Raw genomic sequence first — 72,089 nt, 5'->3', positions numbered from 1 at the left:
GGATAATGGATGACACTAGGAGGTAGACGTCATGATGGATTGTTATGAAGCAGTCTTCGGAGTTAATTAAATGTATAACACTGTGGAATCCCTTTGGGGGGGAGGGGTGGAATAGGCACAGATAAATCTGGCATACAGTTCTTTTATTAACTAAGGGGGCCGTTTACAGAGCCATGGTAAAAAGTGGTCAGCAGTAGATGTGGTAGGTGGATTGTTGTGCGTTGCCAGGCCACTTTACCATGACTGTGAAAGAGCTTTTTCATACTTGGTGTCCTTAGTGGCCGTGCGCTAATTTCACAATTAGCACATGGCCATTACTGCCTGAAGCCCTTACCACCACCTATTTACTTGGCCGGTAAGGCTCCGGTGCTAATCCAGCAGTAATTGGCAGTGCGCGGCGAATGGTATGCCACGGCTGATCACCCGCTGGGCATGCCTACTCCCGCCTCCGTGCTAGAAAATAACTTCTTTTCTAGTGCGGGGGAAATGGCACGCAACCAGAGCAGAAAATACCGCAGGGTGCCTGGGCATTCCCGGCAGCAGTTGCTGTTTTGCTGCGTGTTACCACGCAGTAACCCTCCTGCCCTTTAGCAAAAGGATTCCCCAATCTATTAATGCAGTCCTTTCCTCTTCTGAAATACTGGCTTTGCCATACTTCTCACTCATACCGTCCTGGTATAAACGCGAACAATTTCTGTTTCTTTCTTAAATCTAAACGATGAATTTTAGCATGAATGTCCAATCGACCGATTTACTCAACCACTGCAAGGGCATTAGTCAAACAGTGCAGCAGTTTTGTTCTTCTGCATTCGAGGTTCCTGCGTGTGGTTGGTGTTTCACCACATGCTTCATGCGTTTGCCGAAGCCGCAGGTGCTGGAGCTGAAACTGTCCATTGATTTTGCTAGAAATGATGCTTTTCTTAACTGTTATCAGGCAGCTTGAGGGAATATTGTGCTTCACTCAGTCGAAGTTAAATGGTTTGTTGAGTCGGTGCTTTAACATGGTTAACTGTGTTAAGAAAAGTTTCTTTTGATGAACAGCAGTCAGACCCAGTTTGTGTCTGTTCTTGTTAGAAAATCTGTTGGTCTCTGTTGCTTTCTGTGAGCACTGCAATATTGCATTATGCTTTGAAGGATGCCAGAAGGTACAAAACAAATAAGCAGTCTGCAAACCGTTCTGTGATTTTCTTACAATGTTTAGTGAGTTAGTTAGGGAAGAGTTTTTGTCACTTAATAGTACCAGTGGCGTAGCCAAGGGTGGGCCCAGGCCCCCACCCACTTTGGGCTCAGGCCCATCCCTATGATGTGGCTGGCAGGCATTCTTAGAAGGCAAAAGTAGAGACTAATAGACGATTCACCACTGGAGACGTGAGTCCAACAGTCTTTATTATATCAAAGATAATGACCCGACACAGGCCGTGTTTCGACGCTAAAAAGCGTCTGCATCAGGGGTCAATAAATACACCAAGTAGTGAATGCAAAACGAAGAGTCCTACTTGTATGTGTGTTGTCAGCTCACTGATCACGTAGCACCAAACAGAATATGCTGGATACAAACTATCAGAGCAGGCATTCTTCCCAAGCCCCACCAGCCGAAAACTCCCAACCACTGTCCCTCCTGCATACCTTGTAAATCGATCTTCACCTGCAGCAAAGTAGCCACTGATGCATGCTGTAGGGCCAACATGAGCAGTGTGTATTAGTGGCTGCTCGCTGCTGGTGAAAATCTATTTAAAAGGTATGCGAGGGAGGATGTTTGAGGGACCATATGGCATGCAGGCGAGAGAGGAAGAGACCAAGTCACTTGTGGGACAAGGCGGAGTTCTTCTGCCCACCCATCTTGGGCCCAGGCCCACCCAAAATTGGGTGTCTGGCTACGCCCCTGAATAGTACACGTCAATGAAACTGATGTTCATTTAAAGAGTAAAAACTCTATATTTACGTGCTTTCACTTTTTCTTGAAGAAAACATCCAGTGAAGAATGAGAACTTCTATGATTTGATCTTTTTGCTTCTGCACTGAAGCTCGGGGAAACATAGAAAACTATTCTGTCACCACACTTAAAAAAGGAATGCAATAATTTCTTGTTCTACTTGCTATGGGAGGATTTGGGAGCCCACGGCAGTAAGGCTGAGGCCACACACATTGGGGGAGGGGAGGGGGTCTAGGCATAGTGAGGATAAGGTAGGAAAACTGGAAGTAAGGGAACGGAAGGAAAGAACGATCTGGATAGCAACAGGATGAAGGATGGGTTGGTGACTGAAGATGTGTGGAGCTAGTGATTGGACTGGGTGGGGGGGGAGAGGAGGAGTTTGGTAGACAAATCATTGCGGTGTGGAGTTTTGGCGGGTTATGAGGTGTTTGGATTGTGAGGAGATGGTTGGAAGGGTAGCCAGTAAAGGGAGTAGCGGAGTTTTGGGATCTCCTGTCCACCCTCCACTTTAGGGAGAGTGGCTGCTTATTGGGGGGAGGGGGTGCTTTTGGGTTTTTATTCATATGGGGAGTGGTCTGGGAAAGGGGGTTCGGTTGCAGTTTATATTGGGGTGGTATGAGGGAGACGGGTCCAGGAGCAGTACTGTAACAAAATGGGGTTGGAACTCACATGGGCATCACCACCGCGCGGATCGTGTGACTAAGCGACACCATGAGGCATGCTAGTATACAGTATGACTTGGCGACACCACGGGTCATGCTACAACTGATATGGCTGGTTGAAGCTATGTTGAGAGGCTATTTCGTTAATGACCAGCAGGTAGGGTGGTCTAAGTTTTGCTCTGGACAGTTTGACTTTGTTACATGGATATTATGCTGATGTTAAGAAAAGTTTATAAGAGTTTTTGTTGTTATGGATTTAATAAAGCTGCGGCCAATACATTTGCCACTAAAATTTGAACAAGTCCTGGGAGTTGTGTGAATTTTTCTGTTCTGATATCGGTAATGGATGTGGAAGTGTGGGAGTGCGAATGCCTGATGTTAGGAGAATGACAGGCATCTGCTAGCAGGGATCAGATCCTAGGAGCCTTTCCTTTAACTGTTGATTCTATGTGCAACCATGGGCAGTTATTACATTACATTACACTATGTTCTTGTATTCTGCTAATACCCAAATGAGGTCAAAGGGGATCACAAACAAGAAAACTAGTTAAAATACCTAGGACCATATACAAATGTTTAAAAATTTCTGCAAATAAAATCCAAATTTCATCAGTTTAGAAGTGATATATTCACAAAAAGAGTAGTTTATATCATTTTCCTAAATAGCATAAAATTATTCTCTGTTCTTAAATTTGCTGATACTACATTCCAGCTTTAGCTGCCTGATAAGAAAAGATGGTACATAGAGGGTACGGCATGTACATAGCAATGGATGGACACATAGAGGGTAATTATCTAGCAGGATTGTTTTATTTATCTATTTGTTGCATTTGTATCCACATTTCCCCACCTATTTGCAGGCTCAATGTGGCTTACATAGTACTGGCAAGATGTTTGCCCAGTTGGTTGATAGCAAATACAAGGTTTTATAGTGATCGAATGAGGTTTATGTGGAGGATCAGAAGGGATGAAGATTGTGTGTTGTCCAGTACGATCATTAGGCATGCTGTGTTTCTGGGTGAAGAGGTTTACGTAGGATCGTTGGGGTTGATTTTTAGTGATTTCCTGAAGTTCAGGTGGTCATGTATTGTTTTCACAGCTTTTGGGAGGCCATTCCATAGTTGTGCGCTTATGTAGGAGAAGCCGGTTGCGTAGGTTGTTTTGTATTTCAGTCCTTTGCAATTTGGGTAGTGTAGGTTTAGGTATGATCTTGATGACCTGACTCTGTTTCTTATTGGTAGATCTATGAGGTCTATCACGTATCCTGGGACTACGCCATATATAATTTTGTGGACTAAAGTGCAGATTTTGAAGTTGATCCGTTCTTTGATTGAGAGCCAATGCAGCTTTTCTCGAAGGGGTTTGGCACTTTCGAAGCGTGTTTTGCTGAATGTCAACCTGGCTGCTGTATTTTGGGCGGTTATTGCACCAGTCCTAAGCCTATTCGGTAAAGAAAAGTAGGCACTTTTTTTTTTTTTAAATAGTAGTGCAAATGGCCGACAATGCATGTACATTAAGGCACTGTCACTTATATCAGCCCTACAGCTGGTATAAATGCCCACTCCTAGATGTTCAATGCATAAAACAACCCAATGCTAATAATCCAAACTTTCATACCAAAACTCAATAATAATTCTATCAAACCACAGGAGCCACAGTGGCGGCTCGTTTCACACGAGCTACTGTTCATTGCTGGCCTTAGTCTTTACTGGCTCCAAACTAGGTGGTAAGATTGTTTTAATATTCAAATTCAACCAATTAATATTATTTTGCCGTTATGATCATTCTTAACCACTCCGCTCAACTTATCTTGAGCTTAACTGGACAACGTCCATGTCAGTACTGCACATAAACTCGGAAGAAAGAGTTCTTGTTCAATAGAGCTGACAGACAAGCAGGACAAATAAGGGATTAGGCTGTTACATTTATTATGGGAATGATTAAAACAATATAGGTACTTACATGTGAATTAAGAGTTAAAAGCCACTTCAGCAGGACGTGTAGTTTCCCATTGGGCAGTATTCTATAAGAGGTCATTTACATTTATAAGTGGCCTTGATATGTATAAATGATGTTGCCATTTGCATGCTTTTCTGCTGCTTAAAATAAGGCAGCTCCTAATAGAATTAACTTCATAGTAGCATACGGTTGACACTTTTACAATGCTTGTATTCTTCCCAGATTTCAAACTTGCTTGTGTATATATATATTTTTGTATAAATAAATGAAAGTGAAGGTTCTCTCATTGCAAAGGTTTGTGTTTATTAAGAGAGTGAGTATATTGTAAGCTGTATCTGGTTTCTAAAGAATTTCATTGATTCATGAAATGATTCATATTACTGCTTGGATGTTTTTAGCGATTAGTGTTTTGTGTTTTCATTATAGTTCTCTTATTGTAATTTGCTTTAAATGTTTGATGTAAGCCACTTTGAACCTGACCTTGTTTGGGATAACGTGGGGTACAAATGCCATAAATAAATACATTCTAAAACGTCATCCTATGACACAAAAGCAACGCTGGAATGTTCGTGCTTTTTATGTTCTGCTTTTAGAATTTATGAAAAAATATGGTTAGTTTCAGTTGGTTTTTCTCTACACAAGAAATTTCCCTGAAAGGATCATTCCTGTGGTAGTGATTTATGTCATCCTTATCTGTACTTATAATATTTGACTAACAAATGTGTGAGGGCATCTGATGTTCTGTAAAGTGTTACCAGAAGGGCCTTTCCCTTGTAGGAAATAGATAAACATTTCCGTTTCTTTTGAAATGGTGAATTAGTTGCAAGCTTCAACAGGCTTCTTCTGTCAGGTAATTTTCACAGTATCTCTCAACCGATTGTCTGCTGAAGCATTGTGTGTTTTATTTATTTAATTCGAAATTCAGCTTGTTCTACCGATTAATACCCAGAACGGGTTACAAGATTACATACATAATAAAATTAACCTACAAATAAGAATACAACATTATAATATAAGCACATAAAACAAGTATCTCATAAGTGTAATAAAACAACTCTTATACAGTAAATACCCCCCCAAAATAATCAACAAATCTTTAAATCCCTCCATCAGATAGAATTCAATGGAACAAAAAGGTTTTAATAGCTCTATAAAGTCTGAATAAATCATTTATCAATCTGATAGAGGAAGGAACTTTATTCCATAAAAAAGTTTTCCCATGAAAGTTAATTTTCTGGATCAGAGATTCTCAGCGGTGCCTCAGCTTATCACTTAATCTGCACATGTTGTAGTCATATGGATAATTTTACTGCTATTGTAGCCCCAGTTATATAAATATTATGAAGGGAATTTTGCAACAGGATGCCTCAAACACATTTGAAAATGCACCTATTTCATACTTTCTTTATAAAGGCAACGTGGGGACTCAATGTGCCTTTAGAAAATAATCATCAAAAACATGCACAGATGCACACTAGAGGCCCACTGAAACCGGTGGCTTTGGTTTCAACTGAAGCTGAATCCGTGGGCAAAATTCACCACTCGGTTTTAGCTGGAACCAAAGTGGAAACCAGAACCATTGTGCCCGCCCTGACCACCCCACCAGCAGAAGACAGCCCCTTCAGCAGAAGATGGATCACTCTGGGCTGCCCCCTCCCCCCAGCAAAGACCTGTCTCCTCAGGACACCTGGCCACCCGTAAGCCCTGGAGGTCTAATGGTCTCTTTGGGGTCAGGAATGAACCTCACTTATTCCTGCCTAGTGCCACTGTTCAGTCAAAATGGTTGCTGAGACTTCCTGTGGCAGCCTTGCAAGACTACTATGGGAGGTCCTGTGGCCATTTTGAGATTGCTCCTGTTTATGTCAGTTCCAATCTCCAGTCGCTTCTGCTTATGCCAGTTTCAATCTCAAAATGGCCGCCAGGACCTCCACAGTACTCTCGGCAGCCATTTCAACTGAGCAGTGGCACTGACCAGGAATGAGAGGCACTAGACCAAAGGTTCTTAAGGTAGGCTACAGGTGGTCAGGCAGCCTCGAGGGGGGGGGGGGGGCAGGGTGGAGACAGAGTGATAGCAGGTGGAGGGGGGAAAGTTTTGGTTTGGGCTGAAATCCAAATCTGGATTTTGAGCCGAAACCAAAATTCAATCAGCCTCTGGTGCACACATAAACATCTGTTCCAAGACGTGTAAATGTGCATGCATACTTTTACACTTGTGTATTTTATAAAATACTCATGTACATCTGTCCCTAGGAAAGCCTACATGCAGGCATGTATATAACTATGCCTGCTATTCGTGACATGCTTGCAGATATGCACACAGCGCCTCATTTTAGGAAAGCTCCTTTTCCACTTGTATAACAGGTGTTACATGTGGAAAGCTTTTCTAAAATGGCCTCATATCTTCATTGTTCATGTATCTTAAATTCTAATTTGCTAATAGGATATACAAAGACAAAAAGAAAGAGAGAAATTCCAAAAATCCATCTAGCCCAGATCAAGCAACAAGTGCTTATGCCTTAGAGGACCTAATCAGATTGGTCCATAGCCTGTGTCTGGGATACGTATAGGTTTTAAACCATTGTGGTGTTGCATGCTTTAAAAACTTGATTCTGTATGTAAAATTGTGAAACCAAGTTTAGTAAAATTCAGATGTCACCTTCAGTTTCCGTTGTCTTGCAACTGAAGAAAAGTTTTGGAAGGTTTGCTGTGGAGTTTTCCTTTCTGTAAGGTATAAACAGAACGTGCATACCGGGGGGGGGGGGGGGGGGGGGGTCTTCTGATGCAGCCACCCTGAGCAGACGTGGGAGAGTGAAGCTCTGCTGTTGACCTCTTAAAAACTGCTTAAATTGTTGCTGTCTTTTTACCTGATTGAGGCTACACCTGGTGGAGGTGAGCGGCGCTTGAGCTCTCTTCCTCCCTGGCAGTGTTTTTTGGACATTGAGAGTCCCGGCATGCCGATTAGGACCTCAAAGGTCTGAAAGAAAAATCTAATTCTCCTACAGCAAAGCTGGTGCTGGAGTAAGCAGCATTCACGGTCCCCGCATGGGACTAGTGGGTACAGGAAATTACCCGCTCAGTTTCAGCTGCTCTGGTGGACAATTTAAATAAACTACATTCAGCCATCGATGGACTGAATGAAAAGTTTGACTCCACAAACAAGAGACTCTCTGAAGTGGAACAACGGTGGGGGGAGGCGGGGCTAGTGGTTGGGAGGCAGGGATAGTGCTGGGCAGACTTCTATGGTCTGTGCCCTGAAAATGGAAGATACAAATCAAGGTCAGGTATACACATAAAGTGGCACATATGAGTTTGTCTTGTTGGGCAGACTGGATGGACCATGCAGGTCTTTCTCTGCCGTCATCTACTATGTTACTATAAGGCTCTCTGAATCGGTAAAAGATGTTGAACTATACCAAATGTTCAGCAAATGGATACCTGAAAAATTGGACCTGAGTGTAGAGGGCTCATCAGATCGGGGCTAAACTACAGGACCATAATAGACCTCGCCCAGCAATTGCCCGTTTTCTCAATTGGAGGCAGAAAGAAGCACTACTACAGGCATACAGGAGAGTGGGCCCGATGGAGTATGAGTAATCTGAAGGTGGACTGGTGGACTAGCACTGCTTATTCCTGTGTGTCCTGGCCTGGAGGAGGGGTCGTAGCTGGTCACAGAGGTGCTGTATGGCAGCCCTATCAAATGCAGTACCTAGTATGGCATTGCTGGTCAGTGAGGTCCTTGAAGCAGGTCCTGGGATTAAATATTCTGGAATTGGGGTATCTCCTCCTGGGCCTCCTCTCCAAGCTCTCATCCACATCCAACAAAAAGCCAGCCACAATAGCATTCAGGGCATCCATGATTGATGTGCAGGTGTCGCAATATCACAGGTGCAACCCACTAAGCCCAGTATCACCACTGTGCACTCCTCCACCTATTGCACCCAGTGAGACCCAGCACCAGCAAAAAGTCCTCACACAGAGACAAACTGGAACAATGAGAGACAGAAGATAAGCAGGGAGGGGGTTTGAATGGAAGGTGTTGGGGTTTGGGGACAGTGAGGGTTTGGTGGGTGAAGGGGGCAAGGTACAGACCAAGGGATGGGTGTGGCTGGGGTGCTAGCAGGGTAGGCAAGGACTTGAGGAGGTGAGACACAGAGAAGGCAAGGCATGTGAAGGTCCAAAGGTTCAGATAGGGGCAAAGAAATAAAGGTTACAGACCAGTCAGCAACTCTCCACTCTTTTTCAAAAACCAACAATTCCGCCTTTCCACTCTCCAACTCAGCAAAATCTCAAATGGGTCCAAAGACAAGTTTGGTCTTGAGCTAGTCACTTTTAAAGCAGGTCTAATTCACAACGTTTTTCTTTCTGGCACAAGGAAATCGTTTTGCTATCCATTATCGCGAAACCCTCAAAAACGTACATCACGTGAGACTGCCCATCTCATGCCCATGACATGCCCCCAAAATGCCCACTCTCAAAACATTTTTCTTTCGGTGAATTATGGACTTAAATTTTTATGTGTGTGTGTGTTTGATAGATTATGTGGTTTAAACATTTCATGTTAGAAACGTCCATCTGCCCCTCGTGCAACTTTTTGCACACTCTTTTCTTTTGAAAATGAGCCCCCAAATAGTCACCTGTGGTGGCGGCTCCACCTTCTGCACTGCCCATACTTTCTGCTTCATACTTAATAAATGTTCACTTGTTCTGAATAGTCTTCAAATAAACCCTTTTATGAGAGTAGCTGTTTGGCATTATATCTTAACTAAAGGTTCAAAATAACAGGGATGAAGCAACCCTCTCCCCCAAATACTAGAAAATAGAGGATACATAAGGATCTTGAACTGAGAAACGGGGGGAGCGGGTTTAAATTTGACCAATGAGAAATGTGGAAAGCAATTCATTCATAGGGTATTTTAAAAAATCAAGTTTGCAGAAACAGGACCAATATTCCCAATATATATTGTCAGGCTCAGCCGCCAGATCCGCACCACTCTTTCTCAGTCTCTTCCTTTATTTACCAAGCACGCCCTTCACTCCCGAGTCGACAGTCTGCAATCAGGGTCTCCGGACAACAGGCAAATCACCAGAAGTGCTTTATTATCTCCTGAGTACATTTACTCTGCTTTAAGGCTTCACAGGCCTTTCCCTCTCCTCAGTGTAGCTCCACTTTTAAACACAGTTCATTGGAGCCCTGCTTGCAATATAGTTCAGCTTGGGCCTGCTTTCCACACAGTTCACTTTGGCCCTGCTTTCAATATGGTTTTCCCCAGCACTGCTTCTAATCCAGTACTTAGTAGCACTGCTCTTTCCCACAGCTAATGAGCACTGCTCACAATTCAGTTCAGTTAGCAATGTTTTCCTCCTCAATTCAGTTTTAGCACTGCTTTCAAACACAGTTTAGTTTAGCATTGCCTTCAAACACAGTTCATCTTAGAAATGAAATTAAACAGTTCAATTCAATGGCAATATGGTCTAAGTCACTTTCTCACTCTTAGACCTAATGACCCACCTCCCTCATTTGTCAGCACAAAACCACCTGACATCCACCCACCGGGTCAATTCACCAAGGCTTCATTCACTCTCCTCAGTTCAGTTCATAACTCACTTTAAGAGCCCTCCACCAGCACTTCCATTTCCTCCTCATTCCCCCCTTCTTTCTCCTCCTCCAGTTCCATTCTCTCCTCCCCTTCCTCCCTGTCTAGCAGTGTTGCCAGGTGGAAAATTTTTTTCCCACCCAATCCAGCGTAAAAACAGCCCAAAACCCGCCCAAACTCAAACCCCGCCCCTGACACCCCCACCCCCGCCCCTGCCGACATCAACCCCGCCTCCCCCGTCATCGGCCCCGCCTCCCCCGTCATCGGCCCCGCCCAAAACATCACTAACCCCGCCCAAAACGTCACTAACCCCGCCCCCCGCGGCCGAAAAAAACCGCCCGAAAAACCGCGGAAAAGAAAAAAAAGAAGCCCAAAAAACCGCGACCCGCCGCGGGCAAAAATTTCCCGCGGCGGGTCGCGGGAAAACCGCCCACCTGACAACACTGCTGTCTAGGGGCTCCTCCCTTCCCCCATCTGATTCCATCTCCCAATCACACTCCGGCTCCTCCCTCCCTTGCATAGATTCTTCTCCCTTCACCTGATCTGTCTGCTGGTGCTGCACTGCCTTCTGGGGCTTGTAGTTTCTTAGCTCCTGGCTTCTCTGACGTTGCCCTGCCTTCTGGGCTTTGTAGTTTATTGGTTCTGAATCTCTCTGGTGCTGCACTGCCTTCTGGGGCTTGTAGTTTCTTTGCTCTCCACAATATGTATATTATAGAAGAAAGAAAGGAAAGAGGCATAGATTACACTGAGGTGACTAATGCATTACCTGAGGATGATTTTTCTTTATTGTTTTTAAATAAGAGTGACAATAAGCTGAATCTCAAGGATACAAAAACATAGGAAAGGGGAAAAAAACAAAAATAAAAGCAAGTGAAATCTAAACTTCTATTTCAAACAGAATAGAAATGATCCCCAGTGTTAATAAAGAATGCTGTTAACTCTTTTCTCATATTCCATCACTTACAGGGCATCAACCTTTGACAATGAGTATGGGCTGTTTGAGTGACATCCAGGAAAAGAAAGCAGGAAGACATTTTGGGGCTTTAGATGAGTACTAAAGCTGTGTGTGCAGAATAAATTTAGATTTGAATGTGGTAGGCCTAGACAAACACTTTACAGGTATAACATCCAATGAGATTACCTAGAGACAGCATAGAGAGAAAGAGAAAAGGGCAAAAAATAAAGAGTCCTAAGAACACTGACAAAAGGAAAAGATATTGTTGGAAAGATAAGAAAACAGCAATTGGGATGTGTAGTATAGATCAAAAGAATGGAGAATTCGGTGGATGGTGAGAAACAGCATTAAGAAAGAGATAGACAAAGAGGGAAATTGTGGAGATATGATAAGTTAAAGCCTATTGTATGGAGAGTAAGACCACTAGATGGCACTTCTATTTAAGGGTTTCTGGTATTTGTATGTTGATTGCTTTCTGGTTTTTGGTTCGTGTTCTTACTGATCCTTTTTCACAGAGGAAATGCAACTCGCCCATGGCTCAAGCTGTAACAAGATGGAGAATGCTATATAGTGAAGCACCTTTTCAGATTCCTACTGTGTCTTGTGCTTGAGTATGTTGGAACAAGTTCATCCTATAATAAAAATATGATTTAAAAAAATGATTTCATTTGAAAAGAAATATCAAATATTGAATTCCTATTTTGTTTCATTTACCTTTGAACACATAATAAAAATATTTTGTTTGTGTTTCCTTTCATTTTCCAAACTGCAACCCCCTCCCCCCACGCTAAAGAACAGAAAACTTCCATATGCCTTAAACTTAAGAAAAGCTCTCCTTCCTCAGGCCCTTCTGCTGATTTCTCCTCCTAAATGTCTCTTACTCTGCCCCACGTCAAAAGTTGGCAATTGGGCAACCATATTCCAAACTGGTACCAGCTGATCTCATGTGGTGCCTTTTCGGAATAATGGTTTCAAGAATTTCTTTTTAAAAGTTTAATGCATAGGTTTTGCATTTAGTTGGACTGCTACTAGCGTATACTAAATCAGGCTTGTCCAACCTCAGTCCTCAAGGGTCACCATCCAGTTGGGTTTTCAGGATTTCCCCAATAAATATGCATGAGATCTATTTCCGTGCACTTCCTCCATTGTATGCATTGTATGGCTCCCCCTCTTGTCAGTTCCTGGATCAGTTGCTCGAAGAAGCAGTCGGGTTTTTTTACATCTAGAAATTTTATCTCCCTGGCACTCCCTGATATAACATTTATCTAGGCAATACTGGGGTAATTGAAATAGCCCATTATTATAGTGTTGCCCAGTTTGCCAGCTTTCCTAATTTCTGTAAACATTTCTTCATCTGTCTGTTCATTCTGTCCCAGTGGACGGTAGTACAGCCCTACAAGAATACTCTTTTCCTGATTGTCCTCTTTCCACCAAGTCTCTGAGATGCCTATTATATCTACCTCATCATTTAGTGATATATATTCTAACAATCCCATCTTATTTTCAGGCTTCTAGCATTTGTATACAGGCATTTCAAATTGTGTTTCTTCCTTTGATCTACAATGCTGTTTTTGACGGGGATAATGTGCAACCTTTATCCTCTCTACTGGGATTCCCTAAATGTCCTGTTTCAATAGTATCCTTCGAGGATACTCGAGATTGAACCATGCGTTCACCGTAGTGGAAGAACACTGAAATCCTACGGGAGGTACAAGGATAAGAAGACAGTGGGAAATGGACTATGGCTCTCCAAGGACAAACAGAGGAAACTTCAAAGTTCAATGAAATTCTGTTTATTGATGACTGAAGACTCGATACAGTACTGTGTTTCAGCTGAAGGCCTGCTTCAGGAGTCTTGATGCTGTATCTGGAGAAAAAAAAAACATCTAATGGTCTCCAAGTGCCATTAGGTGAAAATACCAAAGAGTATTAGGAAAATGGTCTGATATTGCAACAGATCCTGAAAATAACTGGGCAGGGCTTTAGTTAATTTCAGTTTCCATCTTCTTTCTAACACTAAATATTGCTTGTTCAGGGCTTTCCGCTGATATTCAGTGTCACTTAACCAGTTCTGCTGAATGCCACTACAGATCGATACACTCAAAGTTGGCTATTTTGAGGGCAGTCTGGGGGCAAAGTCAGCATTTTTTTTGTTACATTTGTACCCCGCGCTTTCCCACTCATGGCAGGCTCAATGCGGCTTACATGGGGCAATGGAGGGTTAAGTGACTTACCCAGAGTCACAAGGAGCTGCCTGTGCCTGAAGTGGGAATTGAACTCTGTTCCTCAGTTCCCCAGGACCAAAGTCCACCATCGGTTAAGTACCGATATTCAGCAATTAACCACCTACTTTTAGCAGTTAAAGCCTATCTTTATGCAGTGTCACACAGGGGTCCTTTTACTAATCAGCGGTAGTGTTTTTAGCTCACGGTACGAATCAGCTGGTGGTAAACACCGAGACGCCCATAGGAATATAATGGGCGTCTCGGTGTTTACCACCAGCTGATTTGTACCGCAAGCTAAAAATGCCACCTTGGCTTAGTAAAAGAGCCGCTTAGGAGGTTAAGTGCTGAATATTGCACTTAACTGCACAAGAGATAGCCAGTTGCATAAATATGGCTATTCAATGCCAGAGACTGTATATGGCCTGGCATTGAATATCTAGGAATAACGCTGGCAGTGGCTAAAAAAATGCTCACCACCACTGGCTGAATATCAACCCCATAATTCTGAAGATTCAAGAGCTAAAGAGGCTACCTGAGCATGAGTTTCAGAAGCCATGACAAGCAGCGGAAGTACACAGAACTTAGAGGGGTCTAGATGTATCCAAAGAGGGGGGGGGAGGTTAAAAGGGAATGGTAAGTCTTTAGTTATATTATTTGGACTGTAAAGCTTTTGATAGTGTTTAAAATGTCTTGTAACAAATAAAATTATAAAAAATGTAAAGTTATAAAAATGTACACTTATAGTTCATATACTAGTACAATGAATGCGAATAAAATGCATTCCCAGTTTTCAAAACTGTCCTCATAATCATTTACAAGCTTCTGCTGCTTGGCGGCATTTTAAAGCTTGCGTCTTCGGTAGAATCATGTGGATTAAAATGCACTGGCAGACTGTGAGCAATCTTTCCTCCACCTTACTGATTGCTTTTCCTAGCTTTTAACACCAGCTCTAGATTAAGCCTCAGAAGTACTTACCTCTAATAGATTTCTCGGTGCTGTCGCCATTGAATGTTCAATCCTCATCACTTTTGTTTTGGTATAATCTCTTTAAACTGATTAACACTCGACCTTTCAGGTGGCAGCTGGTATTACAGCTGCTGTAGCAAAGAGTGGAAAAACTATTCCATCATGATCAGAGCATGCCAGGTTAATGTATCATTACTTTACGTTTCCATCCCCTGGTCCCTGCTTCCAAATCTATGAAAGTGCATTGGACTAGAGAACACATCTGGTAGTACTTCAAGATCTTGTACCTTCCTTACTCATGCTCTGGAGTCATAGGTGTCAACATTTCAAAATGATTTGAGTGTGCCCAACACAATACAGATTACCCTTCTATGCACACAGTCCATATTGGGGGTGCTCAGCACCCACTGACACCCATAGAGCTGGTTCCTAGGTCTGGAGTTCCCCATAAGAGGTTTCACTCAAAGTGGTTCAGTGTACGTGCACTCAGTCTGCTGCCCCTCACTACCTCTCTACCCTCATCTCCCCTTACGTTCCCGCCCGTAACCTCCGTTCACAGGATAAATCCCTCCTCTCAGTACCCTTCTCCACCACCGCCAACTCCAGGCTCCGCTCATTCTGCCTCGCCTCACCCTATGCTTGGAACAACCTTCCTGAACCCTTACGCCAAGCCCCCTCCCTGCCCATCTTCAAGTCTTTGCTTAAAGCCCACCTCTTCAATGCTGCGTTCGGCACCTAACCCTTACCGTTCAGTGAATCCAGACTGCCCCAATTTGACTGCCCCCGATCGGACCGACCGTTCACTTGTCTATTAGATTGTAAGCTCTTTGAGCAGGGACTGTCTCTCTTTGTTAAATTGTACAGCGCTGCGTAACCCTAGTAGCGCTCTAGAAATGTTAAGTAGTAGTAGTAGTACGTGGACTAGGGCTGCTCATTCTCACCTTAAACTATATAGAAATTATGGGGTTGTTTTACTTAGGCATGCTAGTGTTTTTAGCACTTGCTAAAAATAAGCATGCACTAGACGCCATTTATTCCTATGGGCGTCTGTAGTGTTTAGCGTACGCTAATCATTAGCGTGTACTAAAAATGCTACCGAATAACAGAGGATAATTTTATAACAGGGCACCTAGGATAAGAGGGTAAGCAGATTCCTCTTTCAAGCCTATTTATAACGAAAAGTACGCACCTACTTTTCCTAATGCAGGTGGCAAAATACTTGCCGGCGTTTGAGTGGTCACTTAATTTAGCCCTGTGGCTGGCATAAATGCTCATGCCTAAATGTTAAGTATATCCAAGTGGTTTATAGGTGGTGGTAATTCCTATGTATGATGGAGGAAAAAGCCTCTGTAACCCCGGTCCAAATATTGTAATCTTGTGACCCACGGGGTAAACTCTTCATCGGCAAATAAACCTCCAATCTTCTTTTCATAAACACTTTAAATTTCTAAGTCGTGTGTCTCAATTACTTAAAAAAATACTTATCTTATTTTTCTTCATCAATACTCTGTAATCCCAAATGTAAGCCGCATTGAACCTACTTTGAGTGGTAAAGCGCAGGGTACAAATGTAATAATAAATAAATAAATGAAAGACTCCATATCATGTGATTTATTTTACGACAGTTACTTTAATCTGTGCCCATGACATTCCTACATATTAATATACAGTAGCACCAAAGCTCAAGACTCTGTTTATGCTTGACAGAATATATATATATAGAGAGAGTTTGGATTAGGTTATAGGTTCAGAGTTAAGCTGCTTGACTAATCCACTACCAATACAAAACACAGCTTACATGGATGAAGAAATCAGATTAATGCAGAGCATCACAGGAACATGAGCTCCTCAGAAGATCTTGACTACCCCCAGAAACTGCTTGAGTACAAGAATGGTTTTCTGGTTTCTAAGGTAAGAATAATAACAAAAAATGTGGAGCATACAGCTGCGATTATTTTAATGGGATTTTATCGACCAGCAGAAATGAAGTAGGGCCATAATAATAATTCTGAAATGCCTGTTACTGCTTCAACTTGTTAGAGAATGAACAGGCACAGCTAATGAAAAGGAGAAGATATGGAGCAAAGGGAAGCCCACCCCTAATTATATAATCTTGCGCACAGGTTATAGAATAATGGTAGTTATGCATGGAATGGAATGGTTAAATTAGGTGTCAATTGGCACTACCTACCAATAATAGACTATAATTGGAGTTAATTGGCATTATTTATTTAGATTTTTCTCACACCTTTTGCAGTAGTAGCTCAAGGTGAGTTACATTCAGGTACACTGGATATTTCTCTGTCCCAGGAGGGCTCAAAATCTAAGTCTGTACCTGAGAGGCAATGGAGGGTTAAGTGACTTGCCCAAGATCACAGGAAGCAGCAGTGGGATTTGAGCTGGCCATCTCTGGATTGCAAGACTGGTGCTCTAACCACTTGGCCACTCCTCCACTCCCCATGGGGGGGGGGGGGGGGAATTCTATATATTGCACCTAAAAAATTCTCATGGGAAACATTTCCACCTAAGTGTATTCTATGAGCCATGCCTAGATTTAGGCGCGGTATATAGAATATGCTTAGGCCGCAATCATAGCACCTAAATCTATGTGCATCCGTTTATACCAGTGAAAACATGGGCGTAAATCCTGGCACGTAGACTTAGGCGCAGAGGGCCATATTCTATAACTATGCGTGTAAATTTCAGAACGCCCACAAAACACCTATTTCCCCACCCATAACCATGCCCCTTGTTATCTGCATGCATTAGAAGTTAGGCGCAGTGCATTACAGAATACACATAGGGAATTGTGCATGTAAATTCTAATTATTGCCAATTAGTGCTCATTATCACCACAGTGTCTGACTGCAGCTTGAATACCGCTGCTCAATTGTTAAAGCAAGCATTATGTAAAGCAGGAGAAAAGACTAAAGCCAGGAGCTTCTTAATAGCTTTTTACACAATGCCTTAGAATTCTAGTGCAATGTTAGTGAATCAATATTGGAAAACTGAGTGAGCTAACAGACTAGCACAGCGTTTCCCAAACTGTGTTCTGCAGTGCCCTGGACGTCAGACTCACAGAAACAGAAGCCTGCGTGGCCGCGTTGCTGATCTGCAAGGGCAGGCTTCTACATGGAATGTTGCTAGTGGAATAGCAACATTCCATGTAGAATCTCAAATAGTAGCAACATTCCATCTAGAATCTCAAATAGTAGCAACATTCCATGTACAATCTCAAATAGGGAAAGGGAAATGGGACTTGATATACCGCCTTTCTGAGGTTTTTGCAACTACATTCAAAGTGGTTTACATATATTCAGGTACTTATTTTGTACCAGGGGCAATGGAGGGTTAAGTGACTTGCCCAGAGTCACAAGGAGCTGCAGTGGGAATTGAACTCAGTTCCCTAGGATCAAAGTCCACTGCACTAGGCTACTCCTCCACTAGCAACATTCCATGTAGAAGCCTGCCCTTGCAGATCAGCAATGCGGCCGCGCAGGCTTCTGTTTCTGTGAGTCTGACGTCCTGCATGTACGTGCAGGACATCAGACTCACAGAAACAGAAGCCTGCGCAGCCGCGTTGCTGATATCTGATATGCAAGGGCAGGCTTCTACATGGAATGTTGCTAGTGGAATAGCAACATTCCATGTAGAATCTCAAATAGTAGCAACATTCCATGTAGAATCTCATATAGGGAAAGGGAAATGGGACTTGATATACCGCCTTTCTGAGGTTTTTGTAACTACATTCAGGGCCGCCGAGAGCCGGGGCCGGGCCCGGGACAAGACCGCCCCCGGGCCCCCCCCCCCCACCCGAGGTCGCGTCCCTCCCCACCCGAAGTCGCCGGGCCCCCCCTTCACCCGCTGCCGGGCCCTCCGAACTAACCTGAAGCGCTTTCACATTCGCATCGCAGCAAGCAGCATCAGCATGGCAGACCTCTCCTTCCTTCCGTGCCCCGCCTTGCGGATGTTACATCAGGTGAGGGCGGGCCAAGGAAGGAAGGAGTGGCCTGCCCTGCTGCGATGAGAACGTGAAGGCGCTTCAGGTTAGTTCCGGGAGCTACAGAGGGCGGGCCGGACTGCAGCAGCGCCGGCCCCCCCCCCCCCCCCGGAGGCCCGAGCCTGGGGACTTTTGTCCCCCCTGTCCCCCCCTCTCGGCGGCCCTGACTACATTCAAAGTGGTTTACATATATTCATGTACTTACTTTGTACCAGGGCAATGGAGGGTTAAGTGACTTGCCCAGAGTCACAAGGAGCTGCAGTGGGAATTGAACTCAGTTCCCCAGAATCAGAGTCCACTGCACTAACCACTAGGCTACTCCTACTTTTCTTTCAGTTAAATTATTTCTTTGGACCTAACTACTTAATAAGCAGAACTGTTAGGTGTTTCTTTTGACTTAGGGATGCCGTGAAAAAGATACTGATTACACTAAGGGCGCCTTGAACAGAGAAAGTTTGGGAACCTCTGTACTAGCATAATAGCAGAGCACTGGACTATATAATTAAGCAGATATTATGCAGCTCACTAATTTTAAACACTAATGAATATTTATTTATTTATTAAAACTTACACCCTGCCTAAAAACTAACGGGCTCTTTCACTAAGCAATGTAGGTGCCAATGTGCGCCCAACGCGTGTCAACTTGGAATTACTGCCCAGCTACCGCATGGCCCGGGCGGTAATTTCATTTTTTTACACGCATCCACTATGCGCAACAGAAAATGATTTTTTATTTTCTGGCACATGGTGCTAACCGGTCAGTAATAGGCATTCAAAGCGTTTAGATCATTAACGCCCGGTTAATGCGTGAGACTTTACCGCTAAGTCAATGGCTGGTGGTAAGGACTCAAACCCAAAATGGACGCGCGCCAATTTTCATTTTACCACAGATCCATTTTCGGCCAAAAATGTAAAAAGGCATTTTTACAGGTGCGTTGAAAAATGGATCTGCACGCGTCGAAATCACACACTTACAGTAGCGCAGGCCATTTTTCAGCGCACCTTAGTAAAAGGACCCCTGAGCGGCTTACAAAAATCTCTATTTATAAAATGCACCTCCAACGTTCTAATGAAGCCTCAAGCCGGAAACTTGAAGTGGCATAGATATCCGGTTTGCCCATGAGTGTCTGCCCCGCCCTCGCGTCACAACGTAATGACGTCGAGGGCGGAGCACTGACACTCGAGGGGCGAAACGGACAAGGCACAGGCGCGGAGGCGGAGCAACAACAAAAAAAGAGTGTCCTGGCAAAACCAGCGTCGCGTCCTCTCACCTCTCACGTCGCTGCACAGTGCGCTCCTCTGGGGTTCTTCTCTAGGGGCAGTGACGTCAAAGGTGAGAAGAGGAGCGGATGCACAGCTGACAAACGATGGCTGGCTGCAGGGCTCCGCTTCCTTTTTAAAACCATTTTTAAAGGTACAATTTCATTTTTTTGGTTTTTGTATCGGACGGTGGGGGGGGGGGGGGGGAGCGGCGCACAGCTGATGTAGGACAGAGGGTGGTGGAGGGTGGAGCAGTGGTTGCTGCGACCTTTGGGGGGAGGGTAGAGCACTGGCTGGTGCGACCTCGAGGGGTGGGTAGAGGGGGAGCGGTGGCAACATCCGAGCTTCTCATTTTCCCCCCCAAACCCACCTCCCCGCTCCCCCCGTTTTCTATTTCTGTTGATGGCTCTCTCATTCTCCCTGTCTCCTCAGCTCGAAACCTTGGGGTCATCTTTGACTCTTCTCTCTCCTTCTCTGCTCATATCCAGCAGACCGCCAAGACCTGTCATTTCTTTCTTTACAACATCCGTAAAATCCGCCCCTTTCTTTCCGAGCACTCTACCAAAACCCTCATCCACACCCTTGTCACCTCTCGTTTAGACTACTGCAATCTGCTTCTTGCTGGCCTCCCACTTAGTCACCTCTCCCCTCTCCAGTCAGTTCAAAACTCTGCTGCCCGTCTCATCTTCCGCCAGGGTCGCTTTACTCATACTACCCCTCTCCTCAAGACCCTTCACTGGCTCCCTATCCGTTTTCGCATCCTGTTCAAACTTCTTCTACTAACCTATAAATGTACTCACTCTGCTGCTCCCCAGTATCTCTCCACACTCGTCCTTCCCTACACCCCTTCCCGTGCACTCCGCTCCATGGATAAATCCTTCTTATCTGTTCCCTTCTCCACTACTGCCAACTCCAGACTTCACGCCTTCTGTCTCGCTGCACCCTACGCCTGGAATAAACTTCCTGAGCCCCTACGTCTTGCCCCATCCTTGGCCACCTTTAAATCTAGACTGAAAACCCACCTCTTTAACATTGCTTTTGACTCGTAACCACTTGTAACCACTTGCCTCCACCTACCCTCCTCTCTTCCTTCCCGTTCACATTAATTGATTTGATTTGCTTACTTTATTTATTTTTTGTCTATTAGATTGTAAGCTCTTTGAGCAGGGACTGTCTTTCTTCTATGTTTGTACAGCGCTGCGTATGCCTTGTAGCGCTATAGAAATGCTAAATAGTAGTAGTAGTAGTAGTAGTAACATGTGGAGGGTGGTGTGGTGGCAACTTGGGGGGGATGGGTGAGGGGCGGCAACTTTGGGGGCATGGCGGAGGGCGGATACTGCGCCTCCAATGTTGCAATGGGACGTCATCTGTCGTCCTGAGGCCAGAGGGGAGGGGGTTCAGAGTCCTGAGAGGGGGAGGGAGACGGAAGAGGGAGGAGGAGGAAGGGGGAGGGGTCCTGAGACCAGAGGGGGAAAGGGGGGTCCTGAGACCTGAGAGGAGGGGGAGAGGGGGAAAAGAAGGGGGAGGGGTCCTGCGACCACACAGAGGGAGGGGGGCAGGTATCTCTGGCACACACACAGTGTCTCTCTCACTCTCATATACTGTCCACTACACACTCTGTCTCACACTGTGTCACGTTCACACACTCTCATTCTCACACACTCACTCTCTCACAGACACAATCGCACCCACACTCACTCTCTCTCTGTCACACACACACACACACACACACACACACACACACACACACACACATTCACTCTCTCTCTCTCACACAGTCACGCTCACACACACTGTCTCAAACATACACACTCAGAGGCACACCTTGCTAGCGCCCGTTTCATTTGTGTCTGAAACGGGCCTTTTTTTACTAGTACATACATAAAATAATTCATATTTTATGTATGTTTTATATTTGTACCTAGTACATAAAAACAAGTAGGCTGGATCTAGATGATCAAGAACTAAAGAATGTTTTTCTGACAAAGGCTACATGATTTTTGGGCTGACTGATTGATAAATTGGCCCATTTGATTATTAATTACTATTGATTAACTCTTCATCTCAAGCTGAAAGAGAAAATTTATATTAACAAAATACGGGGCCCTTTTACAACGTTGCGGGTAGAGTGTTGCGGGGTTGTCGTGCTCCAATCTGGCACCAGCACCGGCCTACCACAGGAGCCGGTGGTAGTGCTGCCCCCAGCACACACCATTTTTGACACGACAGAAATTATTATTATTTTCGTACGCTGAAGGCTTACCCGGCGGTAATTGGGCAGCGTCACGCAGTGGCGTAGCTACGTGGGGCCACAGGGGCCTGGGACTTCATAGATTTTGCCCTGGACCTCCTTGCCGATGACTCAACCCCCCTCCTGCCGCCAATCCTTCCCCGCCGCTGCCGTCGCCGTGGGCTACCTTTGCTGGCGGGGGACCCCAACCCCCGCCAGCCGAGGTCCTCTTCTTCCGGCGCAAGGCTTTGTTCTTTCTGAGCAACGCTGGCTGATCTGCAAGGCTTCGTTCTGTTTCTGTGAGTCTGACGTCCTGTACATACATGTAGGCCATCGGAGTCAGAAACAGAACGAAGCCTTGCGCCGGAAGAAGAGGACCTCAGATGGCGGGGATTGGGTCCCCCGCCAGCAAAGGTAGGCGACGGCGGTGGCGGGTTGGTGGTGGGAGGGCGGTTGAGAGGGTCGTCAGCGGGGGGAGGTCAAAGTTGTTGTTGGTGGTGGTGGAGGCAGCAGCGGTGGCAATGGCGGGGGGGTTGGCGGCGGCAATGGCGGGGGGGTCGGCGGCGCCGGGGGGGGGTCTAAAATGTGCCCCCTCACCTCGGGCTCTGGACCCCCCTCCCGCCGAAGTCTGGCTACACCCCTGGCGTCACGTGTTGCCCGGTTACTTCTGGGTTAGAGTGAGAGCCCTTACTGCCTTCTAAATATATGGCTGTAAAGGCTCCCCCAGAAATGGCCATGCACAGCCATTTTCTTTTTTCCGGCTTTTTACACGCTGCAATAAAAAGGGCGTCAGTGTGCGATAAATCCACACACCAATGCTACTGCAGGAGCTTGGTAAAAGGCCCTACATGAGCAAGAGAGCATGGAAAGAAAATATTTAGACTGTGAGCTCAATTGATAATCGTAAGGACGAAATATGTCCCAGATGCTGTGAAGAGCTGACATGATGCCAAGAACGGTTTCCTCTTCCAGGTTATGTTTACCGCCTGTGAGCTGGGAGTGTTTGATCTCTTGCTGGAATCAGAGGAGCCTCTCTCTTCAGCTGCCATTGTTCAGCGTGTGGGCAGCAGCGCTGATGGGATGGAGAGACTGCTTAGCGCATGTGTCGGAATGAAGTTACTGGAGGCTGAGCTGAAAAATGACGAAGGTAAAGTCTAATATTTTATTTAACATTCTTATATACTGCAGATTACAAAAAGTGCGCAATGCAGTGCACAAAGGGGTCCTTTTACAAAGGCGAACTAGCGTTTTTAGCATGTGCTAAAAATAAGCGTGCGCTAACCGCTACAGATGCCCATATATTCCTATGGGTATCTCTAGTGTTCAGCGCATGCTAATAATTAGCGTGCACTAAAATCGCTAACGCACCTTTGTAAAAGACCCCCAAAGTAAATAAAAATTATTCAGGAAATAAATAAAACTTAACAAGCAAGATAAAATGGATAAGAACAAATTCCAAATAAAAGTTACTTAAATCCACAGAATTATTAAAAACTAGTAAAAAGGGCCCGTTTCGGTATGAAATAAAACGGGCGCTAGCAAGGTTATCCCTCTCTCCCTCCCTCGCTCGCTCTCTCCCTCTGTCCCCTCCAAGTCCCATGACCCCCTTTCTTCCCTTCCGATTTTCAGGCCCTCCCTCCCCCGAGTTCCAGTCCCCCCCTCTCTGTCTCACAGACATGTCCTTGCGATGCCTCCATCCACGGCCCTCCCCTCCCCTGGCCCTGCCCATCCCCCTACTTGCACGTCGTCCCCCCCTCCAAAATCGCCAACCCCCCTCTGCTACCCTCCTCTCCCCCTCCTCTTACCGGGGTCCCGGCGGCAGCAGTGAAGAGCCTCACAAGTCTGCTGCCTTCCCTTCTCTTCGCTCTCAGCTCTGACTCTGGTCCCGCCCTCATTTCCTGTTTCCGCAAGGGCGGGACCAGAGTCAGAGCTGAGAGCGAAGAGAAGGGAAGGCAGCAGACTCACGAGGCTCTTCACTGCTGCCGCCGGGACCCCGGTAAGAGGGGGGGAGGGGAGGGTAGCAGAGGGGGGTTGGCGACGTGCACGTAGGGACGTCTCTGCCCGCTCCCGCTGTTCTTCAACGCGTGTCTCTCACTGGGATCATAACCCCCTGCTGACGTCAGGCAAGCAGGGTTCTACTGCTGGCCAGTGACGTCAGCAGGTGGTTACGATCCCAGTGAGACACTTTAGAACGTTCACATAGCAAATTATTATATTAGATTGCAGCATTATTCATGCTGCCCAGAAGCATCGGGCTACTAAATCGCAGCATGATGCTCTTAGCCTGCACCTTGAAGGGGATGAACAATAATCCAATACCTCCCCCTTCCCCATAGCTTCCCACAACCATATCCCCGCTGCTGACCCTCATCATCACCTCCCCAGGCCTACCTGTATAAATCTCTCGGGCCTGAAGGGTATGAGGAGGAGCAAATTTCCAGTTGCTCCTTCCCCTGCTAGCACTGGGTTTAAAATGGACTCGCTGACACCATTTTGAATCTGGTGTCAGCAGGGTAGGAGCAACTGGAAATCAAGTCTGCTCCATACTGCCTAGATCCCAGGGATGTATACAGGTAGGCTGGGGGGGGGGGATTTGTAATAGAGGGAGCTTCTTAGTAAGGGGAGAATTGGTGATGGAGATCTTCGGGAGGGGGAGTACTTGAAGGGACACCTTCAGGAGGGGTTGTGAAGCAGACGCTGTTTGCATGGAGAGAGCGTGATGCTGGGTGGCTTTGGGGGGAAGGGAAGGTCATTCGTTAGTGCCTGGTGCATTTAAGATATGGCCTCTGAGCATCCAGCTTTTAGCTGGCATTATTTTTCTAGGAATAGCACAGCTTGTGTTCACCAAAAGCTGCATTATTCAATTTACATAGTAATGAGCTGCTTTGAATCTCATTACTATGTATTTCAGGCAACTAATACTGATGTGTGCAATGATAATATAACACACGTTATTGTATTTTACACATTTTAAGTGGCAAATAAGGCACATTATGGCCATAACAAACTTTAATCACTAGCCCCCGTAATTGGCAGGCAGTGTAAAATCTTCCACATCCAAGTAACATTATCTCATTGTCCGAGCTCCCTAATTATCTTGGCCATGGTATTCTAGATTAACTATAACTGAAAGGGTAACTTTTGGAAAGTCCAGCAATATCTCATTGGGACCAAACCCAAACCTAGGTCAATATACAAAGATGATTCAGGTAAGAGCATAACTGCCTAATTATCCTTAAATACGTAACAGAAGTCTATCAAACTGGAGATATGTTCTTGAAAACTGTCAGACTGTAGCGAAACCCCAAGGTCTCTTAGTAAAGTTCCTACATTAGATTCCAAGTAACTCTTTACAAAAATTCCTAGTGTACTGTTTTATTCTCTACACGTGCATTTAATGGCCTCCCCTATCTACCTTCTCCTGGGGGGTTTTCATGTTAAAAAGGAGAATAAATCTGCATTATAACTCAATTTGCCAAAGAATGCTAGCTCTTGCATAATGTTGTTTTCACGCTTGATATTAATTGCAATAAATTAAAAAAAATAACCAACTCCACTACATTTTCATTACAGTTGTATTCTAATTTATCTTACAAAACTAATTGAATGTGTGAGGAAACTTAATTACAATACATTTCACATCTACTTCTGTGAGGGCCTGCCTTTCAGGTCCATTATTTATTTATTTATTTATTAGGATTTATTTACCGCCTTTTTGAAGCAGTTCACTCAAGGCGGTGTACAGTAAGAATAGATCAAACATGAGCAATAGGCAATTACAGCAGTAAAAATATTCGAAAACAATACAAAGTATGGCATGGTATACTAGCAACGTCAACACAATACGTAATAGAACATTATAATTGGTAGTGAAGGGTAAGGCAAAGTTGTAACATATATAAATGGGAAAGAAAGCCAGCAGATCAATATAACATCAGAAAGATTTTATTGAAGATACCGTATATAAACAAATTGCCTGACACAGGCCGTGTTTCGCCCACCAAGGGCTGCATCAGGGGCTAATTTGAAACCTTCTGAAAGGAACAATTGTGGTGCATAATAGACGAAAAAAAACAGCTCATACAGCAGATCCTGTGATTCCTAACAGCCGCAGAGAATGTTCCTTAAAATTGCAGCATGCCAGCATTTTCTTGTGAGGGGATATGTGTGGTACTTACTCATTGACTATGAATTCTATCCAATCTTAAGGAACGGCACATATTTCCTTACAGATATTTGCAATATGGTCGTAGTCCATGCTGAAGGAAAGGCTGTGGGAATACTATTGCATATACCTTACTAAAGGGAGTTAAGCACTTAGGACTCAATTTGGCACCAAAAATGAGAGCTAAGCGCTGTTCTATAAATGGTGCTCAGACTTAGGCACAGTTTATAGAAAAGCTTTTGGTGCCAAGGTCTGCACCCAATTTTGGGTGTGAGGATTTACACCAACAGAAACCTGGTATAAATTCTTGCACCTAAATGAGGTGCAGATACCCTGAATCCTATAACACTGCATGCAAATTCCAGGAACACCCCTGATCCGCCCATTCCCCTCCCATGGCCGTGCCCCCTTTTCGGATCCATGTGTAAAATTTACACGTGAATCCCGCACCTGAAGATGTGTGTACACATTTTAATTAATGCCAATTAGCATTGATAATGGATTATTAGCACCCAATTATTTTATTTATTTGTTACATTTGTATCCCACATTTTCCCAACTATTTGCAGGATCAATGTGACTTACATAGTAACGTAGAGGTGATCGCCAATACCGGTTATAACAAATAGAAAGTGAGGTTGTGGTGAAGTAAAGTTCATGTGTGACAGACACATTGGGGAATCGTAAGAAGAAGAATTAAGCTATGTCCAGTATGAGCTTTGGTTTTGTTGTGTTGCTGGGTTAAGGCATTTAAGTTAGATCGTTAGGGAATGCCTTTTTGAACAAGTTAGTTTTTAGTAATTTCCGGAATTTCAGGTGGTTATATGTTCTTTTCACGGCTTTTGGTAATGCGTTCCATAGTTGTATGCTTATATAGGAGAAGCTGGATGCATAGGTTGATTTGTATTTGAGTCCTTTGCAGCTTGGGTGATGGAGATTTAGGTATGTTTGTGTTGATCTTGATGTGTTTCTGGTTGGTAGGTCTATGAGGTCTGTCATGTATCCCGGGGCTTCTCCGTAAATGATTTTGTGAACCAGGGTGCAGATTTTGAACACGATGCGTTCTTTGATTGGGAGCCAGTGCAGTTTTTCACGTAGGGGTTTAGCGCTTTCGAATTTTGTTTTTCCAAATATGTCTGGCTGCTGTGTTTTGAGCAGTTTGGAGTTTCTTTATGATTTGTTCTTTGCATCCCACATAGATATCGTTACAGTAGTCTAGATGGCTTAGTACCATAGATTGTACCAAGTTGCGAAATATTTCTCTCGGGAAAAAAGGTTTCACTCATTTGAGCTTCCACATTGAGTGGAACATTTTCTTCGTTGTAGTTTTCACTTGGCTCTCTAGAGTGAGGTTTCGGTCGATTATGACTCCGAGAATTTTCAGGCTGTCTGAGATTTGGGGGGGGGGGGGGCCCTTACCACCACCCAAAGGTAACCGGGCAGCCTATGGCACTGCCTGATTCCGAAGGGTACACACCGGCACTATAAAAATAAACATATTCTTGTAGCGCTGGATATGACAGCGCGCTGGGGGTGGAAATAACCGCCAGGCTGCTGTGGTAGCCTGGTGGTGCTTCCTTTTTAGCGAGTGGTAGGCCCGTATTGGGCTTACTTCGCTTTGTAAAAGAGGCCCTGATTGTATTCATGTTTATATTTGCTCATTTTACTATTGTTATTTTAACAAAATGTTTATTTTTATGCTGCATTCTGCCTGCTGTGCACCACTTTGGGTGAATCTCTCCATAAAGGCAGTTAATACATCCCTATATAAATAAATATATTTCAGTGCATTTTTTCCAAGTTACCACACTATAGAAAGTAGTGTATTTGGACCATCAGAACAGGCACAGCCTCTGAGTATACACACTTACAGCATCAACCCCAAACTTGTCTGTAATGTTAACTCAAAGGAGTGGCACAATTACTCCTCTGCAGGAGCAACCAACACACAGTAATGTCTAATGTCCTGATGCTCAGAACTCCCAGGGTAATCCAACAGTGCAGAAACTATCCTGCTGGAACAGCACTGAAAATTAGCTTGCCAATGCTCAAAGGAAATGACATGCAAATCAGATGCGTGTTGTTACAGTGAAAGCAAGGAGGAGACATGCTTGGCACATTGGCAGAAGAGTTTTGCGGTAAGCTCAGCTCCTGTGCGAATCAGGGGCGTAGCCAGACCTCAGTGGGAGGGGGGTCCACAGCCTGAGGTGGGGGGGGGGCACTGTTTAGCCGCCTCCCCCAGCCACCCCGCCACTGCCACAACCCTCCCCCATCACCGCCGCTAGGTATCTTGTTTGCTGGCAGGGGTCCCCAACCCCTGCCAGCTGAAGAGTCTTATTCAGCGCCAGTCGACTCTGGCGCCTTCGCTGTGTGATGGTGTTTCAAACTCCTGACATCCTGCGCCGTGCACGTCCTGTATGTAGCCCCATGCAGGACATAAGGTGTCAGAAACAGATCATCACACAGTGAAGGCGCCGGAGTCGACCGGCGCTGAAGAAGATTCTTCAGCTGGCGGGGGTTGGGGACCCACGCCAGCAAACAAGGTACCTGGCGCGGTGGTGGTGGTGGTGGTGGGGGGGGGGGGGGGTCAGCGGCTCCGGTGGTTCGGCAGCGAGGGGGTCAAATGTAGAGGGGGCCAGGGTTTAGGCAAACCTGAATGTAGAAGCACACACTGGCATCTGTTTTCTGCCCCTTTACATATAAGCTTATCAATTTTTTTTTTAACTTGGAAAGCTTTTATTTAAATGCAGAAAACAGGAGCCAAGGAAGTTACATGTTAATATTTTAAAAACAAATAGGAGAAAATATTTTTTCATTCAACAAATAGTTAAGCTCTGGAACTCTGTGCCGGAAGAGGTAGTAACAGTGCTTAGCATATCTGGGTTTAATGAAAGGTTTCGACAAGTTTCTGGAGGAAAAGTCTATAGTCTGTTATTGAGGCAGACAAGGGGAAGCCACTGCTTGCCTCGGGACCGGTAGCATGGGATGCTGCCACTATTTGGGTTTCTGCCAGGTACTTCTGACCTGGATTTACCACTGTTGGAAACAGGATACAGGGCTGGATGGACTATTGGTCTGACCCAGTATGGCTATTCTTAAGTTCCTATCTGGGAGAAGCCTCGTGAGTTTAGAGCTGGTGTCTGTAATCTGCTGCTGCCCTCATTTCCCTGGGGCAGGTGCAAAAGAAGGTCCTCATTGTTTCTGCAGCTCCTGCTGGCCTTTTCCTTCTAATTGTGATTGTCACCTGCTGTGATTACCTGAATTCTGTCTCCTGATTTATGAATAATTAGCACTTCAGTATCTACCTCTTTGCTATGATTCTCATCTGCTGCTAATAAAATATAACTGTCACACTTATTATGGCTATACTCTACTGCCAATATCCAAACTACAAAACTTAGAGTTTTATTCAACAGGATTGCTGTGTTAATTATGACTGTTCGTGACTATATCTATTACCAGGGGAAGTCTCATATAATCACCAGGGAATTATATCAACCATTTATCTTGGTATACCCTTTTGGTGATGGATGTAATCATCGACTGACCCCCTCCTGCCTTGATAAAGATTTTTTCCTTTTTTTGTTCTTATATTCACAATGTCACAATTTTAAACTTCTTGCTTTCAATTACAATGTCATACTTCCTACCACAATCGGCTTCCTGCTGATGTCTTATATCAGGCTGTGTATATAGTGCCACGGGCAGTGGCGTTCCTAGGGGGGCGGACACCCGGGGCGGCGCCCCGCCCCCCGGGTGCAGCGCCCCCCCCGATGCAGCGCGGACCTCCCCCCGGCGAAAGAGCCCCCCCCGGGTGCATGCCGCTGGGGGGGGGGGGTGCCGCAGCGCGCACCTGCTGCGAGTTTACTAACTTTGCTCGTTCGCTGCAGCTCCCTCTGCCCCGGAACAGGAAGTAACCTGTTCCGGGGCAGAGGGAGCTGCAGCGAACGAGAGAAGTTAGCGAACTCTCGCAGCAGGCGCACGCCGCGGCACCCCCAGCGGCGTGCACCCGGGGCGGACCGCCCCCACCGCCCCCCCCCCCTTGGTACGCCACTAGTCACGGGTATATTTATTCTGCCCAAAGCATCAAACATATAAGAGACTGCACTTACCTGTAAGTCCGGGTACTCGTGTAAACCCGACAGGTGCCTGTTTCGCTTTCCACTGCTTTTTCAAGGGATTAATACGCTCAGGACTGGCTTGCAGCTTTCTCTCCGGCTCAAAGAACCATGAGCTGTGGCCCTGTCTAGCTTACCTGTGGCTGACCAAAACCTGGGCATTGTTCTTATGATTAAGTTCTCTGTACTTTTAATTTTAATATTGTTACTATTACTTTATAAATTATCTTTTTGTCTTTCTTCTTTCACTATGACTTCTAAATGTGTTACTTTTGCAATGCACGGAATATTGACTGAAAACTCAGCAATGCTATCAACCTGACATTTATGCTTTTCCTCCAGCTTTTTACAGAAACACAGAGCTTTCCAGTCTATATCTTACCAAATCTAGTCCCAAGTCTTTACATCACATGATGATATACTATTCTCAGACCTTGTATTTGTGTTGGCATTTCCTGACAGATGCTGTGAGGTAAGAACCATTAAGCTGCCAATCTATAATTGAATCTACTTATCAAAGGGTTAATCTCTTCTGTTTGCTGCTGTTTCTTAAAAACAAAAAACAATCACAACCAGGAAAAACTAGAGAAGCATAATTGATAGGAAATAAAGGGGTGGGATAGGAAGAAACCGATCTCTGCTTATCAGTAAGCAGAAATGAATGCCCATAATGTCATCAGCAGGGAAAGGGAATTCATTTATAGGAATGTAGATCTGGCAAGAAACCGTTCACCATTCTAGGCACTAGAAAATACTTTTGTACTTTCTAGCACCGAGAGTGTGCCCAGAGGTAATCGGGCAGGGTTACCGTTGTAGCCCTTGCCACCTCGAAAATAGAAGGCGGTAAGGGCTCTTTCCAGGAAATGACTACGCACCAATGTCATTCCTTAGCGCATGGCTATTTTCTGCCCCTGCACTGGAAAATGCCTTTTACTGGTGGCGGTAAAAGGCAGCCCTGGCACGCGGCAAACTGGCATGCAAATGCCAGCTCAGGGCCCTTTTTACCACCACTTGGTAAAAGGTGCCCATAGTGCCTTGAAACTTGGCGTGCAGTATCTCCCATGTTAAACAGCTGGGACTGTGTGTAGTTAACATGAAGGTTGTTACCTGTGCTGATAAGACAGCAGATAGGGGTCGTTTTACCAAACTGCGGGAAAAGGGGCCCTGCAGTAGCAGCGAGGGCCATTTTTCCCACACGCCAGGACCCTTTTTTAATCGCAGCAGGTAAAAAGCCCCCAGACAAACATGGCCATGCGGTAAGAGAAGAGGTGACGATAAGGGCTCCCGTGGTAACCCAGTGGTAACCAGGCAGTGCATGGCGATGCCCAATTACTACTAGCTTGCCACCACAAAAGCTATTTCCGGTGGTTTTCTTTTCCCCCCCTGAAAAGGCACACACTCAGTGTAGACCTGCCGGCGATAGTCCCAATTTAGCACTCGGTAAGCTTACTGACACTTTGTCAAAGACCTCCATAATGTACTGTAGTTAGCATGCAGTAATAAATTTTGGGGTCCTTTTACTAAGCCATGTAGGTGCCCACGTGCACCCAATGCATGCCAAATCAGAGTTACTGTCCAGTTACCAAGTGGCCCTTGTGGTAATTTCAATTTTGGCACGCGTCCGCTACGTGCGTCTGAAAAATATTTTTTTATTTTCTGATGTGCGTAGACCATTACCGCCCAGTTACCATGTGAGACCTTACCGCTAGGTCAATGGCTTGCGGTAAGGTCTCAGACCCAAAATGGATGCGCGGCAATTTTCATTTTGCCGCACGTCCATTTTCAGCAAAAATTTAAAAAGGCATTTTTTGTAGGTGCGCTAAAAAATAATTCTGCACGCGCCCAAAACATGCGTCTACACTACCGCAGGCCATTTTTCAGCGCACCTTAGTAAAAGGACCCCTGTGTCTATGTTAACTGCATAGCAAAATCCTGCGAATGTGCCTAATAGGTTCACACCAAGGGTAAGAGTATGGGTCATGGATTTGATATACTGCCTTGACTACTGCAACCTACTCCTCACCGGCCTCCCACTTAACCATCTATCCCCCCTTCAATCCATTCAGAACTCTGCAGCGCGTCTTATCTTCCGCCTGGACCGATATACTCACATCACCCCTCTCCTCAAGTCTCTTCACTGGTTCCCGATCAGATACTGCATACAGTTCAAGCTTCTCCTACTAACCTACAAATGCACGTGATCTGCAGTCCCTCAATATCTCTCTACCCTCATCTCCCCTTACACTCCTACCCGTAACCTCCACTCACAGGACAAATCCCTCCTCTCAGTACCCTTCTCCACCACCGCCAACTCCAGGCTCCGCCCTTTGTGCCTCATCTCACCCCATGCTTGGAATAAACTCCCTGAGCCCGTACGCCAAGCCCCCTCCCTGCCCATCTTCAAATCCTTGCTCAAAGCCCACCTCTTCAATGTTGCCTTTGGCACCTAACCATTGTACCTCTATCCAGGAAATCTAGACTGCCCCAATTTGATTGACTGCACTTTTTGTCCTTTAGATTGTAAGCTCCTTTGAGCAGGGACTGTCCTTCTTTGTTAAATTGTACAATGCTGTGTAACCCAGGCAGCGCTTTATAAATGTTAAGTAGTAGCAGTGGTACAACCAAAGAGGTTTATATTTCTCTTTCCCTAGTGGGCACTGTAATAACTGTCATCCCGGCAGCAAACCTTCAGGGGGTGGTAGGCTCCCTTCAGCAGTCCACAAACAAAGTCCCTCCAGACAACACAGCTTTTAGTTCCCAGCAGTTTATTTCCCCTCCTCCACAAATCTCAGATCAAGGGGGTTAAAGTCCCATTCAGTTTCAAAACAAAGCAACAAGAAAAAAAAACTTCCCTTTAAATCCAAGTTCTCCCCAGTTCAACAGCCTGGGTTTCAGTTTTAAAAGTCTTTCCGCTTGGGTGGTTGCAGAATGGCAGTACACCGCCCACAACACAGCTAATTGACTCCTGTGACCACCCACTGCCTTCAGTCCCTGCAACTCTGCCCCAAAGTACAATTACAGTCCATGTCAACCGGTTCCTACAAAAGGGGCCCTCCAGACTGTCCTTCCTCCAAGCACTCCATTAACTCTGCTTCTCTGCTAGCCTGTTGGTTGGAGACCTCCTCCCCCTCCCAGGTGGAAGGAATCTTGTACTGATTTCTAACCCAGTGGAATTGAGCTTTGTCATCACGGCTCCCCCTTCTGGCCCTCGTCTGCCATAGCAGCTGCTCTTTCCAGTGCTTTTCCCCCTCCCTTCCACGGGGTGTCCCTACCGGGTTTTGGGACCTCCCCCCCCCCCCCCCCAACCCCTTCTATCAGGGCCAGGGTTGCCAGGTGGAAAATTTTTTCCCACCCAATCCAGCCTAAAAACAGCCCAAAACCCGCCCAAACTCAAACCCCGCCCCTGACACCCCCACCCCCGCGTCATCACCCCGCCCCCGCCGTCATCAACCCCGCCCCCGCCGTCATCTGCCCCGCCTCCCGTCACGACCCCGCCTCTCCCGTCATCGGCCCCGCCTCCCCCGTCATCGGCCCCGCCCAGAACGTCACTAACCACGCCCAAAACATTACTAACCCTGCCCCCCGCAGCCAAAAAAACCGCCCGAAAAACCGCGGAAAAGAAAAAAAAGAAGCCCAAAAAAACGCGACCCGCCGCGGGCAAAAATTTCCTGCGGCGGGTCGCGGAAAACCGCCCAATTGGGCGGTAAAACCGCCCACCTGGCAACACTGATCAGGGCCTTGTGGGGAATGTAGTCTGGCCCCATATCTCCTCCTGACCTGCTTAGACCCTCCAACCTCCTTACAGCACACAATTTAACTTTTCTTTTGTACATACCAAGGGTTTTGCAGTTACAGAGTGTAGCCTCTACTGTATGTTTCTGTAAGGCTAGTCTAATTAAAAAGTATCTTTCTTTGATTGCTAACAAGACCACCGCATTAAAAGAGGGTGGAATCGCAGAAAGTAAAAGCAGGCTAAATTGCAATCTGAGCTCTCTTGCTCCTGAAATGCATGGAAGAGGGATTTTATTAGGGAAACGACCTGTTTCCTTTTGTACAGGATTGCATACTCAAACAACTGAACTTGAAAAATGAAACATGAAGGTTCCATATTACAAATCAAAACTGTTTAAAATGTTCACACTCCTGAAAGCCAGTCACGTTTCTCACAAGCACAAACTCAAAATGTTTGGTGGTAGAAAAGCTAACAAACTTTATGCATTGTGTTTTATTTTCTAGAGAGGGCAAAAACCAATTCAAGAGAGCATTTGGAGTATCTTCAAAAAACATATTTGAGGATCTCTACAGGTAACGACATTAATTACTGTACTTTTTCTGAGAATATAAACTCTCTAATGTTATAAAAGTTGCCAGAAATGTTGTGCACAATTTAATTGTTGATGCCCCTGTATAAGTCGTTGGTGAGGCCCCACCTGGAGTATTGTGTTCAGTTTTGGAGGCTGTATCTTGTTAAGGATGTAAAAAGAATTGAAGCGGTGCAAAGAAAAGCTACGAGAATGGTAAGGGATTTGCGTTACAAGACGTATGAGGAGAGACTTGCTGAACTAAACATGTATATTCTGGAGGAAAGGAGAAACAGGGGTGATATGATACAGACGTTCAAATATTTGAAAGGTATTAATCCGCAAACGAACCTTTTCCGGAGATGGGAAGGTGGTAGAACGAGAGGACATGAAATGAGATTGAAGGGGGGCAGACTCAAGAAAAATGTCAGGAAGTATTTTTTTCACGGAGAGAGTAGTGGATGCTTGGAATGCCCTCCCACGGGAGGTGGTGGAAATGAAAACGGTAACGGAATTCAAACATGCGTGGGATAAGCATAAAGGAATCCTGTGCCGAAGGAATGGATCTTCAGGAGCTTAGTCAAGATCGGGAGGCGGGGCTGGTGGTTGGGAGATGGGGATAGTGCTGGGCAGACTTATACGGTCTGTGCCAGGGCCGGTGGTGGGCAGCGGGACTGGGAGCTTAGTCAAGATCGGGAGGCGGGGCTGGTGGTTGGGAGGCGGGGATAGTGCTGGACAGACTTGTACGGTCTGTGCCAGAGCTGGTGGTTGGAGGCAGGGCTGGTGGTTGGGAGGTGAGGATAGTGCTGGGCAGACTTATACGATCTGTGCCAGAGCCGGTGGTTAGGAGGAGGGGCAGGTGGTTGGGAGGCGGGGATAGTGCTGGGCAGACTTATACGGTCTGTGCCCTGAAGAGCACAGGTACAAATCAAAGTAGGGTATACACAAAAAGCAGCAAATATGAGTTATCTTGTTGGGCAGACTGGATGGACCGTGCAGGTCTTTTTCTGCCATCATCTACTATGTTACTATGTAATTAATGAGCCAATTGGCTTTTAAACAAGCAATCATTCGCATTAAGTAGATTTAATTGGAAGTTAGGTGTGACTCCCGAGCGTAGGCGCTATTCTATAAACTGTACCTAACTTTAAGCACAACTTATATGAACAGTGTGATCTTAGGAAAACTAATGAATCTTATGTTTGAGAGGAACAGGAGATTTAAAGACATTTTCCCCCAGATTCTATATATGGTTCTGAAATTTGTACATAGATTGAAGATACATGCAAATTAATTCCTGTGCCCAAATGCCAAGATTTGGAGGTACTACGGAGAAGGCTCACTTGCAGGTATCACATCGTGTGATGTCCTTTGGAGAGGGTGTGGTTAGGGAAACTCCTTGGGAAGACCAGAGGCATAGCCAGGTGGGGTGCAAGGGGAGCAGTCGCTCCCCCAAATGGATTTTGAATGAAATGGCGCCTATGTGGATTGGCCCTTCAGCCTTGCACTGGCGCCTGTTTTATAATAGATCTGCTCCCCCTGATGGTAAAACCTCACTACGCTTCTGGGGAAGACTTTAGTGACCTTGAAGGTGTATAGAGGGAGATTCTGTTCTCTGGGCCAATTCCTTTAAGGGCCTTGAAGGTCAAACAGAGAGTTTTAAATTTGGCTCTGTATTGTACTGGTAGCCAGTGAATTATGCAAAAATGGTGTGATGTGGTCACGTCGCTTACAAACTTCTGTTAGTCTTGCTGAAGCATTCTGAATCAGTTGGAGCTGGTGCAAACCCTTTGTAGTCAGACCAGTGTAGAGTGCATTGCAGAATTCCAGTCTTGATGTTATCATGGCATGCACAACTGAGACAAGGCTTGCCTTCTGAATGTAAGGAGACAGGCAGCTTTTGACACTGTTAATCACAGCCTACTCCTTGATACGCTGTCCTCACTTGGATTTCCTGGTCTTCTTCTTATCTCTGCCAGCGTACCTTTAGTGTATACTCTAGTGGATCCTCCTCTACTTCTATCCAGGGGCGTAGCTACTATGGGGCCATGGGGGCCTGGGCCCCCGTAGATTTGGCCTTGGACCCCCCTGCTGCGACCCTCTCAACCCCTCCTTCCCGCCGCCAACCCTCCCCCACCGCCATTGCGTACTTTTGCTGACAGGGGACTCCAACCCCGACAGCCGAAGTTCTCTTTTCGGCTGCGCAGCGTTGCTTGCTGAATGATCTGATCAAGTTTCTGTGCATGCGTCTCAAACAGGCTTCAGGATTCTCAAATAGGCTTGGCTGGAACAGGATTCAGGATTCTCAAACAGGCTTGGCTGGAACCAAATTCTGGAACGGGCGTGGCTTGGCTGGAACAGGAGTCTGAAAGGGACTTGGCTTGACAGGGAACAGGATACTGAGGGACATGGCTTGACAGAGAGCAGGGACAGAAACTAGCTCAAACACATAGCAGGGGCAGAACCTGGCTGAAACACACAACAGGAACAGAACTTAGCAGAAACAGAGCTCAAGAGCCAGGAAGCAAAGTTAGCAGGCAAAGTATTAAGCAGACTAAGGGAAGACAAACAAACAAACAAACAAACAAAGAAGCAATGTGCTTACCAGCACCCACAGCTGGATAGCAGTGAAGTAATCAGGTATGAGGCTGGCTTCTACAGACTCGGAATAAACAGACAAGAACCACACCCAGGAAACAGAACAGGAAATACAGAAACAGAGCTTGGCTAAACAAAGAGGTTGGCTTAAATGAAGAGCTTAACTTTAGCAAGAGTCAAAAGCAGGGCTAGACTAAAAGCAGGAGCCATGGGTAGAATCAAACAGATACAGACACCAAGGGCAGGGTGTGGCTCTACAGCCAGGCTTTCAGGAAACAAGATTCAAAAGCAAACTCACATAAACAAAAGAAAGCATTGAAACACAAGACTCAGAGAAACACAGCACAGACCTTCAGGAGTAAAACACTCAGGAACAAAGCCAAGCATGGATATGATCTAAACAGGTAACACAAGATTAAGAGACCTCTTGTAGTAAAGCTCCCTGGGTCCTTATAAAGGAGTAGGCTGATGATGTCACAAGTAGGAAATGAAGCAGAAGCAGGGAGACCAAAGCGAGGCTTGGCTTCAGGGACACCAAAGTGAGGCTTGGCTAACAGGAAGAACAACAACAGGAAATGAAGCAGAAGCAGGAAGATCAAAGTGAGGCTTGGCTTACAGGAAGAACAACAATAGGAAAAAAGGCAGACTGGAGAGGTCACAGAGAAACAGTAGGTCTACTATCTATCTATCTACTTATCATTTATATAGCGCTACAAGGCATACGCAGCGCTGGACACCATACACAGAAGACAGTCCCTGTCTGAACATAAGGGCACGGCCACAACCGTGACATCAGGGAAGTTTTGGCAGCTCCGTTGTCTGACCTCTTCAAATGCTTCCTTAGAGGCTGGAGTGGTCCCGGAGGGCTGGAGACTGCAGAAAGGCTGATGTGATACCTAAAGAATAAGTTGGTCCCCTATATACCTTTGAGGTTTCTAAGGTCCTCTCAGGGAGCATCCTTAACTGTGCCTCATCAAAGGAACTCATGCAATATGACACCCACCAGCAGGCATTCTCAAGACTAGCTCTCACACTCAGAAACACAGGAGAAACACCACAAAACAAAATGACATGAGAAATATATTTGATCTTATTTGGATAAATGTTGACATTTTCCACATCATTTCAAACATCTCTAATATAGTTACCTCAAGGTGCTGAATGTAATGTAACCTTCAACTAGCTTTTGTTTTCGATCACTAGATCAGAGGAAGAGATGATAAAATTCATGCACCTTATGAATTCCGTTTGGACTCTGTGTAGCAGAGATGTCATTAAACTTTTTGATCTTTCACCTTTCACCACTGTATGTGACCTGGGAGGTAAGTAACCTCAAAGCAATCTTCTGTGGAGAAAAGTACTGTGTCAAGTACACAAATGGTATGTGGATACCATGGGCCCAATATTTGGAAAACGCTGAGCTCCTAAGAAAGCCTCCTAAATGTGTGCCCTATTTTCATCCAAATTTAGGAGCATAACTTTCAGCTGAAAATTCATCTTAGGGGATTTAACTGGGCTCCTGTCTGGTTAAATCCTGCTGAGCTGTCCAACCGTTGATATTCAGCAGCACTTAATTGGGGTAGTGCCCCTGAATATCTCCGCTCGCTGATTGGCTATTGCCTGACTGGCTAGGTTAGGGGCGGTCCAGGAGTGGAGTTTGGGCTAAGCCACAACTTAGCCAGTTAGCAGCGATATTCGGCCACTAACCTGCTAAGGGGCACTTTTACAAAGGTGCGGTAGGGCTACCGCATGGGTAGAGCACACCAAATCGGGGAGCCTGGTGGTAGTTCTGAAGTTGGCGCGCACAGTTTCCTACAGTGGAAAATAATTTTCTATTTTCTACGGGGGGGGGGGGGGGGGGGACGACATTCCTGATGGTAATTGGCAGTGTGGCCACATTGCTGTGTGCTGCCCGATTACCGTGAGGTTAGCGCGTGAGCCCTTACTGCCCACTAAGCAGGTGGCAGTAAGGGCTCAGGCAGTGAATAGCCACGTGCTAATTTTAATATTAGCACATCGTCATTTACTGCCTCATTTTTTTTTTTACTTTTTAATCTTTTATTAACTTTTAAATAAAGACATAACCATTGTAATGTACATCACAAAGTATCACATGTCAAGTCATAAAAAACAGAACAGTGGCAAGTATGGTATAATTACCTGAGCTCAGTGGCGTACCAAGGGGGGGGGGCGGTCCACCCCGGGTGCACGCCGCTGGGGGGGGGGGGGGGTGCCGCGGCGCGCACCTGTTGCCCTGTCTCAGTCCGAGTTCGCAATTCGCATGTGTTCACTGCTCCCTCTGAGTCTGCCCCGGAACAGGTTACTTTCCTGTTCCGGGGCAGACTCAGAGGGAGCAGTGAACACATGTGAATTGCGAACTCGGACTGAGACAGGGCAACAGGCGAGCGCTGCGGCACCCCGCCCCCAGTGGCGTGCACCCGGGGGGGTGTCATTTCGCTGGGGGGGGAAGAGGTGTCATTTCGTCGGGGGGGGGGGGGGGGGGGTCGCACTGCACCCGGGGGGGGGGGGGCGCATTGGCGATCCGCCCCGGGTGTCAGCTAGGGTCAGAACGCCACTGCCTGAGCTAAACAAATTCTGATTTTCTCCAGGAAAAAAATTATCTAACAAATCCTGGCAGTCTACTATTATTCGGTAACACATATGAGTCTGCTTAATAGGACAAATTGACAAAGTACTACCACAACAAAAACAACCTTTCTTTAATCTAAGGTTTTCGTAACATATACTAAATTCAAACATCTTTAAATTGATGTGTTATCCAAGGTCTATACCTCGGGTAAACGTAACCCATGAGCACTAGCTCTCCTACCATGATCCAACTGAAAGCAAATTATGCCATTAACCACCTCCGACCCTCCCCCCTCCCTTTCCCCATAATCCTCCACAGAATTTGAGTAGGTATTGTTCTCAAAAAGGGTGGGGGGGGGAGGGATGGGTTTAAAAAGGGAGGGAGGGATGGGTTTTACTGCCCCGTTTTTAAAAAGGCCTTTTTCCTGCCTTGGTAAAAAATGGCCCAGCACGTGCCAATTTCATGCACCAGAACTAGCGCAGGCCACTTTTTACCATGGCTTAGTAAAAAGGCCCCTAAGTAAGCACGTACTCCCAAATTCCATAAATGGTGCTTTAAATTGCGTGTGCAAACCTCGACTCATGCCCAATTTGTGCACGCAAACTGATGGCCCCTTGTACCAAGCTGCGGCAAAAGGGGGCCAGTGCTGGTATTGGTGCATGTTTTACACGCGCACCGAGGCCCCCTTTTACAGCAGCTGGAAAAAGGGAAGTCTTGACTTCCTGCAGGAAATGGCCGTGTGGCAAGTAAAGCAATTTCCACATGGCCATTTTTTTGGGGGGGGGGGGGGGGGGGGGGAGTCCTTACCGTCACCCATTGCAGCATCTGAGACTTTTTCCTCTGCAAATACTAATTCCCCTAACTGATGTTTAAATAGATCACTTTTTGGATAATTAAGTGGAAACTTTGGTTTAAGCGATCAATTTTCTCTAATAACCGTTATATAGGGTATGATACATACCTGTAGCAGTTGTTCTCCGAGGACAGCAGGCTGATTGTTCTCACGACTGGGTTGACGTCCGCGGCAGCCCCCACCAACCGGAAGAAGCTTCGCGGGACGGTCGGCACGCAGGCCACGCCCACCGCGCATGCGCGGCCGCCTTCCCGCCCGTGCGCGACCGCTCCCGCCAGTTGAATGACAAGCAATAAAATATGAAACACACAACTCCAAAGGGGAGGAGGGAGGGTAGGTGAGAACAATCAGCCTGCTGTCCTCGGAGAACAACTGCTACAGGTATGTATCATACCCTTTCTCCGAGGACAAGCAGGCTGCTTGTTCTCACGACTGGGGTATCCCTAGCTCTCAGGCTCACTCAAAACAATAACCCAGGTCAATTGAACCTCGCAACGGCGAGGGTACAACAGAAATTGACCTACGAAGAACAACTAACTGAGAGTGCAGCCTGACCAGAATAAATTCGGGTCCTGGAGGGTGGAGTTGGATTTACACCCCAAACAGATTCTGCAACACCGACTGCCCGAACCGACTGTCGCGTCGGGTATCCTGCTGGAGGCAGTAATGAGATGTGAATGTGTGGACAGATGACCACGTCGCAGCCTTGCAGATCTCTTCAATAGTGGCTGACTTCAAGTGGGCCACCGACGCTGCCATGGCTCTGACACTATGAGCCGTGACATGACCCTCAAGAGTCAGCCCAGCCTGGGCGTAAGTGAAGGAAATGCAATCTGCTAGCCAATTGGAGATGGTGCGTTTCCCGACAGCGACCCCTAGCCTGTTAGGGTCGAAAGAAATAAACAATTGGGCGGACTGTCTGTTGGGCTGTGTCCGCTCCAAGTAGAAGGCCAATGCTCTCTTGCAGTCCAATGTGTGCAACTGACGTTCAGCAGGGCGGGTATGCGGCCTGGGGAAGAATGTTGGCAAGACAATTGACTGGTTAAGATGGAACTCCGACACCACATTCGGCAGGAACTTTGGGTGAGTGCGGAGCACTACTCTGTTGTGATGAAATTTAGTATATGGAGCATGAGCTACTAGGGCTTGAAGCTCACTGACCCTACGAGCTGAAGTAACTGCCACCAAGAAAATGACCTTCCAGGTCAAGTACTTCAGATGGCAGGTATTCAGTGGCTCAAAAGGAGGTTTCATCAGCTGGGTGAGGACGACGTTGAGATCCCATGACACAGTAGGAGGCTTGATAGGGGGCTTTGACAAAAGCAAGCCTCTCATGAATCGAACGACTAAAGGCTCTCCAGAGATGGCTTTACCTTCCACACGATAATGGTAAGCACTAATCGCACTAAGGTGATTCCTTACTGAGTTGGTCTTGAGGCCAGACTCTGATAAGTGCAGAAGGTATTCAAGCAGGTTCTGTGCAGGGCAAGAACGAGGTTCTAGGGCCTTGCTCTCACACCAAACGACAAACCTCCTCCACTTGAAAAAGTAACTCTTTTTAGTGGAATCCTTCCTAGAGGCAAGCAAGACCCGGGAGACACCCTCAGACAGACCCAACGCAGCGAAGTCTACGCCCTCAACATCCAGGCCGTGAGAGCCAGGGATTGAAGGTTGGGGTGCAGCAACGCTCCGTCGTTCTGCGAAATGAGAGTCGGAAAACACTCCAATCTCCACGGTTCTTCGGAGGACAACTCCAGAAGAAGAGGGAACCAGATCTGACGGGGCCAAAAGGGCGCTATCAGAATCATGGTGCCGCGGTCTTGCTTGAGCTTCAGTAAGGTCTTCCCCACCAAAGGTATGGGAGGATAAGCATACAGGAGGCCGGTCCCCCAATGAAGGAGAAAGGCATCTGACGCTAGCCTGCCGTGTGTCTGAAGTCTGGAACAGAACAGAGGCAGCTTGTGGTTGGTCTGAGAGGCGAAAAGATCCACCGAGGGGGTGCCCCACTCTCGGAAGATCTTGCGTACCACTCTGGAATGGAGCGACCACTCGTGCGGTTGCATGACTCTGCTCAGTCTGTCGGCCAGACTGTTGTTTACGCCTGCCAGGTACGTGGCTTGGAGAAGCATGCCGAACCGACACGCCCAACGCCACATACCGACGGCTTCCTGACACAGGGGGCGAGATCCGGTGCCCCCCTGCTTGTTGACGTAATACATTGCAACCTGATTGTCTGTCCGAATTTGGATAATTTGGCAGGACAGCCGATCTCTGAAAGCCTTCAGTGCGTTCCAGATCGCTCGGAGCTCCAGGAGGTTGATCTGCAGATCCTTTTCCTGGAGGGACCACAGACCCTGGGTGTGAAGCCCATCGACATGGGCTCCCCACCCCAGGCGGATGCATCCGTCGTCAGCACTTTCGTGGGCTGCGGAATTTGGAATGGACGTCCCAGGGTCAAATTGGTCCGTATGGTCCACCAGAGCAGTGAAGTGCGGCAACTGGTGGAGAGGCGGATGACATCCTCTAGATTCCCGGTGGCTTGGAACCACTGGGAAGCTAGGGTCCATTGAGCAGATCTCATATGAAGACGAGCCATGGGAGTCACATGAACTGTGGAGGCCATATGACCCAGAAGTCTCAACATCTGCCGAGCTGTGATCTGCTGAGACGCTCTGGTCTGCGAAGCCAGGGCCAAGAGATTGGTGGCCCTCGCTTCGGGAAGGTAGGCCTGAGCCATCTGGGAATTCAGCAGCGCTCCTATGAATTCCAGAGACTGAGTTGGCTGGAGATGGGACTTTGGGTAATTTATCACAAACCCCAGCAGCTCCAGAAGTTGAATAGTGCACTGCATGGACCGGAGGGCTCCTGCCTCCGAGGTGTTCTTGACCAGCCAATCGTCGAGATATGGGAACACGTGCACTCCCAGCTTGCGTAGGTGGGCCGCTACCACCACGAGGCACTTTGTAAACACTCGTGGGGCAGAGGCGAGCCCAAAGGGCAGCACACAATACTGAAAGTGCCGTGTGCCCAGGCGGAATCTGAGATACTGTCTGTGAGCTGGCAGTATCGGGTTGTGAGTGTATGCGTCCTTTAAATCCAGGGAACATAGCCAATCGTTTTTCTGAATCATTGGCAGAAGGGTGCCCAAGGAAAGCATCCTGAACTTTTCTTTGACCAGGAATTTGTTCAGGCCTCTCAGGTCTAGGATGGGACGCATCCCCCCTGTTTTCTTTTCCACAAGGAAGTACCTGGAATAGAATCCCTGTCCTTCCTGCCCGGGTGGTACGGGCTCGACCGCATTGGCGCTGAGAAGGGCGGAGAGTTCCTCTGCAAGTACCTGCTTGTGATGGGAGCTGAAAGACTGAGCTCCCGGAGGACAATTTGGAGGCAGGGAGGCCAAATTCAGGGCGTATCCGTACCGCACTATTTGGAGAACCCACTGGTCGGAGGTTATGAGAGGCCACCTTTGGTGAAAGAATTTTAACCTCCCTCCGACCGGCAGGTCGTCCGGTACGGACACTTGTAGGGCGGCTATGTTCCCATGGATCCAGTCAAAAACCCGTCCCCGGCTTTTGCTGTGGAGGCGCAGGGGGCTGCTTAGGCGCACGCTGTTGACGGAAACGAGCGCGCTGGGGCTGTCCCTGTGCCTGACGAGGCCTTCGGGCCGGCTGGTTGTACCTACGCTTCGCAAAAGAATAGGGTGCAGCCTGCCGAGCCCGGGAAAAACGCCCGCCCGCGGGGGCGGGTGCTGAAGGCGCCCGGTGGGAGAGCTTGTCGAGAGCGGTTTCCCGCTGATGCAGTTGGTCAACCATCTGCTCGACCTTCTCGCCAAAAATATTATCCCCCCGGCAAGGGACGTCGGCCAGTCGCTGCTGGGGTGCGGTTGTCCAGGTCAGAGGCACGCAGCCATGAGAGCCTGCGCATCACTATACCTTGGGCCGCAGCACGAGATGCCACGTCACAGGTGTCAAAAATCCCCCTGGACAGGAACTTTCTGCACGCCTTCAGCTGCCTGACCACCTCCTGATAAGGCCTGGACTGCTCCGGCGGGAGCTTATCGACCAGGTCCGCCAGCTGTTGCACATTGGTCCGCATGTGGATGCTCATATAGAGCAGGTAAGATTGGATGCGGGTCACGAGCATGGAGGATTGGTAGGCCTTCCTCCCAAATGAGTCCAGAGTGCGAGACTCCCGCCCCGGGGGCGCCGAGGCGGTATCCCTCGAACTCCGTGCCCTCTTGAGAGCAGAATCCACGACCGCTGAGTCATGGGGCAACTGGGGCCGCATGAGCTCTGGGTCAGAGTGGATCCTGTACTGGGACTCTGCTTTCTTGGGAATGGTGGGGTTAGTTAGTGGTCGCACCCAGTTCCGAAAGCAGCGTCTCCTTCAGGACATTGTGCAGCGGTACCGTGGAGGACTCTCTAGGTGGTGATGGATAGTCGAGGACCTCGAGCATCTCGGCCCTCGGCTCTTCCACAGAGACCACGGGGAAGGGAATGCTTATAGACATATCCCGCACAAAAGAGGCAAAGGAGAGACTCTCAGGAGGTAAGAGCTTCCTCTCCGGTGAAGGCGTGGGGTCCGAGGGAAGGCCCGTAGACTCCTCTGAGGAGAAATATCTAGGGTCCTCCTCTTCCCCCCACGAGTCCTCATCCTCGGTATCGGACATTAGCTCATGTAGCTGAGTCCTGTACCGGGCCCGGCTCGACGTCGAGGCACCGAGGTCTCGGTGTCGTCGAGCGGTGGACTCCCGCGCCGGCGGGGACGGAGCTCCCTCCATCGACGTCGACGGGGACTCCACCTGCGTGGCGGTCGAGACCGGCACCGCAAGCGGCGGCGGTGTCGACAGCCCCGGCGCCGGGCTAGAGCTCGCCAGCGCCACAGTCATCGGCGCCGAGGGCGCAAGCACCCCTGGCGCCGGCACAGCCTGGCGCATCAGCCCTTCCAGGATCCCCGGAAGGATGGCTCTGAGGCACTCGTCCAGGCCCGCTGCCGGGAAAGGCGGTGGGGCCGGTAAGGGTGTCGGTGCCAGAAGCTGCTGGGGGCCAGGAGACGGCACCGAGGTGCCGGGACCCCGACGCGTCGGTACCTCCACCACCGACGGAGATCTCTCCTCTCTGCGATGACGCTTCGGCGTCGAGTCCTCTCCAGGGTGCACCGAGGGCTCCCGGTGACGGCGCTTCTTATCTTTTTTCCGGTGCACGTCACCGGCGCCGGAGGGCATGGAGGAGGAGGAGGTCGATCCCCCTCGGTCTCGAGGTACCGGGTCCGACAGGGTTCGGTCCCGTGGCTCACGAGCTGAGGGAGTGACCGGGGCCGACTGCCCACGCGGCCTCTCAACCCCACTCTCACCGGCGGACCGGCGGGCCGACGGGACCTGTTCTCCTGGGGTCGCTGCCATCGGTGCCGATGTCTCGGGCATCGATACCGGTACCGAAGAACCGGCCTTCGATACCGATGCCGTCGAGGTCGACGTCGAGGGGCCGGCGCAAGTTCCAAAAAGACGGTCCCGCAGAACTTGCCTCGCAACCTGAGTCCGTTTCCGGAGACCGAGACACAAAGCGCACGACTTGAGATTGTGCTCCGGCCCGAGGCACTGGAGGCACCAAGCGTGGGTGTCGGTCTGCGAGATCGGCCGGCCGCAGCGACCACACTTTTTAAATCCACTCGGGACCTTCGAGGACATCGACGGAAAAATCGCGTCGGCGAAGTCAAAGTCGGCAATGGTGGCTAAAATCACACCACGAAAAAATCAATCGACCGAGCGGCCACTAGGCCGCAACGTGGCATCCCCGCTAGTAAGCGAGGGAAAAAGGGAACGCGTGCTCCACACGCGCGAAAATTTTTTTTTTTTTATTTATTTATTTATTTATTTTTTTTAAAACAATACAAACAAGATGAGAGGAAACCGAACGGGAATCCAAGCAACGATCCGCGTAAACGCGGTCGAAAATCCGGCGGCTGAACAGAGAGAGAGGCAATTGCACAACTCTCTCAGTCGCGGAAAAAAAGTAACTGGCGGGAGCGGTCGCGCACGGGCGGGAAGGCGGCCGCACATGCGCGGTGGGCGTGGCCTGCGTGCCGACCGTCCCGCGAAGCTTCTTCCGGTTGGTGGGGGCTGCCGCGGACGTCAACCCAGTCGTGAGAACAAGCAGCCTGCTTGTCCTCGGAGAATGATATGTACATAAATTTAGGCCTGCCATTCGGTTACCTAGATTTATGAGCCTACCCCAGGATTCTATGTAGCGCGACTTAACTTGTGAGTAATCCGGTCGTATTCTGGATTTGCGCATGTAACTTGGTTACGAAGCCAATCAGCACTAATAATTACAATTATTGACACCAATTGGCTTTACATGCTCAACAGTCTAGGCGTGATGTGCATAAATTCTAAGTTGCATAGTTGAAAAGGGGGCATGGATATAGGTGTGGAATGGGTGGGTTGTGGGCGTTTCTAAAATCTAGATGTGTTGCTATAGAATACACCCGGTCCACGCCTAATTTAAGAGTCAACATTTCCACCAAGTTTCACTTGGTGTAACTGCCCACGGCTAAATTTAGTCACGCGGACAGGCACTTGGTGTATTCTATAAACCATGCAGAAATTTAGGTGCATTCTATAAAGTCCATCTAAATTTAGGCATACTTTATAGAATACACCTGCGTGTAATTTTTTTGGTGCTGATATTTTAGACATGATATATAGAATCTGGTCCCTAGTGGTGAAAATCAGTGCTAAGCTCCTAACTTCTTTTTCCCACCCTAAGTCCACCCCTTGAGTAAACATTTATGTAGTTAGGCCCAGTAAATTTTCAAAGAGTTCAATTTATGAGGATAACTCTCACATTTAGGAGCATAAATTCTTTGAATTTTGGGCCTCATTTGCCTTTAACAACAGAAGAATGATGGGGCGGGAAACTTTTACCTAATAAAACTACAAACACCATTAGTGATATAAAAACCCTTAATGCTGCTGTGTTTTTGCCTTTTGCTTTATACCAGTGGCTCCCGAACCTGGCTGGGAGGCATCCCAGCCAGCCAGGATTTCAGGATCTCCATAATAAATATTCATGAAGGTGATTTGCATGCAGCGAAGGTAGTGCATGCAGATCTCTCTCATAGTAACATAGAAGATGACGGCAGAAAAAGACCTGCATGGTCCATCCAGTCTGCCAAACAAGATAAACTCACATGTGCTACTTTTTGTGTATACCTGACCTTGATTTGTACCTGTCCTTTTCAGGGCACAGACCGTGTAAGTCTGCCCAGCACTATCCCCGCCTCCCAACCACAAGCCCCGCCTCCCACCACCGGTTCTGGCACAGACTGTATAAGTCTGCCCAGCACTATCCCCGCCTCCCAACCACCAGCCCCGCCTCCCACCACCGGTTCTGGCACAGACCGTATAAGTCTGCCCAGCACTATCCCCGCCTCCCAACCACCGGCTCTGGCACAGACCATATAAGTCTGCCCAGCACCATCTCCGCCTCCCGCCACCGGCTTTGCCACCCAATCTCTCTCATGAATATTCATTGCGGTTATCCTGAAAGCCTGACTGGCTGGGGTGTCTCCAGGGCCAGGTTTGGGAACCACTGCTTTCTACGCTCATATTTGTTCATGTAGTATTTTGCTTGCTTTCTATACAAGGGTGCTCGGGAGCTCTGGCAAAGGAATGCATTTCCATATACCCAGAATCTATGGTGACAATCTATGACCTGCCTAAAGTTGTGCAAACTGCAAAGAAGCACTTTATATCCACAGATGAGCATCGGATCAGTTTCCAGGAAGGTAGGTTTGGGTCACAGCAACTCATAGATCAGATCATTGATTAATTGATTTAAAAACTGCATCTATCCTGCTGATCTAACATTCTGAGCAATCCCAATAAAGGCAAGCTATCATAAAGCAGTAGACAAAACAGTAAAATAAAAAACAATCAATCAATCAACCAACCAAAAACATGCAGTAAAATAATCAATAATCAGTTAGTAAAATATCAACCAAAAATATACAATAATGTAATCGGGGCCAGATTCAGGGAAGGGTAAAGGCAGTGATGGAGATTATCTGTTTCCTAAGGCATCAGTAAGACATTCAATAACCTTTAGGTTTGTTAAAAAGTCCTTCATAATATCTCTTCAAAAATGACCATTTCCAATGATTTTTCCAATGCAATCCAATTGTGCCCAAAATTCAATTAATATTACATTTTTTTAAAAGGTTCCAAAAATATATTTACTTCTGACATTAATCCTATCAGCCCACTGATTCTACTCTGCTCTGACAATGACACTTCCTCTACACCGATTATACCTTTAACCTTGTCTCCTAATACCCTTATACTCATCCTCCAATCGTTTCTTCTCCATCTTCCTATCCCATCCCCCTCCCAATCTCCTCTCCTTTACCTATCTATCATAGTAACATAGTAGATGATGCTACTTTTTGTGTATACCCTACTTTGATTTGTACCTGTGCTCTTCAGGGCACAGACCATATAAGTCTGCCCAGCACTATCCCCGCCTCCCAACCACCAGCCCCGCCTCCCACCATCGGCTCTGGCACAGACTGTATAAGTCTGCTCAGCACTATCCCCGCCTACCAACCACCAGTCCCGCCTCCCATCACCGGCTCTGACACAGACCGTATAAGTCTGCCCAGCACTATCCCCGCCTCCCAACCACCAGTCCCGCCTCCCGATCTCGACTAAGCTCCTGAGGATCCATTCTTTCTGCACAGGATTCCTTTATGCTTATCCCATGCATGTTTGAATTCCGTTACCGTTGATTACCTTCCCATATCCAACCCATATATTCTTCAAACCTTACTATTATGTTATTGTAGTTTGTAATATTCTCCTTCCAGGACTCTGTAATGCTTTTTCTTTACTAGGTAAGCCACATTGAACCTGCTGTATGTGGGAAAGCATGGGGTACAAGTGTAATAAATAAATAAATAAATATACTGCATTATCCCAAACAAGGTCAGGTTCAATGTGGCTAACAATAAACACTCATAAAAAGTACAATACAGTTAGTATTAGCATACATAGTAATAATACAATACACAAACTTCACTACTATTGAATAACAAGAGCAGGGTTCCAAGCATGCTGGAGAACTAACAATTACAAGTATGAGTAAGGGATTTAATAAATAAAAATGCTTTCAACAGCTTAAGAAATAAGAGGTAATCAGTAACACATCTTAATGGATTAGGCAGAAATGAAACAAACATCTATTTATCTATAGTAATGTAACCAGTATAAAAATATATATATTTTTAAAATTTTACCAGGTTGAGGAGTGTCCTGGAGCTTGGGGGGGGGGGGGGGGGGGGGGGGGGCTCTGGGTTCTGGTCCTTTGTTGGGACACATCCAACGCTGGAGTGATGCTTCTGATGTGACCTGCGGGGTTCTGGTCCGCCCTGAAGATAGTGTGAGCTGGCTGGAGTAGGCAGGAAAGTCCCTTGTTGTGCATGTCACATTCTGAAGCACATTGGGAAATTGAGTCCTGATGACTCCGGGAATGTCTTGTGGCTTGAGAAACGCTGTACCACCAATCATTGTAAATAAATAAGGTTGGGGAACATATGGGAACCCAGGAAGGGTCTTAAAATAAGTGGCAGCGTTTATTTAAATTAATGCGATCATGCAGGGGCATATGCATGCGTGAATGGTTCATTTCTAATTAAGCAAGTCCTAGAGTATGCTGGGAAGCGAGGGGGAGCTCAAGGAAGCCTACTTTTGACCCTGATGATCCCCTAGTGGCGCAAAAAAAATCACGCATGTGCAGTGAGGTCACCAGAGACCTGCACTGACACTTGCAACATAAAATAAATAATTTAATGATTTAAAAAGTGTTTGCAAAGTTTAAAAAAATTAAGAATTTCAGTGCAGTCAGCTTGCAGATATGAACCATAGTTTCATTTGTGCTCCATTTGTATGCAAAATACTGCAGTTTTTAATTTGGGATTCGGCTCTGACATGAATTATATACTTAAAAACAACAAAAACAAAGGTTTTAAAGATTATGTTAATATAATATAGAATAATGGAATGTTAAAGAGTGTCTGAATGTTTGAAAGGAGGGCTCGGATTGGCTGCACTGCTCAGCAGAGTAATGGACACCTTTAAAGAAGGCAAAAGTGCTGTCGTAGATATGAGAGAAATTTAGCATGAAAAGAATTATAATGAGTGGAAGTTAAAGTGTGTTGTCTGAAAATAAATATAAGTGTCCCGGAGTGTGTGAGAAAGGAATATTAGTTAAAAAAAATATTTTGAAGAAAAAAATCTGAACTCAGAAAAACAATTAGGGCCCTGTTTACTAAGGTGTGTTAGTGTTTTTAGCGCACGCGCTAACCGTGTAGGCATCTATAGGGCTATTGTAGGCATGTACATGGTTAACGCGCTTTAAAAATGTTAACGCGCCTATAACGCTGTTTAGTAAACAGGGCCCTTAATCTCTGTTGTCAGGTTTAATAATTTCTTGATAAACAAGATAAATTTAGGGACAGAAGACATTATTGAAATGATTTTACTCAATTTTGGTTCATTTAAAGGGATCAAGGTCTGATCAGCAGAGCCTTTAAAATTGAGGGGCCCTTTTACTAAGCCAAGTAGGCACCTGCACGTGCTCGATGTGCGTCAATTTTGAGTTACTGCCCGGTTATCACATGGCCCTTGCGCTAATTTTGTTTTTGATGCATGTCCACTAGGCGCGCCGGAAAATATTTTTATTCTCTGGTGTGCGGGCAGTAATCGGCATTTTACGCACTTAGACCATTACTGCCTGGTTACCGCTTGAGACCTTACTGCTAGGTCAGTGGCTGATGATAAGGTATCAGACCGAAAATGGACATGCGGCAATTTTCATTTTGCTGCACGTCCATTTTCGGCAAAAATTTTAAAAAGGCATTTTTTTTACAGGTGCGCTGAAAAATGATTCTGCACATGCCCAAAACACGAGTCTACACTACCGCAGGCCATTTTTCAGCGCACCTTAGTAAAAGGGCGTCTAACTCTCTGTTGGAAAGATAGATAATCACTTCTGAGTTAAATATTGATGTGAGAAAAGTTATGCTTTGTGAAAAATGAAAACTCGGAGTATGAACAAACTAAAAACTTGATTAAACTCCTAAGATTTCTTAGGTGAAGAACTGACTTTTAAAAGTCAGAAGATTATTTCTATTAAGGGGTTCTGTGCTAGCGTCCCTTTATTTATTAAAAGTATGAAAGTGTTCTATGTCTGTGAGTGATTTCACTGATGAAACGTTTCAATAGCCTGAATCCAGAAGAAGATGAAGCACTCTCCTGATAGTTAAAGATAGGGAAAGTGAACAAATTAGCATAATAAGGGCACTCAGACAGAACTGTTTTCCTGAAGTAAGGAATTTTGTTTTATTAGTCAGCCATTTCCAGTTCAGGTATCCTGTGACAGGCAGGCACATATCTAGAGACACTCACTGAAGGGAGGAAGAATTCTTTCCTTTTATTTTTATTTAGAGGTAGATTGTGGGGAGAAGACCAAGGCAAAGACAACTAAGACAGATGAAGAACTGAACCCAAGAGAGCTTGAAAAGATAAGTAAACAAGAAGATACAAACATTAAGGACAATGGGACATTGGAAAAGAGAGGGGGATACATTCACAGAACAACACATATACTTACCTGGTTAAAATTTGGGACATGTGTCAAAAGAAAAGAAATAGTTAAAAAATAGAACATTGGTGTAATTTATTTTAAAAAAGGAATTGAAAATTACACTCACCTCATAAAACAAAAAAAGGGGGGAAAAGCAGTTATTTATGTAGTAACTTAATCTTACTTGTTGATTTAACAAATTTAAAATATTTTATACTATATTCACCTGAATGTGTTATGTTCCGCTGTAAGAAAAATTAGAGTTGTATTATCTGGATCCAGTAGGCAGGTTTTAATAAAATTTTAATTGTTTATTGTGTACTTTTAAGATTGCAATGGTTTTTAATGATTTTAACTAGTTCTTATAAAAAAAATAATAAGTGCAAAAAATTTACTGTTTGCACTTTATTAAGAGTTTTTGCTTATTCTTACTTGAGTGAGACAATTTGGAATCTGTAACATAAATTGATTCTCTTAACACCTGTACACTCACTCAAAACTTACTTACACTAGTTTTCATCTGGTAACATCTTTATGGGTGGAGTAATATCTTTTGTAGTACCACCCTCCTGAGATCTGGGCTCATTCTGAGGTAACTTGGCTACACCAGGACTACAATACAGGTAAAAGAGTAAGACTGGGCTCTCCTTTCAGCAGAGGGGGTTACAGTAATACTCACCAGCATCCAATCCATTCAGCCTGACACTCACACAGCAATAGCCCCTTAGTTGACAATCCTAAGTACAAAACATTACAGTAACCTATATGGGATAAAACAAGCATCTGAACCAGCAAAGTAAAAGTAGACTGATCAAAATAAGACCTCACCAATGTAAACTACCTACCCCCCCCCCCCCCCCCCCCCCCCGTTAACTAAGCCACACCAGCCTATTCAAAGTGAATGGGCCGTGTCAGCATTATTGGCTTAGTAAACAGGGGGGTAAGTTTGAAAAAACTTTTTTTGCCACAGATGATTAATTTGTGGTTCAAAAACCAAGGATGAGTCAAGAATAATACCTAATACCCTAGATTTGTTTTCCACTGGAAGAGATCATACATCTGCACGGAGCTATGGAATGCAGTACCGAAGGCCATAAAAACAACGCAAGACCTAACCATCTTAACATTATACACGATCTATACAAAACTGAACTCTTATCACATGATTGGCTATCCTCCTTGCTATGAATGATGATCAAGCACTACCACTAGATGTCCAAATGTATGTCAAAATCCAATTATGACACAATTACCTTCATGCAATACCATAATGAATTCTTATCATGTATGTATGCACATAGCATATATATATATATATATATATATATATATATATATATATATATATATATATATATATATATATACAAGTTCCATGTAATTTGTGTTTCATGTATGTTACCATGTATGTAAGTACCTGTACGCAATACCATTTGTAATTCTGTTAACCGGAAATGGCAACCGCCATTAAGTCAAATGTAAGCCACATTGAGCCTGCAAATTGGTGGGAAAGTGTGGGATACAAATGCTACAAATAATAATAATAATAATAATCATCATCATACACTATTGTATCTAGAACAACAACGTTATAATTGTGGAACCATAGAAGATTCATTTTATTTGTATTTAGTTTTAACATACTACCAATGGCCAGACAGACGGGAGGCAACAGGTCATGTGTGTTTGTCCACGAGAGCCAGCACCCATCCATGCCTGTTGTTCTATGAATATTTATTTATTTATTTATTTATTTATTGCATTTGTATCCCACATTCCCCCACCTATTTGCAGGCTCAATGTGGCTTACATAGATCTGATAACATTGTCATAGCTGGATATCAGATACAGTTAATTATGTGTGGCGATTAGGAAGGGGAGAGGGAAGAAGGAAGAGAATTGTTAAGGTAGTTAAGGAGGGTGTGCGTTCATAATTGAGTGGACTTAGTGAAGTTATAGGTTTTCATTGTAGGCCTTGTTGAAGAAGAATGTTTTCAGAGATTTTCGAAACATAGTTGTTTCTTTGATTGCTTTCAGGTCTGTAGGTAATGCATTCCATATCTGCGTGCTCTTGTAAGAGAAGGTAGTGGCGTGAATAAATATCAGCCTTGCAAAAACTGCATAAGCAAGACATTTTTTCGAGGTTAATATTTATGTGTTGAACAACAGGTGCAGAGGGGTGCTGACACTTTTGTTTTGTTTGTACATGCGAGAAGCCCTCACCACAGAACCTTGTATGCATTTATCTGACAGGCTTTCCTTGATTAGCATGTAAGCTCTGCAGGCTTGAAATTAGGAAGTTGTGTCAGAAGGGGCGGAATCAGGGGTGTGCTGGTAAATTTTTAACAACGAGCTCTCTGTCTGGGCTAGCCAGCCTTGCAATTTAGTGTGGGGGGGGGGGCAACACATGCCTCTCTCTCCCCTCCTCCCTCAATGGGCATGCTGACCCCAACAGCCAATAAATGGACTGCCAACACCCCCCCCCCCCCCCCGCTGCTTGTTTCTGGCTCTGAGCAGCAAGCTGGGACTTCTGGCACATGCAGGAGAAGTCCCAGCCTGCAGCTCAGAGCTGGAAACAAGGAGTGGAGAGCAGCAGCAGTCTATTTACTTGACTGGTAGGGCTCAGCATCCCCTCCAGCACTCAGCATCCCCTCCAGCACTCAGCATCCCCGCCAGCAAAGTAAAAGAGAATTCATGAGGAGGCCCGAGCCCACATTTTGGAAGCCAATTGTTAAAGTACTTTTGGAGGGCCTACTCTAACAACTGGCTCCCAAAATTCTTAATAACTTAACAAATGGCTCTCGCAAGCCCGTGAGAGCCTACTCCAGCACACCACTGGGCGGAATGATTCAGAGAGAATTCCCCGTTGGAGGCCGCAAGCAGCCTATTAGTGCTGATGTCACTGGTATTGACCGGGTGAAGACTGGAGGTGATTTTAAAGCATGGGGGTGGGGGTGGGGGGAAGTAAGGAATTGTGGGGCCCTTTTACAAAGCAGCGGTAAGCCCACCATGAGCTTACTGTGCACCAATCCAAAACTACCTCCAGGCTACCACAGGAGCTTGGCAGTAGTTCCCACCCCTAGTGCACACCAATTCCAGTGCTACAAAAATACATCCTATTTTTGTAGTGCCAGAACTTTACCGGCAGTAATCGTGCAGCATCAAGCGCTGCCTAGTTACCGCCAGGTTAGCGCAGGAGCCCTTACCGCCATCTCAATGGACGGCGGTAAGGGTTCCCCTCCGAAATGGCCATTGCGTTAAGTGGTTTACTTACCACATGGCCATTTCTGTTTCCCAAAAATAGACAGCCTTTTACCCACTGAGGTAAAGGGAGGCCTTAGTGCGCATCAAGAACACGAAGTGACGCTAGTGCAGGCCCTCTTTTACCGCAGCTTAATAAAAGGACCCCTGTGAGAGCTTTGTGATGCTGGGAAGGGAAGGGAGAGATGCCGGACCATGCATGGAGGGAGGGAGAAAGAAAAAAAGGAAATGCAAAGGTGGCACCTTTAATAGTAATCGACTGAAAGGGGATGTATTTGCAACACACGCACCTTGAATGGCTATGCCATGAATGCAGACTTTTTATTTTCTTCTTTGATACAGGAGACTTTTTTGAAGATTCAATTCCTGAAGCTGACTTGTACATTTTGGCTAGAATCCTTCACGACTGGACAGAGAAAAAGTGCTTACAGCTTCTAGAAAAAGTTTACAAGGCCTGTAAACCTGGTGTGTGTCTAACACTAGAATGTAGTTCCTGAACCTTCTGCCTCTCAAAAAGTGTAGCAGTGCTCATAGGATGCCTATCTTGGTGCACTGGTTACTTCAGTCTCCAAGTTTTGATATTTGTTTTACGGGCCCTTTTACTAAGCAGCAGTAAGCCCACCGCGGGCTTACTGTGCAGCAATCTGGAACTACCACCAGCCCAACACAGGCGCTAGTGGTAGTTCCACCCCCAGTGCGCGGCATTTCTGGCCCTAGGGATAGGGTTACCATATGTCTGGATTTACCCAGACATGTCCTCTTTTTGAGGACATGTCCGGGCAACCGGGCGGGTGTTTACCAATCTGCCCGTTTGTCCAGAAATCCGGACAAACGGGCAGATTGCTAGCCTCCCCTCCCTTTACTTACTACTGCCCTGGTGGTCTAGTGACCTCTTCCGCCTTCGGGGCAGGAAAGAGCCCCCTCTTTCCTGCCCGGAGCACTGCCCTGCATGCTTCCTTCCTGTTGCTGATCTCGGCACCGATTCAAAATGGCCGCCGAGAGTTGAAGTGACCTCGCGAGACTTCAACTCTTGGCGGCCATTTTGAATCGGCACCGAGATCAGCAACAGGAAGGAAGCATGCAGGGCAGCGCTCCGGGCAGGAAAGAGGGGGTCTTTCCTGCCCCGAAGAGGTCACTAGACCACCAGGGCAGTAGTAAGGTAGGGGGAGGGCGACGGGGTGTGTGACGGGGGGGGGGGGGGGGGGAAATGTGACAGGGGCGGGGTGGGGTGTGAAAGAGGGCGGGGTGTGGTGGGGCAGGACATGTGTCCTCCTTTTTGGGGGACAAAATATGGTAACCCTACTTAGGGAAAATATTTTTTACCATAGCAGTTACCAATTGTAATCGGAAAGTGCCCGGTTACCACTGTGTTAGCGCAAAAGCCATTACTGCCACCTCATTGGGAGGCCCTTTTACTAAGGCATGTAGGCGCCCATGTGCATACAACGTGCGTCAAATTAGAAGTACCGCCCGGCTACCACATGCTCTGGGAGGTAATTCTCATTTTTACAACGCATCCAATACGAATGTCATAAAATATTTTTTATTTTCTACCGCGTGGTGCTAACTGGCAGTGTATGCGCACTGACGATTACTGCCCGGTTAACGCGCGAGACCTTACCACTAACTTAGCGTGTGGTAGTAAGATCTCAGGCCCAAAATGGATGCGCGCCACTTTTTATTTTACCACACATCCATTTTTGGCCCAAAAAAGCGCAGGCATTTTTTGGCGTGCCTTAGTAAAAGGGCCCCTGGGTGCGGTAAATGCTCTCCCCGCATGGCCATGCGGTAAGTGCAATCTTACTGCACGGCCATTTCTTTTTTTGACCTTTTTACCCACTGTGGTAAAAAGGGCCTCAGCGCATGGCAACAACGGCCGCTGCCACTAGCGCAGGGACCTTTTTACCGCAGCTTAGTAAAAGGGCCTTTAATTTGAATCACATGACTGTAAGGGTAATTGAAAGATGTGTTCTCTTGGAAGTCAAAAAAAGAAGTATTTTATTCTGAGCATTGAAGGAACAGACATCAACCGATAAAGAGTTTAAACAAGTGAAACCTCAACTGCTACAGAAGGTGTACGTAGATGACCATTCATAAATGGCTGTAATCACTGGTTTCAATGAAAGCACCAAAAAAGTAACAGTGAAAAACAACTAGAAAACAGAGAAAAAACACTGTTATAAGTACATAAGTACCGCCATACTGGGAAAAGACCAAGGGTCCATCAAGCCAGGCTTCAAGAACCCGGCAACCCCCCCCCCCCACCCCACCCCCCCCCCCCAAAAAAAAAATTAATAATGTTCAATGGACTTTTCCCTCAGGAATCTGTCCAAACCCCCTTTAAATTCCGTAAGGCCAGCTGCTGTCACTACATTCTCCGGCAACGAGTTCCAGAGTCTAACCACACGCTGAGTAAAGAAAAGCTTTCTCCTATTTGTTTTAAATCTACTATATTCTAGCTTCATCTTGTGTCCCCTGGTTTTGTTGTTGTTTGAAAGTGTAAACAAACGCTTCACATCTGTCCGCTCTACTCCGCTCATTATCTTGTAGACTTCTGTCATATCACCCCTCAGCCACCTTTTCTCCAAGCTGAAGAGCCCTAACCTTCTCAGCCTTTCCTCATAGGGAAGTCGTTCCATTCTCTTTATCATTTTCGTCGCTCTTCTCTGCACCTTCTCTAATTCCTTTATATCTTTTTTGAGATGCGGCGACCAGAATTGGACACAATACTCAAGGTGCGGTCGCACCATGGAGTGATACAACGGCATTATAACATCCTCGTTACAAAAAAAAGATGCTATTAAGTTATAGGAACAATACCGCAGACTCTTCACTATCAATGTTCATTTCAAGCTGAACAAATACAACTATGGGGTCCTTTTACTAAGGTGCACTGAAAAATGGCTTGTGGGTAGTGTAGGCGTGGGTTTTGGCTGCAAGCCGATAATTTTTCAGCGCACCTGTTGGTCTCTTCCTTCAATCTTCAGAACAAAATACTTTTTTTGATTTTATATTGTTGAATTTTGTTCTTTACTCTCGTGATATTTGTGATATTCTCTTAGAAGTGCAATAATTCACAACTTTAAATTTAGAGTCCATTGCTATCTGAACAAAACATTACACAAAAAAGTTCCAGCTTCTGCTATTCTGACATCACATTTATCCTCTAAACTGATAGAAGCTTTTGGTGCCATTGTTCCCTCTGAGCGGGAGTCCTCCAACTGCATTGTTTCCAGTAGGGGGTGGTGTTTCATTATTGTGTTTTCATTTGCTTGGGACAGGCAGGTTCTTTGAAGTCCTACAGAGTTTGCCTGTCTCTCACTACTGAAAATGTGATAGCGAAACAGCACCCCCCACTGGCAGGACTGTAGGTGGAGAACTTCCACTTAGCTTAGAGGGAACAGTGTTTTGGTGCCTTTAGTCACCACTGGAGAACAGAGGTAGACAGAACATCCTGATCAAAGAACACAAATGAGAGCAGCTTTCCCTGTTGCTTGTTCTGGGCCTTTTAATCCAGATTTTCCAGGAGTTTCTCAATTGTGATATACAGCTCTCTTTTTGGAAACTCATAATTCCTTCTTTTTTTTTCATTTTTATTTTAATTGCACAACTAGGGAATGATCCTATTAAAAAAAACGGTGCAAAAGAAAGTGGAGTTATGATTAGCCTGTTGCAAGCTTAAAGACTAACAAGATACTTAGCAGAGATTTTATAAACGTGTAAATTATCAAATCCATATATTTGCAAAATAGTACCTGGCATCGTGTTTTCTAAAGTCTATTTGCATTCTTTTTTCTTAATCCAATTAGGTGGTGCTGTCCTTCTGGTTGAAGTCCTTTTAAATGAAGATAAAAGTGGTCCTCTGTCTTCCCAGCTGTATTCTCTGAACATGTTGGTACAGACAGAAGGGAGAGAACGCACTCCCGCTGAGTATTGCAAGCTCCTTACAGCGGTGGGATTTAAGGAGATTCAAGTTAGGACAACTGGGAAGATCTATGATGTCATATTAGGAAGAAAGTAGATCTCTGACTCATTTACTCTTCTGCTGTGTTCATAACAGGACATATGGGGGTCTTTTTACAAAGGCGCGCTGAAAAATGGCCTGCGGTGGCGTAGACGTGGGTTTTGGGCAAGCGCAGAATCATTTTTCAGCGCACCTACAAAAAAATGCCTTTTTTAAATTTTTGCCGAAAATGGACGTGCGGCAAAATGAAAATGGCCGTGGGCGTCCATTTTGGGCCTGAGACCTTACCGCCAGCCATTGACCTAGCGGTAAAGTCTCATGCGGTAACTGGGCGGTAATGGCTTACGCGCGCCAAATGCCACTTAGCGCATGACCGATACGCGCGGCCGAAAATAAAAATGATTTTCCAGAAGCGCGCCATAAATGAAATTACCACGAGCCAGGCGGTAACTCCGTTTTGGCGCGTGTTGGGCACACGTAGACGCTTAACGCGGCTTAGTAAAGGGGCCCCTATTTTGAGCCAATCAAAATAGCTTACTTTCCAACAACATGACAGGGAGTTCATTGCCTGTGTACAATATTATTGAATTATATCTTTAAATCTGAACATTGAAAATAAGAGGCTAAATAGCTTCTTTATGACTGAAACGAGAGTTGGCAAGCGCTAATTGACTGGAGGCATGTGGTGTTGCTATGAGTCAGTAAATGGAAGTTTCCGGTTATGAATTATACACCAAAAAGGATATGTTATTCAGAATATATTCATGGGGCTATCATATGTTGTTCGACAGTGTTTTAATTGTGCTGCTAGTCACCTCAAGCGGTTTTTGTGGAGGTGGGTGACTAAATGGAACCAAATGAATAAATGCTGTGAAATGAGATGCATCGCAATATATGGCATATGAGTGGCTGGGACTCGGTGGCCAAGGAAAGACGTTGAGAAGGAAGAGTGTGTACTGTGAAAATAGAGATGTATAAAAATTCTAGGGATGTCCTTGCAACATGCTCATCAGCAATGCTAGTATAGGCAAACAAAGGTCTACTGTTTAGCTAGATAGACAAGCATCTTGTGTATCAAGGGATAAATCCAGGGAGTGCTCTAGTGCAGGGGTAGGCAACTCCGGTCCTCGAGAGCTGCAGGCAGGTCAGGTTTTCAGGATATCCACAATGAATATGCAGGAGATAGATTTGCATACCACGGAGGCAGGGCGTGCAAATCTATCTCCTGCATATTCATTGTGGATATCCTGAAAACCTGACCTGCCTGCGGCTCTCGAGGACCGGAGTTGCCTACCTCTGCACTAGGCTACTCCTCCACTGGCAACATTCCATGTGGAGGCAATGCGGCCGCGCAGGCTTCTGTTTCTGTGAGTCTGACGTCCTGCAGGACGTCAGACTCACAGAAACAGAAGCCTGCGCGGCCGCGTTGCTGATCTGCAAGGGCAGGCTTCTACATGGAATGTTGCTAGAGGAATAGCAACATTAACATTCCATGTAGAATCTCAAATAGTAGCAACAGAATCTTAATAGTAGCAACATTCCATGTTCCACTGCACTAACCACTAGGCCAGGGGTAGGCAACTCCGGTCCTCGAGAGCCGCAGGCAGGTCAGGTTTTCAGGATGTCCACAATGAATATGCAGGAGATAGATTTGCATACCAAGGAGGCAGTGCTTGCAAATCTATCTCCTGCATATTCATTGTGGATATCCTGAAAACCTGACCTGCCTGCGGCTCTCCAGGACCGGAGTTGCCTACCCCTGCTCTAGTGGATTAGTCAAGTAGGTAGTTGTTTAGAGCCCCTTTCACCAAGCTGCGGCAAAAGAGGGCCGACGCTGGCATCGGTGCGTGCTTTACACGTGCGCCGAGGCCCCCTTTTACCGCAGCTGGTAAAAGGGAATTCTCGCCTTCCTGCAGGAAATGGCTGTGCGGCAAGTAAAGCACTTGCCGCGCAGCCATTTCGGGGGGGGGGGGGGGGGGAGCCTTGCAGTAACTGGGCAGCGCGCGGCACTGCCTGATTACTGCCGGGTACACTCCAGTGCTAAAAAAATAAATACATTTTTGTAGCATCGGAAATGACGGCACGCTAGGGGTGGGCAGTACTTCTTGTATAGCGAATGTAAGCCCGCGTTGGGCTTACCATCGCTTGGTAAAAGGAGCCCTTAGTGTGGCAGGTTCAAACACTGACACACTTTTCTGTAATTTGACATTGTCAATCAGAAGAGAGTCAGTGGCAGCATTCTCCTACTTAGGGAGCTGCAGCCTTCACTTTGAGGCTGGGCCCTGCTGCCATGAATTCTGCCTCATTATCCTTCCTATCCACTCAACTTCTGGCCCGCCCACCAGCCTGCCCGTTTGTCCAGAAATCCGGACAAACGGGCAGATTGGCAAAACCCACCCGGTTGCCCGCACATGTCCTCACAAACAGGACATGTCCGGGTAAATCCGGACATATGGTAACCCTAGGCGCACCCAGCTGCATGAGATAGAGCTGCATATCAAGGAGGCAGTGCATGAAAATTGATCTCATGCATAGGGACTTCAGCAAGATTGCAGGAGAAAGAGCAGCGACGGGGGATAGGCATGTCGCAGGTGCTAGAGCCCTTGCACCAGATGTGGCAGAATTGAAGGGTTTGCCTAGAGCAGCAAAAGTAATAAGGCCAGTACAGATTAGATCATTATCATACGTACAATCTTCAGGACAATGGGAAAGATCCACTATTGTAATGCAAAGTTTAGTAATGCCACACATGGATTATTGTAATGCCTTACCCCAAACACCATAGACAGCCCTCCAAGTAGTTCAAAATGCTGCTGTACGGGTGAATGGCAGAGGGTCTAGGATGGATCATATTACTCTGCAATTACTGAAACTTCATTGGATGCTAAGTATTTGGTGAATCTAGTTTAAGATACTAGTTTGAGGGCCCTGTTTACTAAGCAGCATTATAGGCACGTTAATCTGGTAGATTTCCAGTGCTTCTTAGAAGGTTTAGAAAGAACAAGTCTATGGTCTTTGATGGAGCAGAAGTAGCATACAGGAGTATGGGCAAGGTAATAAGGTAAGCCTATATGAAGAGCCTTATAGGTTAACGATAACATTATAGAATGTATTCTTTGTTCAACCGGGAGCCAATGAAGCTTCTTGAAAAGGGAAGTAATATGGTCTCTTTGCTTTGCCCTACACAAGACACGTACAGCTGTATTCTGTAGCGTTTAGTTAAGAGTCTTTTTATATAAGATTTATCAATAGAAATCAAACAAAATAAAACATGGAAAAGAAAATAAGATGATACCTTTTTTATTGGACATAACTTAATACATTTCTTGATTAGCTTTCGAAGGTTGCCCTTCTTCGTCAGATCGGAAATAAGCAAATGTGCTAGCTGACAGTGTATATAAGTGAAAACATTCAAGCATTACTATGACAGTCTGACAGGGTGGGCCTCAGTCCTTTGGGAATGATGTCATCCTTCTTGCAGATTGTCAGAAAGTAAAGATGACTGTTCACTTTTGTTTCTTTTTCCAAAAGTTTGTTCATTTGCTTTTTCATGCGGCTGTATGCGGTATCTTCCATCTTAAGTAGAGGAGTGTGGTAGCCATGTTAGTCCACTCTTAAGGTTATCAATAGAAATCAAACAAAATAAAACATGGAAAAGAAAATAAGATGATACCTTTTTTATTGGACATAACTTAATACATTTCTTGATTAGCTTTCGAAGGTTGCCCTTCTTCATCAGATCGGAAATAAGCAAATCATATCAATGATAAGCTTTGATGTCCCCATTCATACCTCCGACCCAGCAAGCTGAAGAGTAGTAAATCACCGGGACCTGATGGTATTCATCCCAGAGTATTAATAGAACTAAAAAATGAACTTGCGGAGCTACTGTTAGAAATATGCAATCTGTCCCTAAAATCGAGTGTAATACCGGAAGACTGGAGGGTAGCCAATGTTACTCCGATTTTTAAGAAAGGTTCCAGAGGAGATCCGGGAAATTATAGACCGGTGAGTCTGACGTCGGTGCCGGGCAAGATGGTGGAGGCTATTATTAAGAATAAAATTGCAGAGCATATACAAAAACATGGACTGATGAGACAAAGTCAGCACGGATTTAGTGAAGGGAAGTCTTGCCTCACCAATCTAATGCATTTTTTTGAGGGGGTAAGCAAACATGTGGACAATGGGGAGCCGGTTGATATTGTATATCTGGATTTTCAGAAGGCGTTTGACAAAGTGCCGCACGAAAGACTCCTGAAGAAATTGCAGAGTCATGGAATCGGAGGTAGGGTATTATTATGGATTAAGAACTGGTTGAAAGATAGGAAGCAGAGAGTAGGATTGCGTGGCCAGTATTCTCAGTGGAGGAGGGTAGTTAGTGGGGTCCCGCAGGGGTCTGTGCTGGGTCCGTTGCTTTTTAATGTATTTATAAATGACCTAGAGATGGGAATAACTAGTGAGGTAATTAAATTCGCCGATGACACAAAATTATTCAGGGTCGTCAAGTCGCAGGAGGAATGTGAACGATTACAGGAGGACCTTGCGAGACTGGGAGAATGGGCGTGCAAGTGGCAGATGAAGTTCAATGTTGACAAGTGCAAAGTGATGCATGTGGGTAAGAGGAACCCGAATTATAGCTACGTCTTGCAAGGTTCCACGTTAGGAGTTACGGATCAAGAAAGGGATCTGGGTGTCGTCGTCGATGATACGCTGAAACCTTCTGCTCAGTGTGCTGCTGCGGCTAGGAAAGCGAATAGAATGTTGGGTGTTATTAGGAAGGGTATGGAGTCCAGGTGTGCGGATGTTATAATGCCGTTGTATCGCTCCATGGTGCGACCGCACCTGGAGTATTGTGTTCAGTACTGGTCTCCGTATCTCAAAAAAGATATAGTAGAATTGGAAAAGGTACAGCGAAGGGCGACGAAAATGATAGTGGGGATGGGACGACTTTCCTATGAAGAGAGGCTGAGAAGGCTAGGGCTTTTCAGCTTGGAGAAGAGACGGCTGAGGGGAGATATGATAGAAGTGTATAAAATAATGAGTGGAATGGATCGGGTGGATGTGAAGCGACTGTTCACGCTATCCAAAAATACTAGGACTAGAGGGCATGAGTTGAAGCTACAGTGTGGTAAATTTAAAACGAATCGGAGAAAATTTTTCTTCACCCAACGTGTAATTAGACTCTGGAATTCATTGCCGGAGAACGTGGTACGGGCGGTTAGCTTGACGGAGTTTAAAAAGGGGTTAGATAGATTCCTAAAGGACAAGTCCATAGACCGCTATTAAATGGACTTGGAAAAATTCCGCATTTTTAGGTATAACTTGTCTGGAATGTTTTTACGTTTGGGGAGCGTGCCAGGTGCCCTTGACCTGGATTGGCCACTGTCGGTGACAGGATGCTGGGCTAGATGGACCTTTGGTCTTTCCCAGTATGGCACTACTTATGTACTTATGTACTTATGTACCCCCATTCTCCCACCCTGTCAGACTGTCATAGTAATGCTTGAATGTTTTCACTTATATACACTGTCAGCTAGCACATTTGCTTATTTCCAATCTGACGAAGAAGGGCGACCTTCAAAAGCTAATCAAGAAATGTATTAAGTTATGTCCAATAAAAAAGGTATCATCTTATTTTCTTTTCCATGTTTTATTTTGTTTGATTTCTATTGATAACCTTAAGAGTGGACTAACACGGCTACCACACTCCTCTACTTATATAAGATTTACAAATTCCTGCACAGACAATGTTAAAGTAGTCAAGTCGAGGGCCAATGAAAGCATGGAATAAAGTGTGCAGGGCAGAGGACTCAAGAAATTTACATAAGGAGTGGAGTTTGCGAAGTGCACAACAGGAAAAAATCTCCCTCTAGAGCTGAGGCAAATGGCTTCTGTACTCTCTTTCAGGGGTCATGAAAAAATGTATTAGTCCAATGAAAAAAGGTACCATCTTATTTTCTTTGTTTTATTTTTATTTCTATGTATTACCTTAAAATGTGGATTAATATGGCCTACCACACCACTTTACTCAAGGAGATATCTGAAGACACATCTATTTCAGCACACTTTCTATTGATGTGATGAAATTTCACCCTAATATGATTCAGGACATTATGGAAAGCATAGTGTTTAAAGAGTTCTTACACAAGAAGTTTTAAACTAGAATTATTTTTAGTTGTATGTAACGATTTGTCTGTCAAATTTAATTTGTGGAAGTGAAATTGTAATCTGTTTAGACTTCTATACATAATGTGAGATATTAATTTGATACATAAATAAATGAATAAACAACTACTAAAGCATTAATGGGTAGCCCTTAATTTAGATTTTATTGCTAATTTTTTCCAGAGTTGAGCTCAAGGTAAGTTACAGTCAGATAAACAAGTTACATCCCTACCCAAGTGACTTAGGCCCTGATATTCAGACCGTATAAGGAATGGATCCTAAGGAGCTTAGCCGAGATTGGGTGCAGAGCCGGTGGTGGGAGGCGGGGATAGTGCTGGGCAGACTTATACGGTCTGTGCCAGAGCCGGTGGTTGGGAGGCGGGGCTGGTGGTTGGAAGGCAGGGATAGTGCTGGGCAGACTTATACAGTCTGTGCCCTGAAGAGGACAGATACAAATCAAAGTAGGGTATACACAAAAAGTAGCACATATGAGTTTATCATGTTGGGCAGACTGGATGGACCATGCAGGTCTTTTTCTGCCGTCATTTACTATGTTACTATGTATAAGATAGCTGGACTGTCTTACTTGGTCAGCGCTGAACTCAGATGTTCAATGTCAGGCCGTTTCCTATGGCCGGCATTTAATATCTGGTTTAAATTTGGCTGGTTCCAACTTAACCTGCCAAGCCAATTTTCAACACTAGTCGGTCGAGTTGAAGCCGGCCAAAGTTAGTCCACCTATTGTGGCAGCCAAATATCGCCACCAAACTTATCCGGCTCTGTGGTGAAAATCGCTGGCTAGCCGGTTATGTTACACGAATAACTGGCTATCTTTAAGCCACTATCCAACGATATTCAGTGCTGAATATCGCTGGATAGCTGGTTATGTGCTGTTTCAGCAGTCAGGTTTCAGAGTGGAGGAGTGGCCTAGTGGTTAGAGCACCTGTCTTCCAATCCAGAAGTGGGTGGTTCAAATCCCACTGCTGCTCCTTGTGATCTTGGGCAAGTCACTTAACCCTCTGTTGCCTCAGGTGCAAACTTAGATTGTGAGCCCTCCTGGGACAGAGAAATATCCAGAGTACCTGAATGTAACTCACCTTGAGCTACTACTGAAAAAGGTGTGAGCAAAATCTAAATAAACAAACTGCTTTATTCTGGTGGTAACAATTTAAATTGTACTTGAGGTAATGGGGGAGGGGAGGGGGGTGAAGTGGCTTGCCCAAGGTCACAGGGAGCATCATTGGGAGAAACACACTTTGAACTCTGGCTTTCATTCCTGTTCTAACTAGCAGACTAGTCTTTCACTTAACTGAATTCATTCTGAAGGTATACAACAGAATACCTGTAAATTGCATTTGTTCATCTGCTTGATTTTTCAGGTTCCACCAGCAACCATGAGGTGTAGCTGTTGTATTATACTTTACTAGTGTCCGTTCTCTGCTTATTCTGGTGCTGCTGGATAATAATTCTTTGTTTCTAAAAATGTTTATTGTGAGTTTACATCCAGCACTAAAATGTAAATAATAACTGCTTTCATATAGGATAGACTCTGACTGAAATGGGGAGGGCAATTTTCAAAGCAGTCTAGACATAAATCTCCTCCTGAGGGTCTTTGTTTCACTGGTTTTTGTGATGGAAATGGCTTCTGCCATCTCATTTAAGTTAGAGATGGAGGAAGAGCCCAGGGCAGATAGGTTAACTGTCCTGGACTACAAGTCTCCTCCTAAGGAGGGGGGTTACAATACCATTGCATCCTATGCTTAAAGATGCACTTGCAAAGAACTGGGATTCTTCTCTCTTAGTGCAGGTTGCACCTTAGAAGGTGGATAAGCAGTATCTTATCCAGAAAGTTTCCAGATTTGAGAGGGTTCAACTTCCACACAATTCTCTTGTGGTTGAATCCATAGTGGCATGGCGAATGATGGCAGATAAAGACCTGAGCGGTCCATCCAGCTTGCGCAAGATAAACTCATTTTACATTTTACAGCTCCTCAGTACCTTTCCGCTCTCATCTCTCCCTACACTCCCCGTGAACTCCGTTCGCTGGGTGAATGTCTCCTGTCGTCCCCCTTCTCCCCCACTGCTAACTCCCGGCTCCGTTCCTTCTATCTCGCTGCTCCCTATGCTTGGAATAGACTCCCTGAGCCAGTACCTCAGGCTCAGTCTCTGGCTGTCTTCAAGTCTAGGCTTAAAGCCCACCTCTTTGCTACTGCTTTCGACTCCTAACCATGACTCTCTTACTCAACACCCTCACTTATCACCCCTACCACTGCAATTTCCCCACCCCTAGCTGTCTGTTCGTCTGTCCAATTTAGATTGTAAGCTCTGTTGAGCAGGGACTGTCTTTTCATGTTAATTTGTACAGCACTACGTAAGTCTAGTAGCGCTATAGAAATGTTTAATAGTAGTAGTAGTAATAGTAGTAGTCTAGCTGTGTTAAAATGAATCAATGCACTAGATTGCCTGTCTGAAAATTGCCCACAGTCTATGCACATATTTTTAACCAAACTGTGAGGAGGCATGTTCAACCAGAGGAATAAAATAGCACATGCATGTGATATTTCCAAAACTACAAGAATTGTTTTTACCCCTTAGAGTACAAAATACACCTGTTTTTAATTAGGATAAATTGGTTAAATTGAAGCAAAAAAATTATCTGTATGTTGAGGATGGGAGGGCAGTGGTAATTATGGTGATTATTTTAATACAGTGACTTTGGGTGGTTTACATAACCAAGGGACACTTTTACTAAGCTGCGATAAGAACGAGCATGTGCTTAACACAGCTTAAAATAGCTTTCCACGGGATGCACTCAGGTGTTCTGTGGTAAGCTCCAAATAAGCACTCACTCACCATGTGCAAAAACTATTTTAACCTTTTTGTTGGAGAGGCCATGTCTGAGGATGGAGAGGAGATGTTCCTGCGCTAATCAGTTAGCACGTCAGCGTTATGACACGCTAACTGGTTATCGCAGGATTACCGTGTGAGCCCTTACTGCCTATAAAAGAGGTGAGCGTTCATGCGGTAATTCCTCTTAATGGCCGCGCGCTGATGGCAACATTAGGACAAGGCCATTAATAGAAAAAATTAAAAATTGTTGATTTTCTGGCTGCAGTATAATGACCTTAGCACGCAGGGAAAACCCGTGTAAGGGTGCGATAAGGTCACATTTTACTGCAGCTTAGTAAAAGGACCCCCCCCCCCCCAAGTTATTTATCAGAAAATCAAGGGCCCTGTTTACTAAGCCACACTATAGGTGCACTAATGCTTTTTAGCGCACGCTAAAAATTAGGGGGTCTTTTACAAAGCATCAGTAAGCCCAACATGGGCTTACCAAACGCTAAATCGGGACTACCACTGGCCCAACGCGGCCGCCAGTGGTAGTTCCGCCCCAAGCGCGCACCATTTCTGGGGGGGGAAAGAAAACTCCTGGAAATGGCTTGCATGGTGGTAACCTGACAGTAATCAGGCATCGCCGTGCGCTGCCCGAGCCCTTATCACCACCTCAATGGGTGATGGTAAGGGCTCCCCGCTGCATGGCCACATTGTAAGAGTTCTCTTATCGCATGGCTATGTTTGTCTGGGGGCTTTTTACCTGCTGCAGTAAAAAAGGGCCCTGGCATTCGGGGAAAATGGCTCTCACCGCTAGCACAGGGCCTTTTTTCCCGCAGCTTGGTAAAAGGACCCCATAGTGCATGCTAATACTACATAAGTACATAAGTAATGTCACACTGGGAAAAGACCAAAGGTCCATCGAGCCCAGCATCCTGTCCACGACAGCGGCCAATCCAGGCCAAGGGCACCTGGCGAGCTTCCCAAACGTACAAACATTCTGTACATGTTATTCCTGGAATTGTGGATTTTTCCCAAGTCCATTTAGTAGTGTTTTATGGACTTGTCCTTTAGGAAACCGTCTAACCCCCTTTTAAACTCTGCCAAGCTAACCGCCTTCACCACGTTCTCCAGCAACGAATTCCAGAGTTTAATTACGTGTTGGGTGAAGAAACATTTTCTCTGATTTGTTTTAAATTTACTACACTGTAGTTTCATCGCATGCCCCCTAGTCCTAGTATTAGCATGCACTACAAATGCTAGCACACCTTAGTAAGCAGGGCCCCAAATATATTAAAATGAACCCTCTTTGTAGCAGGGGCACAGCCAGACCTTACGGTGGGAGGGGGCCAGAGCCTGAGTTTGGTGGCACATTTTGAGTGTCACCCCCCCGCCACACTTTGCTTCACCTCCCCCCCGCTACCACCGCCTCACGCCTTCTCGCACCCCCTCACCTCACAAATACCTTTGATGGCAGGGGTCCCCAACCCCTGCCAGTCGAAGCCTTCCTTCAGCACCATCTCCGGCACAGCCGCGTTTCTGCCCTGCTCTTCTTGCTCCTCCTGTCCTGTGCACGCTGACGCTCTTTCCTAAGAGGCATCAGCGAGCGTGCATTCACAAAGCAGTCATTCACAAAGGAAATATATTCAACATAAAGGACTATTTTACATGCTCATCTTCCAATGTGGTATATATCATTCAGTGTAAAAAATGTAATGAAGGGTGCTATATTGAAGAAACAGGCCAGATGCTTAAGACAAGATTCAATTTGCACAGACATCACATGAAAATAGCCGGTGCCAGTCAAGCCCCCACCCCTGTGGGCCAACACTTCACAAGACCAGAACACTGCACCAGTGATTTCACAGTAAGAATACTGAAAGGTAATTTTAAAACAACACAGGAACATAAGACCTTTGAAATAAGAATGATTGAATATTTTGACACACAACAAAAACAGGACTTAATAAGGATCTGGGTTTTCTAACTCATTATAAAACATAAAGCTGTATTTCTCTGTTTATGTCTCTGTTTATTACCCTCCTCTCACCTACCAACACCCATTCTGTTAGAATATCAATGAAATGCTTTGATGTCCCCATGCATACCCCCACCCTCCCACTCTGTCAGACTGTCAAAGTAATGCTTTGATGTTTCTCTTATATATACTACCTGCTACCACATTTGCTTATTTCCGATCTGACGAAGAAGGGCAACCTTCGAAGCTAATCAAGAAATGTATTAAGTTATTTCCAATAAAAAAGGTATCATCTTATTTTCTTTTCCATGTTTTATTTTGTTTGATTTCTATTGATAACCTTTAAGAGTGGACTAACACGGCTACCACACCTCTCTACTTAGCATTCAATAGAATCATTTGTTTGCAATATGCCCTGCACAAACTGAGGGCCCTGTTTACTAAGCTGTGCTATAGGCATGCTAGCGTTTTTAGCATGCACTAAAAATTAACACGTGCTAAACGCTAGAGACACCCACAGGAATACATGGGTGTCTCTAGCATTTAGCGTGCACTAAAAACGCTAGTGCACCTTAGTAAAACAGGGCCCTAAATTTTATTAAAAGAACATCCATTTGGTGTAGCCAAAATTGTCATGAAGAAGGACCACTGGATGACACTGTAGCTACAGATTTGGGCACTTTCTTGTTCCTTTGTTAGTTCAGTCATGCACAAATTTACTAAAAGAGAAGCAGAAAGAGGCAGCGATCTACTAACAGCAATCAGCACACAAATGTAGCAGACCAGCAGGTGTAGAATTATGACGTTTATTAAGCACAAGCATCCGATGTGGCCATATTTCACATTAAAAAGAGGTAAGACTGTCAATTCAGACATATACAACAAACTAACCCACCTGTTTACTCTGCCGTGCCAGAGGCTGCCGTGCGCTAATGCCGACATTGAATGGATTGTGTTGGCATTGCCATGCGGCTTAGTAAACAGGAGGGTAAAAGAGAAACCATTACAAAACTAAAATCAAATCAATATACATAAAACGTTTTGGTTATATAAATAATCAAGTCATGATAAAACCATAAGACAATGAAACTACAAAAAAAATAAAAATGAATGAGGAATAAAATCATTAAACTATATATGAGTGCAACTATTGTGTGGGTACAGTGGGTTTGTGGTGGGTTTTGGAGGGCTCATATTTACCACCACAAGTGTAACAGGCAGTGGCGTAGCTACGTGGGGCCTGAGGGGGCCTGGGCACCCGTAGATTTCAGTGGGGACCCTCCTCCCGGCGAACCCGCCCCCGCCGCCGCCTACCTTCCGTTTTGCTGGCGGGGGACCCCACTCCCCGCCAGCCGACGTCCTCTCCCGTAGAACGCAGCGGCAGTGGCAGAGAAAAGTCTTCTTCCTTGCATGCTGACGTCCTGCACGTTGTACGTGCAGGACGTCAGACTCAGAGAACAGAACTGTACAACGTGCAGGACGTCAGTATGCAAGGAAGAAGACTTTTCTCTGCCAGACAGTGCCGCTACGTTCTACGGGAGAGGACGTCGGCTGGCGGGGAGTGGGGTCCCCCGCCAGCAAAACGGAAGGTAGGCGGCGGCGGGGGAAGGTTCGCGGCGGGAGGGGGGTCGGCAGAGACGGGGGGGCGACAATGGCGGCGGGAGGGGGCAGCAGCAGGGGGGGCTAAAATGTGCCCCCTCCCCGCGAGCTGTGGACCCCCCTCCCACGCAAGTCTGGCTACGCCCCTGGTAACAGGTAGGGGGGGATGGACCTGGGTCTGCCTGCCTGAAGTGCATTGCACCCACTAAAACTGCTCCAGGGACCTGCATACTGCTGTG

General features: G+C 45.9%; 1 protein-coding gene across 1 annotated transcript; it reads left to right on the top strand.

Annotated features, from left to right (window-relative positions):
* Positions 1-22,759: 22,759 nt before the first annotated feature.
* On the top strand, positions 22,760-59,418 carry LOC115468122 (acetylserotonin O-methyltransferase-like). Its single transcript, XM_030199647.1, has 7 exons — positions 22,760-22,931; positions 30,410-30,539; positions 34,304-34,372; positions 38,170-38,288; positions 48,057-48,197; positions 55,655-55,777; positions 59,122-59,418. Exons 1-7 carry the CDS (start codon positions 22,760-22,762, stop codon positions 59,331-59,333), a joined length of 966 nt encoding a protein of 321 aa, XP_030055507.1. The 3' UTR covers positions 59,334-59,418.
* The last annotated feature ends 12,671 nt before the right edge of the window (positions 59,419-72,089 follow it).

The sequence above is a fragment of the Microcaecilia unicolor genome, chromosome 4 (genome assembly GCF_901765095.1).
Source record: "Microcaecilia unicolor chromosome 4, aMicUni1.1, whole genome shotgun sequence".
In the NCBI taxonomy this organism is placed as follows: domain Eukaryota; kingdom Metazoa; phylum Chordata; class Amphibia; order Gymnophiona; family Siphonopidae; genus Microcaecilia; species Microcaecilia unicolor.
The sequence above is the reverse complement of the archived record's forward strand: the minus strand, read 5'-3'. Positions and strand labels throughout refer to the sequence as shown.

What these genes read in the sequence shown, in the direction of transcription:
- LOC115468122 (XM_030199647.1), top strand. Translation starts at nt 22,760, where the DNA reads ATGTTTACCGCCTGTGAGCTGGGAGTGTTTGATCTCTTGCTGGAATCA. An exon ending in TGAGCTGAAAAATGACGAAG is followed by an intron (nt 22,932 to 30,409) that starts GTAAAGTCTAAT and finishes CTTTTCCTCCAG; the next exon opens with CTTTTTACAGAAACACAGAG. An exon ending in TTCCTGACAGATGCTGTGAG is followed by an intron (nt 30,540 to 34,303) that starts GTAAGAACCATT and finishes TTTATTTTCTAG; the next exon opens with AGAGGGCAAAAACCAATTCA.